The 72,089-nt window shown below is 33.2% G+C and overlaps 6 protein-coding genes and 1 long non-coding RNA gene across 10 annotated transcripts in view; 2 read left to right on the forward strand and 5 right to left on the reverse strand.

Annotated features, from left to right (window-relative positions):
• Window positions 1-5,810: 5,810 nt before the first annotated feature.
• On the forward strand, window positions 5,811-9,940 carry LOC140889439 (uncharacterized). Of its 3 annotated transcripts, none has more exons than XR_012152141.1 (10): window positions 5,811-5,979; window positions 6,083-6,243; window positions 6,338-6,448; window positions 6,532-6,588; window positions 8,283-8,363; window positions 8,573-8,607; window positions 8,876-8,965; window positions 9,054-9,210; window positions 9,294-9,495; window positions 9,582-9,940. XR_012152141.1 is itself a non-coding variant. In XM_073297155.1 (9 exons), exons 1-9 carry the CDS (start codon window positions 5,856-5,858, stop codon window positions 9,411-9,413), a joined length of 936 nt encoding a protein of 311 aa, XP_073153256.1. In that variant the 5' UTR covers window positions 5,811-5,855; the 3' UTR covers window positions 9,414-9,940. The 3 variants fall into 3 exon arrangements, 1 of the variants encoding a protein (XP_073153256.1); XR_012152142.1 differs by having other exon boundaries at window positions 9,593-9,940; XM_073297155.1 differs by having other exon boundaries at window positions 9,294-9,940.
• Window positions 9,941-10,724: 784 nt separating this feature from the next.
• On the forward strand, window positions 10,725-16,726 carry LOC140887893 (uncharacterized). Its single transcript, XM_073295479.1, has 14 exons — window positions 10,725-11,076; window positions 11,604-11,773; window positions 12,156-12,259; window positions 13,233-13,299; window positions 13,599-13,691; window positions 13,782-13,946; window positions 14,037-14,177; window positions 14,275-14,352; window positions 14,681-14,793; window positions 14,885-14,945; window positions 15,021-15,188; window positions 15,565-15,666; window positions 16,149-16,238; window positions 16,421-16,726. The coding sequence occupies exons 1-14, from the start codon at window positions 10,785-10,787 to the stop codon at window positions 16,481-16,483; spliced, it is 1,707 nt and encodes a 568-aa protein (XP_073151580.1). The 5' UTR covers window positions 10,725-10,784; the 3' UTR covers window positions 16,484-16,726.
• Window positions 16,727-17,489: 763 nt separating this feature from the next.
• On the reverse strand, window positions 17,490-22,631 carry LOC140890689 (mitochondrial fission protein ELM1). Of its 2 annotated transcripts, XM_073298668.1 has the most exons (11): window positions 22,575-22,631; window positions 22,263-22,454; window positions 21,728-21,966; window positions 20,382-20,478; window positions 19,801-19,950; window positions 19,574-19,700; window positions 18,765-18,877; window positions 18,571-18,634; window positions 18,402-18,495; window positions 18,221-18,329; window positions 17,490-17,977 (listed from the first exon to the last, which is right to left on the reverse strand). In XM_073298668.1, exons 2-11 carry the CDS (start codon window positions 22,452-22,454, stop codon window positions 17,876-17,878), a joined length of 1,287 nt encoding a protein of 428 aa, XP_073154769.1. In that variant the 5' UTR covers window positions 22,575-22,631; the 3' UTR covers window positions 17,490-17,875. The 2 variants fall into 2 exon arrangements, with proteins under 2 accessions (XP_073154769.1, XP_073154768.1); XM_073298667.1 differs by having other exon boundaries at window positions 22,263-22,627.
• Window positions 22,632-25,610: 2,979 nt separating this feature from the next.
• LOC140892383 (uncharacterized) lies at window positions 25,611-26,476 on the reverse strand. The gene has a single exon (XM_073301244.1). It carries the CDS (start codon window positions 26,431-26,433, stop codon window positions 25,753-25,755), a length of 681 nt encoding a protein of 226 aa, XP_073157345.1. The 5' UTR covers window positions 26,434-26,476; the 3' UTR covers window positions 25,611-25,752.
• A 1,281-nt stretch (window positions 26,477-27,757) lies between these two features.
• On the reverse strand, window positions 27,758-28,390 carry LOC140893248 (putative germin-like protein 9-2). The gene has a single exon (XM_073302315.1). It carries the CDS (start codon window positions 28,370-28,372, stop codon window positions 27,758-27,760), a length of 615 nt encoding a protein of 204 aa, XP_073158416.1. The 5' UTR covers window positions 28,373-28,390.
• A 1,497-nt stretch (window positions 28,391-29,887) lies between these two features.
• On the reverse strand, window positions 29,888-31,731 carry LOC140888857 (peroxidase 60-like). The gene is made up of 4 exons (XM_073296561.1): window positions 31,510-31,731; window positions 31,154-31,333; window positions 30,803-30,962; window positions 29,888-30,309 (listed from the first exon to the last, which is right to left on the reverse strand). The coding sequence occupies exons 1-4, from the start codon at window positions 31,729-31,731 to the stop codon at window positions 29,888-29,890; spliced, it is 984 nt and encodes a 327-aa protein (XP_073152662.1).
• Window positions 31,732-72,009: 40,278 nt separating this feature from the next.
• LOC140886185 (uncharacterized) overlaps window positions 72,010-72,089 on the reverse strand; it is a 695-nt gene continuing 615 nt past the window's right edge. The window contains exon 3 of the long non-coding RNA XR_012151462.1: window positions 72,010-72,089. This exon is cut by the window's right edge and continues 13 nt beyond it. This is a non-coding gene — a long non-coding RNA (uncharacterized lncRNA).

Genomic DNA, 72,089 nt, shown 5'->3' on the forward strand with positions numbered 1-72,089 from the left:
CCATAGTAAGAGAAAAAGAGTGCAGCCACGTAAACTCCTTCTCATGTTAACATGAGTGATTCTTCACATATTCCGCAGATTGCGCATCTCAATGTTATATATATGCTTTCTGAATATCGTCGTGGGAAGTGCCTTTGTGAAAAAATCTGATAAGTTCTCACTTGATTGAATATAACAGATATCAATATCTTTATTTTTCTCAAGCTCTTGAGTGTAGGCAAAGAATTTTGGGGGGATATGTTTGGTTCTGTCACTTTGGATGTATCCTTCTTTCATTTGAGCAATACATACAGCATTATCTTCATATAGTGTCACGGGTTTTTTGTCTACTGTCAATCCACACGATATTTGAATATGTTTGGTCATTGACTTTAACCATACGCATTCACGACTTGCTTCATATAATGCAATAATCTCGGCGTGATTTGATGAAGTTGTTACGAGTGTTTGTTTCTGTGAACGCCAAGAAATTGCGAAGCCTCCACGAGTAAATACATATCCGGTTTGGGAACGTGCCTTATGTGGATCAGATAAATATCCAGCATCGACATAACCAATGATACTTTGATTGGTGTCTTTTGAGTACAAAAGTACCTAATCTGTCGTTCCTCGCAGATAACAAAATATATGTTTAATTCCGTTCCAGTGCCTCTTTGTTGGATATGAAATGAATCTTGCCAATAAATTTACAGCAAAAGATATATCTGGTCTAGTGCAATTTGCAAGATACATAAGGGCACCAATGGCACTTAGATATGGTACTTCTGGACCAAGAATAACTTCATCATCTTCACATGGACGGAATGGATCCTTTTCTATGTTTAATGATCTTACAACCATTGGAGTACTTAATGGATTTGATTTATCCATATTAAAACGTTTAAGGATCTTTTCTGTATAATTTGTCTGGTGAACAAAAATTCCACATTCTTTTTATTCTATTTGCAAACCCAGATAGTACTTGGTTTTTCCAAGATCCTTCATTTCGAATTCTTCTTTCAAGTACATCATAACCTCTTGAATTTCTTTATTCGTTCCAATGATGTTTAAATCATCAACATATACAGCAATAATTACACATCCGGATGTTGTTTTCTTGATGAAAACACAAGGGCATATTGGATCATTTACATATCCCTTTTTCATCAAGTGCTCACTTAGCCGATTATACCACATTCGGCCAGATTGCTTCAACCAATATAATGATCTTTGAAATTTTACATAATAAAATTTTCTGGGTTTTGAACTTTGTGCCTCAGGCATCTTAAATCTTTCAGGGATTTTTATGTATATATCACTATCAAGTGATCCGTATAAGTAAGCCGTAACAACATCCATCAGACACATTTCCAAATTTTTAGACACTGCCAAACTAATCAAATATCGAAACGTAATTGCATCCATAATAGGAGAATACGTTTCTTCATAATCAATTCCAGGCCTTTGAGAAAAATCTTGTGCAACAAGTCTAGCTTTATATCTTACTATTTCATTTTTCTCATTTCGCTTTCAAATAAAAACCCATTTGTATCCAACAGGTTTTACACCTTCAGGTGTGGGGACTATAGGTCCAAAAACATTACGTTTATTTAGCGAATCCAATTCAACCTGGATGACATCTTTCCATTTTGTCCAATCATGACGAGTTTTACATTCACCAAAGGTTTTTGGTTCATGATCCTCGTTTTCATTTATGATGTCATATGCCACATTATAAGAAAATATCTCATCAATATCTATATCTTTTTGGTTTCATATTTTTTCAGTATTAATATAACTGATAGAGATTTCACGATTCTCGTCAGTTTGTGGTTCTGACAGAACATTTTCATCATCAGGTATTTTTTCTGGAACACCATTTTCTATTTTATGATCATCGTGTTTCTCTATGCCTTTTTTTTCCGAGGATTTTTATCCTTGGAACCGGCTGGCCTTCCACGCTTCAAACGTTTTATGACATTATGAGTGTCTTCAATTTGTTTCTTTGGAATTTCAATTCGAGCAGGGGCATTTACAGCATGTATATATGATTTTGTTACCCCTTTTGTGTCTGCAAATGCATTTGACATTTGATTTGCAATTCTTTGCAAGTGTACAATTTGCTGTACATCTTTCTCACATTGTTTGGTCTTTGGATCCAAATGTAACAATGATGGTACATACCATGTGATTTCTTTTTCGATGTGTTTCTTTTCTCCCCCTAACATTGAGAAGATTTCTTCATTAAAATGACAATCAGCAAAACGTGCTGTAAACACATCGTCTGTCTGAGGTTCAAGATATCGAATGATTGATGGTCTATCATAACCGATATAAATACCGATTTTTCTTTGAGGACCCAATTTTTTATCGTTGAGGTGGTGCAATAGGCATATACACCATACATCCAAAAATTCTCAGATGAGAAATATTTGGTTCTTTACCAAATGCAAGCTGCAATGAGGAGAATTTATGATATGCACTTGGTCTGATGTAAATTAATGCCGCAGCATGTAAAATTGCATGTCCCCATATAGAAATAGGGAGTTTTGTTCTCATAATCATTGGTCTAGCAATCAGTTGTAGACGTTTAATCAGTAATTCAGCTAATCCATTCTGTGTATGAACATGAGCAACAGGATGTTCAACAGTAATTCTCATTGACATACAATAGTCATTGAAAGTTTGGGAAGCAAATTCTCCAGCATTATCAAGTCTTATTTTCTTGATTGTATAATCGGGAAATTGATTTCGCAATTTTATTATTTGAGCCAGTAGTTTTGCAAATGCCACATTCCGAGTTGACAATAAGCATACATGTGACCATCTGCTGGAGGCATCGATCAATACCATAAAATATCGAAATGGTCCACATGGTAGATGAATTGGCCCACAAATATCACCCTAAATACGTTCAAGAAATATGGATGATTCTGTTTGGATTTTAGCTGGCGATGGTCTTATAATAAGTTTTTCAAGAGAACATGATTTACATTGAAACTTATTATTCTGAAAGATCTTCTGGTCTTTCAATGGATGACCATGCGAATTTTCAATAATTCTTCGCATCATTATTGAACCAGAATGTCTGAATCGATAATGCCAATTGATTAATATTGAAGAACTATTAACCACCATATTTGATTCGATTGACCTTATATGTGTATAATGCAATCCAGTAGGGATCATTGATAATTTTCAACCACATATTTCTTTCTTGATTTATATATGGTAAGACACATATATTTCTGATTTCCGTCAGTTATCGTCTCAGTATCATACCCATGAGAATATATATCATTAAAACTCAACAAATTTTTTTTTGATCCTGGTGAATATAAAACATCATTTATCAAAAATTTTGTACCCTTAGGTAACAAAAAATGTGCTTTTCCACAACCTTCAATCAAGTCTACAGGACCTAATATTGTATTCACCATTGTTTTTGTTGGTTTTAATTTCAAGAAATATCTTTTATCTCGGAGAATGGTGTGCGTTGTACCACTATAGGGTATGCAAACTTCCATGGGTTTATCTTTGCTCATAGCATTTTTCATACTTAAAAAAAATGCAATAAAGAAAATCAAGGATAATATATATATGCAAAATATAGCATGTTTCATAAGAATGCATGAAAAATATAGCATGTTATATTTCAGTCCCACCAATATATTAATCAATGTTCTCGAAATCATTTGAAAAAATCGGTAGCATTGAAATAAGTTGAACCACTTAAATGGTTACTGTTTTCAACAAAATTGGTCTCTTTTTCTTTCCCCTTTATCGATACTTTAAAGATCTTATATAAGTGCTCAGGGGTACGTGACCAATGTCTTGGAGTGTCATATTTATAACAAACACTCTCATATCTTTTTGAGTGATTTTTATTTTCACTCATATTTTCATGCTGCCTTTTTGGGTGGTTCGTGACGTTCTTTTGAGATTAGTTATTGAAGTAACTATCTCGATTATTTTCATATTCACGGCCATAACCACGACCGTGATCATTTCTACGTCCACGTTCATGACCATATCCTCGACCTCGACCAAAATCTAGTTTATGCCTTTGATTTTGGTTTTCATTTTTACTTACGACATTTGCTTCTGAAAATGCCGTAGATACATTGAGTCGGGATTGATGATTTCTCATTAACATTTCTTTGCTCTTTTCTAGTGATATCGAGAGCAACAAATTTAAGCTTTGTCAAATTTGACATGGTGGTACTAGAAAAATAACAATGCATTTTATAAGTTAATTTTTATTAATATGACAATACAAAATAATGGAAGAACGAAGATTACAAGTGCGTGTACAAATAGAGAAAAAGTATGTGGTGAAAAATCGCTGGTGAGTACAAGACTTGTGAGCATGATGATCATAATCGTTATGAAAAATAGCCTTAGAAATGCCATCATCTTCATCTTCGAAAAAAATCGAGGAGAAAATATTTTGGGGGTAAAGAAAAAATCGAGTATATGTTGAATAAAAATTCGTGATAATGATGCAATGCATATAATGATAAATTAAATAATTATGTATATCATATCACATTATTATAAGGTCAGTGTCGTAGACAGCCTTTTATATAATATTGTGAAATTATACCATTATAGTTAGTATAAAATCAGGTATAGTATATCATATCACATTATTATAAGATCAGTGTCGTAGACATCCCTTTTATAATATTGTGAAATTATACCAATATAGTTAGTATATATACATAATAAATATATATCATATCATGTTATTATTTAAAAACCTTAGAGGCTTTTATACTTGTCGTATCCCTTACTGGAAGTGTGAGATGTCGTCTTAACATCCTCCCAGGATTTATAACAAGTTTTTAAAAACTAATTTTTTTTATTTCTGATAATAACATGATATTATATATTAATATATAGACAATAAAAATATATAAACAGTAAAATAAAAATTCTTACTTGTTGAATATTTTTTACTTCTTCTTGTATTTTGGAGCGTCGGAAATTATAGAGAACTTTCAAGCGATCGTGCTGATAACGTGTTATGAAAAAGTAAAAATTTGCGGTAAAATGTAAATAATCCAAAACTCAAAATATATCAAAATCTACACTTTATAATATTTTTCTCTCAACTCAATTGTATTTTTCATCACAAATGAAGACCTATTTATAGATCCACATTTGAGATTAGTCCAAAAATAAATACATCATCACACACTAATTTTCCACATTTTACAACTCAATATTCAACATTCAACATTTAATATTCAATATTCAACATAATATTAATAATAATAATATTTTTCAACACCTATAACTTTTTTAGTATAATTTTTATTACGGTCGTTCAAGGGTGGGTTTGTTTGATTATTATAAAATTCAAAATTTAATATAAAAATTTTAATAATGTTGAATAATTTTCTTAAATATTAAATTTATCATATTATCCATTAGATATATATACTAATATCATAGATGAAGGTCTTATACTAACCGCACCAAAATTTATTTCCATTTAACCCCTGAATTTAACACATATGTATCCTCATTTTTCTCCAACATTATTATCTTATTTTTAATTTATCTTATTTTTCAAATTCCATTATCCGTTTTTATTAAATTATCCAAATACATTTTTACAAATTCTTTTTAATTTTTTAAAACTCACATGTTTTTTTTCTATATTATAATTATAATTTTTTACGTTTTTTTTTTCAATTAATTGAATTGTCGATAAAAAAACACTCAGTTTGACATGATTTTGCGATAGATTTTTCCAAGATTCGTAATATTTAATGGAAATGTAAAAAGTAAAAACATGTGTTTCAAATTAAAATATCTCCCAGGCCAACTCTCCCCGAGTGGCACTCGAAATCCTCGAGTTGTAGATAATGAACTCTCTCACAGCAGCTGCATACTTACCGAAATGTGCGGTGACCCAGTGCCCAAAACCACGCCGTGTTAGCTCCGGAATACTTACTGTAATCTCCGCTCTCAAAACTTCCCCACCCCCTCGTAAGTACCCATTTCCGAATTTACGTTTGTTTGAATCTGGCACAGGTTGTCAGCTCACGTTTATTTCTAATTTTTCTGTTTTGATGTTGAATGAACGTGAAAGAATTTTCTGAAAATGATGTTTTGCGAGCCTTTTTGCGAGAAAGGGAGGTAAGTGGAGATTTTATCGCTAAACTCTCCGATGAACTCTGGCTGAAGAAGGGTTTAACTGTAAATTCGGAGAATGTTTTGGATCTTGGGGGAGTTGACGGTGTTGCGGAGGAGGTACAGACGTAAAGATAGTATTTTTCCTTTTCGTAATTGTTTATTACAGTGATTTTTGTTGTTTTTAAATTGGGGTTTTGAAGTATTTGTGTAGCCTGGTGGAGAAGGAAATGAAAATGGTGGGTTCTTGAAATTGAAGCAAAATAGTGAATGGCTTCTGGGTGGCAGCAACTCCGTGCCACTGAACAAGAAGTTAGTCTACAAGGTTGTAACTGATGCATCTTTTTATTATGAGAAGACTGAAGATGGTCCTTTGAACTTAATTGTTTTATATGATTATGATGATAGGAAGTTCTTGACGACGGCGAGAGACGGAAGAGACTGAATTTCCTAAGTTACGAAGCTGTATGTTGCCTTAAACTCAAGTTATCTTATTGTCTATTGAGCGTCTTCTGATAGATTGTTAATAGTTGAGCTTTAGATTGCCGTGTTGGGAGATGTTACCAACTTACTCAATTGTGATGCATAGTATCAGTTTATTTCTAATTTAAACACAAGTGGAACAATGAAATCCATAGTTATTTGGGGAGGGAGGCATACTAGTCATAGAGCTTGGGTGCTAGGCGCGAAGTGAAGCATACTCTTTTACACCAAGAGATCATATGCTAGAATCTAAGCATCCCAAGAGAATTCCATCACTTATCTTCAAATATATGATTCACCACTTCGAAGATTATAGAAGCCAAAATAAATGACTACTACATCACTTTAAAATTTTTATTTAGCAACACCGCATTTAAGGTAAACTTAAAGGTCACCTTGAGACTTTAAAACATGCTAAAACTGGAATTTCACTTACAAAACCTTCGAATGTGCTTGAAAGATATTAGAGTATTAAATTCATAGCTAGTTCATGAGGTGTCACCACATCTATATTTCCTAAGTTCTCGACAAAAGATTTGATCTTTACGTCATGCTTATGGACTAATGCCTCATCTCGAGGATGAAAACAACTCTCTTGAGGTTGCGAGTTTCAAGAATTGTGTTTGCTCACCAACAATCTTGCTACGGATACTTTTAACACCTACAATTGTTGCTTGGTGAATTGACACAATCTTTTGAGAGACTAGCCTCAAAAGAACTGCTCTCGTCTCGCGTGTGAGAAATGGCATCGGTTTATGAGCATGACGTAAAAATAACATCTCTTATCGAGATATTAGGAAATTTGGATGTTGTGATACTTCATGCAGATTTGATACTTAATATCTTACATGCTCATCTGAAGACTTTGTAACTAACTATGTCGTGGATAAGTTTAATGTCCACTTGCATAACTAGTCAGTGCGCTAAAAAACTACGATAATTTATGAAGGGAAAGTCGAGATTTGAAAAATCAAATACGATGGATAAATGAAATCAAGTCTTAACCAGAATGAAAATGAAAAATGTGATCTTCCTTATTTTTGAAAGTTGGTTATATGATTTGCCCAAAACAGGAAAAGCGAGGAAGGAAACTAGTAATTTTGTCTTAAACTAATGCATCTCTTGTCAAAATTTAAAAGTGACTAGAAGAAGACTTGTTTTTCCAATTTTTTACAAAAAAACGTGAGTTGAAAGAACAAAAATACTAAAAATTTCAAAAAAATAAAAGTAAAAATCTTTAAAAGTAAGCCAACACACAATCAAACAGTTGTCTATTGCCAATTATTTTCTGGTAGATCTAATCAGTTAGTGGACTTGATTTGGCATATTGTGGGGTTGCTGACAGTTGGGTTCAGACTTGAACAAGACCGGTGTGTCTATTCACAACTAAGATCTCTTTTTGTACATCTGTTTTTAATGATTTGATTTTTTTGTTTTTGTACAAATCAGAGATAATCGATTGTCCCAGTAATTTATAGATCAGATAATTTTGAATTTCTACTGGGTACTTGGGAAACTCAACTAGGTTGTAACTTAATGCTCAAACTAACATCCATTGATCAATAAGAAATACTAGATTAAATAGAACACTCGTCACTAGTTTTTCGCTCTGCCCACGAAAGGCAAAATTGTTTATTGATTTTGTAATATGCAGATTTTTTCATGTCTGAATGCAGCTAAAGAGGGAACTGCTGCTTTTGACAGTGGGTATTGGAACTGCATGTACTGGATACTGTCTCGTAGCTTTGTCAGTTCAGGTAAGCTACCCATAGAATCTCTAGATATGTTTTCAGGAATTGAAGATAAAAAAATGAGTCTCCTGGGTTTTAACTCTATTTTAGATGTATTTTAATGATAGTTCTAGTTTTTCTTCTCCTCTCCCATTTATATATGTGTTGCGTAAGCCATTTTTTTGGGTATGGAAGGATATGAAAACCTTAAATATGCTATACTCTGTATTCGTCAGGCTGCTGCAAGCTATGCCGTGGGAGTTTTTTTCAGGTATGATTTATAGTCCTTTCTTTTCACATGAGTAAATCTGAAGTAGCCTGGTAATTTTAATACTGTATTGTGGATGATGACATTCATTCAAGATCTTCACCCTATATTTTTTTTTCCATATATTTAATCTGGCGTACATCAAGTTGGATAATTTAGTTTAGTTAGTGTAACGATTCTCCTTCTGAATTCAAAAAAATTTTGAAGTGCACTGGTGACTCTTTAACCCCATCATATCTCCTTGATGCATGTGGTTACTTTATTCGTGCAGTTGCTTGTATTTCCAGCTACTATGCAAACATGCGGACAACATATCGAGTGATATGGTTCCACAGATTTTCACGAAAAAGAGGACAAAAAGGCACCAGCACTTATGTCTACCATTTATTCATTTTGTTTTTCAAGAATTTATTTTCTCACTTTGCAAGCTAACATTTGTGTCCTGTCAGAATCGGAATAAGAAGCGAGGATTTGCTGGACGCAATCGAAAAATCAGTGAAAGGTGCAAGCATCGCACTTTCATCGCCAAGGCTCGTTTTTCCTGCCGTTATTTATGGTTTGTGGGAACTCTCCCAACATTTTTCCCACAACGTATTTGATTTTCAGGTATTCAAAAGAGTAGCCACTGAATCAAATCTTTGTTACTGATGTTCACTCGGAGTTCTGAAGACTTTGTTCTTGTTTCACAGCTACTGCCAGCTATGGTTGGGCTATTTGCATACAAAGCTGCTGCACTGGTGCAAGTATACAGAGATAACGAAGACCTTCATTTTATCTTTCCTGGTAATCCAGAAGATCCAACGGACTGAATGTGCATTTCTTTTTGTAAGAAACAGCTTATGATAATGCAGAGGATCCGACGAACTGAACATGAACATTCAGGATTTGGAGGTGAAATGTCCATTCTTCTCATTCTTGCAATCTCACTCAAATTCAACTTAACAGTTCCCCTTGTTCGTCATTCATTTCCCTTGAAGTTCACGCGCAGAACCACAAATGGCCGATCAAGTATAGGCTCGGGTCTTTGCCTATAATGGGCATATTCATGGAGTTTGGAGAACCAGGAGGACCCTATCAAGGAATTTGCAAACAAACACTTCTATGTACAGTAGTTTAGAAGTTCCTTATTCGCCTATTCGAGAATGCTTCAATTATTCTCTCAAAAATTTTCCCTTGCGTCGTACTGCAAATCGTCGAGTCCTTCATACCCGTTGAAATTTCTTGAATCACCTACTCGTCCAAAGGGTGGAGATCATAGGAGCTATGAGCTCGAATGTAACTAACACATTTGTGTTGAGAATGGATTCTGAATAATGAATATATACATATACATTTATATGCTGACGCACATACACACACAGAGACTTGCATATGTGTGTGGATGTTGAATTGATTGGGATTCGGATAAATGAGTTTGATTCTATTAGGAATTGTTACATACATAATTAATGCATATTTAAGACACCATTTGCGAAAGAAAGCAATAATAGGTTCTTAATGGTTTCAAGGTTCTAATGTTTTGTAATGTGCCGCAAATTACTTTCATTAAATGCATTAGGGGATAAATATGAAATATTTTAAATATAATGTTTATTCATTAGGTATCTTTATTGTGTACTGCAGTAGTTAGTACTAGCCCATGAAAGATTTTCCCAATGTTTTCCAAACAAATCAATTATCAAACGGATTGCTAGATGAAATCGAATTTGGGTCGATATTCTAGCTCAACTCAAATGGTCCCAACTTCCAATCTAAGAGCATTTATTAACGTTCATTTAGAGAAAAAAACAACTCAATTATTGTAGTTTATAATAATTTTTTTTAAAAAAAATGAAATCCAACCAAATAATAAATAAAGCGTGCTTTCATGAAATAAAATTATGAATTTCAGTTAATGCTTATAGTTCACCTACATCAAAATCTTTCTAATTACCTTATAAAAATTCCCTTCTCCTCAGTTAAAAAAAAAAAAAAAAATTACAAATTCCCATTTTTTTTTTTTAGATTTTATTAGTAATTGTGATGCATATATTTTATTTATTATTCTTAATTACTGATTAAAGATCAATCATAATTTATTTTTATTTATATATTATAATTATAATTATAATATAATAAGTAGAATTACAGAGGCAGATTATCTTATTCTTCCTCTGAATCGAAGCTCTCAGCTACTTCCAATGGCGAAACTACAGAAATCTCAGCCGGCGGCGTTGGTGGACCCGGTGTACTCCTCCGTGATCACGTTGCTCATCATAGTCATGGCGTGTGTGGAGCTATGCGACGCCGTCACGGTGGTCGACGTCTACCGCCTCGTGCAATACGATCTCGGAGGAGTGCCGTTTGGATCCCGCCTCGCCGCTCTCAACCACCATGCCGGCTCCTCCCTCTTCTCCTCCTCTGAAGTCGCCGATCTCTCCCGCACGGTCCTCATTCTTCCCGTCCGTGAATTGAATCTCACTCTCATTAGAGGTCTTTGGATTTACTTCTTTCAGTTGATTTTACTATTTTTCTTAATCAGATAGAAGGTTTACGGCGCATTAACCCTTTTTTTGTGCGCGTTTGATGATTCTTTTGGGAGTTTAGTGCTTGGAGTATTAGTAGACACAGTAGTTCGTTTAGGATTGCTTGAGCTGAATTTAATTATTTAATAATTTATCAGATATAGCTGTTCAGAGTAATATCTTAATCTGGGTTGCAACTTGCAAGTATGTTTTCTACACATTTACAGTGGTCTGGAAGGATGTGAGTATCTGTTTGCCTTTCCTACACACAGAAAAATTGTAACTTAGGGAGCTGAGCCAAGCAATGCCCGTTATGAACTTGAAATCATTGAAGGAAGTTCAAAAGTCAATCTCTAAAATCTTGAAGTCTAGATATGATTTTTGCTATCTATTTATTTTTAGCTCTTGCCACCTTAGTCTAATTTGGATACATTTCAATGGTTTCCTCGTTATGATAATAAAGGGGCTGATAATTCATTGGAAATCTTATTGCAGAATACATTGGACAAAGGAAGCCATTAGGTGGTCTTTTGCTTTTACTTCCACCAGTTTTTAGTCCTCAAAACCTAGACAGCGGGGGTGGTGCCGGTCATGATTCTGAAAAAGGCTTCGTGAAGGAAGTTCTTACTGAACTAGAACGCGTGCTTATACATGCAAATATCCCTGTGAGTAAAAAAGAACTCTATTTTGTTCATAAAGTTCCGCCTTCTCTTTCCTTCCTTTCTTTTTTTAATTTTTTTATAGGGTGTCTTTCTCTTTACTTCTTTGGTTTTGTTTGATTAAAATCAAAATTCTTTATCTGCTTGATATATTTCAGTTGGAAAAACCAGAAACAAAGTTACATTCATGGACTCAAAATACTTTTTTCTGAAACTATAGGGGCCAGGGTATTTCTGATGTCTACATTTGGACTAAATTCCTACCTTATTGGTATTCAAATGAATCTAATAAATTTACACAACTCTAATCATTTACGTTGTACTTCTCGATGCTGCTTGGCAGCTGAACCTCTTGTTTGCTATCTGATGGTATTATCAAATGTTTCAGTATCCAGTGTATTTTGGATTTGAGGATGAGTATGTTAATGCTGTGCTAGCTGATGTGAAGAAGAATGATGCTACTGGTCAGCTGGCTACTGCCACAACAGGAGGGTTAGTTGAAAAACTCAAAGCATTATTCCGAGAAATTATCTAAACATAAAATCACTTTAGCCAAGTATGTCCACAAACAATGTGGTTATTGGGGAGGGATAGTATTCTTTTATACTCAAGCATGTTTCTATGGATAGTGCTCAAGGTTTTATACCCATGCTTGTGTTATATTCTGAGTTTTTATCTCTTATCCATGTATTATATATCCTTACGGATTCGTTTTAAATCGATCAGAATGATCTAAAATAATTTTTTAAATGATCTACAACTTGTAATTTAAGAGTTGCCTGGGCCTTTCCGTAAATTTTTAGATGTCATAAAAGATTGCATAAAATATCCACTAAATAGAAATATATGTAAAGCGTCTGGACATTTGGATCTATAGTTTTCTATCCTTGGTTTTCGTACAGCTCTTTCAGCTGTTGTAAAAGCATTCCTTTATCAGTGCCATGCATTAACACTAGATCTTTCAAGTTCCAAACAGCAATCTTCAAACTGGTACTTCTCCAGTTACGCTTTGTGGCCTCAGGGTTCCATGGTGCAGCAATAGTAAATCTTCAATCTCAGTTTCTACCTTTTTATTAATTTTTGTAAAGCTACAAGGACTTCTATTACTATTCCCGGATATTGATAGTTGCCATCCTGTGCCATCTCCTTGTTAATTGGTAAACAAATTTTGAGACTCCGGCGCTGCTATTGCTAGCCATTTGTTTAATAATATTGGGTTTTTGTCCCTTCGCTTTGTAGCTTTGTCAATACCATTTGTTTTATAAATTTTGAATTTTTTGGATGGCGATTGCAACCTCTTTCATGGTTTTTGAGGCTTCATATGTTGGCATCACATTAACATAGCAATGCTCCTGATCATGTGGAACTTTTTTTATGTTACTTGTGTCTTTTAAAACTAATATGGGTTGTCAAAGTCAATAATGAAATAACCTAGTCATAATGGAAATCTGATTTGAAATGTCAGGTACAAACTTCTGGTCGCTGCAGCAGAACCCAAGAAAGTTGCCTCTCCCACAATCACAAATATTCAGGTCTAGTTGTAGGCCTGTACCTTTTATATTATATCGAGTGCCTGCATCCGATGTGATTAAATTTGCTGTATGCTGCATTCTGTTGTTTCAATTCCTCAATGTGGTGCCAATGATCTGTTGATTGACGTAGCACCGCACATCCAAAACGAGGAGGGTTCATGGGTTCAGCCCTCAATCCTCCTACTCCCATGTCAATATAAGTTCCTTAATGTGGGCGATTTATCACAGCATTAGTTCCACTGATATTCAAACCGTGTAAATAAAATTATTTCAATCGTTTGGATTTTGTGGTATGTCAGGGATGGCTACCAGGCTTGAGAGCTGACGGCGATTCCAATCAACTTCCAACTATTGCTGTAGTGGCATCATATGACACATTTGGAGCTGCTCCAGTTAATTATTTCTTACTGAACGCTTACCTTTCTTTTCTTTTTCATTTATTTTGTATAGTCTATGGCCTTATGCCATCTCAATGCTTACAGGCATTATCCGTTGGAAGTGATAGCAATGGAAGTGGAATTGTGGCACTTCTAGAAATAGCTAGGTTATTTTCAGCTTTGTATAAAAATCCTAAGACAAGAGGAAGGTATAATTTACTCTTTGCACTGACATCTGGAGGACCTTATAACTACAATGGAACTCAAAAGGTGCCTTTTCTTCACAAAAAGGCTTACTATCCTTCACACTCGTATGCAGCGTGTTTTGCCAAATTTTGATTTGACACCTATCTTTTATAGTGGCTACGGAGTTTGGACCAAAGGTTGCGTGAAACTATTGACTATGCTATTTGCTTGAATAGCCTTGGTTCATCTAACAATGAGTTATGGATTCATGTCTCCAAGCCTCCCGAGAATGCATACATAAAACAAATTTTTGAGGTAATCCTGATTAGTTTTTGTGAAGTAGAAACACGGCGACTGACAGGCATCTATCTCTATTCAACCGTGCTTCAGTCTTACTAGTGTAATTTTACAGGGTTTTTCCAGCGTGTCTGGAGAATTGGGGCTAAAAGTTGGTCTGAAGCACAAGAAGATTAACATATCTAATCCTCGAGTAAGTATCTTGTTCGTTTTTGCATAGCTGGACTACAATTGGCAATCTCTGGATTAAGTATACTTTTGACAGCAAATTTATCTGTCTAGAAAAATTGTGTTTAAGTGAACTAATGGTGGTTTCTTCAGAAATAGGATAAGTGTATGTAGTGAGTTCGGGTATCTTGATGGATATTTGTTGAGTCCCAGAAGTTGTGTATTGCGTGAAACATGTCTTATTCTCAAACCATTGTCTTATGTGTTAAATTTTATTAATTTCTATATTTTTCACTTTTTCTGGATCAACTTTCAGATTTTTTCCCTAAGGCTTAAGCTGTGATGTATTCCAGATTGCATGGGAGCATGAGCAATTTTCAAGGCTGAGAGTGACAGCAGCAACAGTGTCTGCTCTTTCTGTCGCACCTGATTTTCTGGAAAGTGCTGGAGGTTTGTCAGACAACAGGTTGTAACTGTGGGAGGTTTATCGTGTTCTTCACGTTCCTTTCTTTTCTCTTGCTGCGAGTTATATTCCTTCACCCTGATCTCCCCTGCAGCCATTTTGTTGATGAAGCTTCAATAAGCCAAAGTGTCAAATTAGTTGCTGAAAGTCTTGCTGTAAGATTATGTTATGTCTAGATATGATTAAAAACGATTCTCAATTTCCTAATAGTGGTTCTTTCTTGTAAGCAGAGGCATATTTATGGCCAGGATGGGAAAAGGACTGATATATTTGCAGATGACAGCAGTTTATCTGTTAACCCTTATTATATCCATTCTTGGTTAGATTTTTTGTCAACAACACCTCGAGTGGCCCCATTTCTTGCAAAGAGCGATCCTCTCATCATGGCTCTAAAAAAGGTTGTTTATGCTAAACTTTTGTGTTGCCATTTATCCTTGGGACATTATATTTTAGTATAGTTATGTTCGATCTTGCTTTGAATATTTATCTCAGTTTTTGATACGGTTGACATAATTTTAAAGTTTACAATTGGAAAATCCAAATCAAACCTGATTTGACTGAACAGGAATAACATTCTTTGCAACACAGATGGCATATAAGGTTCATGTTTTATTGTGTGTATGGTGAACAATGGGTAGTTTAAACCTTTATTGTAGTTGGATCCTTTTTAGTTGAATTTTCTTGCTATTTTATACTTCATGGATATCTAGAAATCTATATCCGATACATTGCAACTTTTCTCATGCTGTTTGCTGCAACTTTTGCTATTGTTAGGAATTAGAAGACCACACCGTCGAAGTGAATATACAACAGGAAATATTTGATGGGTTGCTCACCTTTTATGATTCAACCTCTGCGAGGTTACACATCTATCAGGTAATAATCAAACTAAATCTCTTTTGTCTACTCTCGCCAATCCGGAAAATGCGCACGGATGGTATACATAACAACCACGACAATTTGACAAGAACAATTGCAGCTTCTACATTGAGTTTACTCTTTCCTTCATTTACTATATGCGGTTTTGAAGATCCTCTCTACCTAATTTGATCGTTTAATGGAGAATTATTTGAAACTTATTATTCTTCTAAGAGATCTTGGGACTAATTAGTCTTGCACCATTACCACAAACTTAACATCACCACAAACTAATCATTACATGGTCATTCTTGGCAAAGAGTCTGATTATCGCGCTATATGACAGTTATGACTAGAAGCCGTTCTCTCCATCTGTGAGCATGACTCTGAATGGAACATGTAGTAAAGCAAAGACAAAATAATTTTCCGAAGTAGCAGTTTTAGAATATACTTGGATTGTCTCCAGTGAACGAACCCACAATTATTGTTTCTTATTGCAGGTTGCAAGTGTGACATTTGACTTGCTTTTGCTGCTGGTTCTTGGATCATATTTGATTACACTTTTCAGTTTTCTGGTCATCACAACAAGGGTACGAGTTCTTGAACAAATCCTTCTTTTCTCCTTCCCTTTGATCTATTCATTCTACTGTAAAACCGATAGGGACCCCTTGTAATTTTGGAGAATGAAAATAAGTTTACCTTTCTGCAGATAGACTCGTACCACAAAACCCTGACATATATTCAATCTCTCTGGTTTCATATTTTTGAACAGGGTCTTGACGATCTTATCAGTCTATTTCGTCGTCCCACTTCCCGGAAAGTGAAAACTGCTTAATTAAGCGGTGGCCGCGTTCCTTCTGCATCACATTTCAGTTAAGTCTCTGCAGACTGCTTTTTGTAGCTTAAATTAACTTAGATTACGGATAAGATTTGCCTACGTTCATTTTTTCACTGAGGCCTTATGTATGGCCTCTTTTCTTCTCTGGTTCTCAATTGTATGTTTCGTAGGTGTTACAAAAAAGTTTTGTTCAGACTTAATTTTTTTTCTGATGTTATTGCCCAGAAAATTGAGTTTTGACCTGAGTTTTTCATCATGAAACCAAATTGTAACATGATAGCATTAAATGCTACAGTTGGATTTATCGAGTTGACATATATTAGGTTCAATACATATGCTTTACTTTTTGAAAGAATGAATTAATTCCCAGAAATACATATGCACGTTTACTTTTTGAAAGAATGAATTAATTCCCAGATTGTTCTTGTCAATATTTAACTATGGCCTGGGACTTGCAACTCATGGTTTTATCTCACAACAAAACTCTATGTTCCATTACACTCATTGCACATGATACCAATGTGTATGATGTAACTCGCAAGTCGTAATAAGCATTCAATTCGATTGATTAACTTCAGGTGCCATCATTTCCTCGCGTTTGGATGAAATCATGTGCCTCATCATGTACACTTTGCTCTCAACAAAATACGTACACAAATTATAAAAAAAAATATTAGGCTGCTGCTGCTTTTAATAGTTTGCCCATGACATTGAGAGCATAGGTGTAGCATAACATTGAAACACCAATTGGAACGGATGATTGTGTATCATCCATCAATTATAATTTTGATTAAGATCTCACACTGACAATTAAAACAAAATTTAATTTTATCTTTAATTTGATAAAGCTCCTCGAAAACTTGATGATAATCGGAAATTTCAGTTGACATTATTCACTATTTTAGAACTGACGGATATTTATGCTTATACTGATTTCATACAACACATTGATTTGAGCTTTGAAGTTTGAACGGAATGAAAAAAATGTGTTTGGAGCATATCATAGACAAATATTTCGATTTCTATACAAACCACAAAATTTCAGGGCAAACTACTACGATCTTGACTTAAAACATAAACGATAACGCAAAATGATCGGTATCGAATATTTTCCAGTTTCCACCTCGATTGTACAGGCCGTCTAGAAGAGGGTGACATTTATTATACTAATCAAAATCACCAATAAGGGATGAACAAAATTTCAACTGTTGCTCAAACTCAACGAGGAACTCTTATCGATCTGTGGTTTGTTTTCTATTGAATGGGGAGAAAAAACCTTTTCATGGAAAAAAAAAATGATGGAAGAAGCTACGAAGGAGGATTTATAAGCATACGAATGCTGGTTTAACAGAAACATGGTACACACAAACGTACAAATAAATACTCTTCTTAGGGTCGTAATTTCCATCCGCGCTGAGCGAGGGCTTTATGAACCTGATTGGCGGCGTCTGCAGTATCGTTTAGAGGAGGATAACTCCAGCTTTCAGATATCTGAGATCAAGAAAATGGTAAGATAATGTGCAAATAAAACTCAACACCCAACCAAGATAACACATACTAAGGAAGAGATTTTTTGAATGAAATTATTTTTGCCTCGCCAAATGGTTAAAATCCCATTTGAATCATGGTGGAACCGAAATATGAACGATGGAGGAATGTGCAAATTATACAAAAGTTGCACTTATCCAAAGGAAGAAAAGGTTAAACATCAGACATAATGCGGTAGGCACTTACATCTTCAAGACCTGTAAATGGTCGAACCATGCCTCTATCTCTTAGCTTCTTATGGAATTCCACAAACTTCCAGGTACAACGTTCAGCTCCAATAACATAAACAGGCTTTCTGCAATGTAACAATTCATATTTTTCAGAATCCATGTTTCCAAGAGTCTAAACAACAGCTATCAATCATTACCCAGTGCTGCAGGCTTCACTCAACATACTAACTGAATCAGCAGTGACTATGAAAGCATCGGCCCAAGCGAGATGTCCCATGTGCGGATTTGGATCTGATATTGACAATATTAACAAGTCCTCAAATAGAGTCATGGGTTAATACAGCATGATTTCTGAATATCAAGTACCTTCACCATCCCAAATGTATACTTTTGGATTGGTTCCGAGTTCTTTCTGAATAATTTTAGAAACCTGCGAACCAGAGAGCCAGTAAATAATTAAAAGAATGGCATGGAATTTAGGGAAAAAAAGAATAAGAATCTGAAACTATAAGCATTAGCTGAACTAGAATGCAAACTTGAAACTACACAATCTAACATGCCTTTACAGGTGTACGCCTAGTGAATGATATTCTCACACTTCCACAGCTCGTTAGAACATTATGCAAAGAAGCAATAAGCTGCTTCGCAAGGTCTGTGCTATATCTGCAGTATCCTATCAACAGATACAGTCATAAGAAAAAGAATAATTAAAATGCTTCCTCAAATGTGAAAAAATAAAGTTTTCAAGAAATCAGAAGGCATAGAAACAACTTAAAAGAAAGGAAGCGAGTTTATATATTGCGAAAGAAATGCTTAAGAAATTCAAGTCAAATAATACTGTAACTCCATTAGAAGCGAGGAATCAGTTACAAGGTTTAGAAACAGAAAAAAACAGATGACGATGATATGAACCCAGACAAAACATTGAATGCAGTCAAACTCACAATGAGGTGCACTGTTTGCGTCCAACCTAAGATTAAGTGAACAAGACAGAGAGAGATAATGCTCACAGGTTCAACTGTAGCATAGATTTTCGATGATATGCTAGGTGAACCTCATAATTCACACATCATCCATAAAGTGGGAAAAAAAATTCATGATACTTCAAAATGGGGATATAGTAACTGTAGTTACTAAGAGGCATCAGGGGAAGCAAGAATACAAGGCCCAATCCATCAGACTCCAGGTTTTGCGCTAGGACCAGAAATTACTCATGAGATTGTAAAAAGTCTCAATTTAAATTTTTCACAGGGCTAAAAAGAAGTTATTGATGTCATATAACAGAGAATTGTCCAAAGTTTAATTGCAGTATTCAAAAAATTAATAAACATGAAGAAGGCTCGTCACCAGACTAAGAACGAGAGATTACTTGTAGGCCCTCCAATGTTGACTACTACCAAAGGCTTTGGTAAAAGCGCAAACTCATCCTGCCAGGATTTAGCTGAATTACGAAGTGCAGCAAAATCTATTTGATGAAGTGCCCCGACAGTGAGGATCTGAGCAATTTAACAAAGAGAAATCATTGTAAAAGTGAGGATTCAGCAACCACTGCTCAGTAGTTAAGAAGACTGTGCAAGTAAAGAAAAGGAAACATACAACATGCCCATCAGGAGCTTCATTTGGTGTTATCCATTTCCTTAGAAACCGAGGAACCTGATTCTGTGCGGAAGGCGTCAAAGGGTAATAATCGTGCTGTGGCGTGATGACCATATCAAACCTATCCAAATGGGATCTTGGATGCTGAATCTGCAAGTCGAGGGCAAAATAATTATTTCTCAGATAAAATATTATTTACTGGCATCTGCTTACATACAAAACATATGCATTACAAATAAAATATGTTTGCACTTTAATACAAGGAACTCTTTAAAACTCAGTCACAGAACATAATCAGGGTTAAAGTATGAGTGCTACAAACTAAATTGTTACTAATTAGCATTATATGAAGTTTAAATGTCATCGAGGTACATAATGCTTTGGATTCATGAGACATCAAAAGAAGGTGATTGCAGATACCAAGGTGGCATCAGGAAAATCACCAAAAAACTCCTCATGGAACCATTTTATTAATACCATTCCAGCAATGTATTAGAATATTCTTTAATGGCTCACAAATAAGAAGAATGAGATCGAATATTTTTGCATGTAGTTTGCAAATATAAGGTCAGAGTGCAAACCTGCACAACAAACACATTTTCAGATGCTAATCTTTTTATAGAACTTGCAATCGAGATGGTGTCTCTGCCAGATGCAACCACGAGGAGTGGGCCATCCCTGAAAAGAATCAATAAATTGTCTATTATCCATCAAAATGATCAAGCCATGCACACATATTACACTCTCATTGCTATAACATAGATAAGTTTCAAAGAACGTTGTGACTCCTCTTTGCATTCAACTTAAAAAATGTAGGACTGACTCAGAATGAAATGGCTAAAAATAATTGAGGCTCATTTTATATTGTGAAATTGAATTAGGAAATTTCTAAGATTTATTTTTTTTTGTTCCGCCTTCAAGAACATTTAACCAAACTATACTTTAAATTTTGAGTTGAATAGAATACTTGGCTATGTCAAAGAATACTTGAAAGCCAAAGGAAAAGAAGCATCTGAAGAGGTTTTATCATATAATGGTAGCAAACACTTTGATTCCAATGTACTAACCAACCTAGCAAGTGGAAGGATATTTCTGAGATATTTATTTGAAATTTCAAATAATTTTCTGGTCAAATGGCTACCACTCTTTGAGACCTTTGCATCAAAAGGCATTGCATTTACTTAGTTCCATAAAGTGATTTCACTCTTTCAAGAATTTGGAGTGGAGCTCAAAAAACTAGGAAATAGCATTAAACAGCAAATGCAGATAAGTTATCAATCATAAGAATTTTTAGTGCTTCAAGATCTTCCTATGCTTTTGACCTATATTTCAAACATTTATAAATTATAACGACGGTGACAATTCCTCACTACAGTTTTAGTCATTCAAGAATGAAGGCTTTGCAAACGGTTTCAGGAAGACAAAACCCTCACGTGATCATTCATCTCTATCCGCGGAAAAGCTTTCATAAATGCAGTAGCATCTTCTAGAATAAATTTCGTCAGTCTTAACTTATAGGAAAACCTATGTTTGCATCATCGCTATAAGCTGAAAACTACCCTCTCCATAACCTAATAATCATGGTATCTTTGAAGATGTTTGTTTGGCTTTAGCCGCTTATTTTCAACAACTATCAAAATTAACTCCCTTTCACTGTCACACGTATAACCCACTACCAAAATTTGAAAATTTTGTACAATCTTGAAATAATGGGTTGCATATTATTCATTCTAAAGTTAAAAGAAACCTGAGTCACCTGAAATCTAGAAAATAGGAGAGTTTTGTAATTAACTTACAAAAAAACCATAGCGAGAAAGAAGCAGTTCTGAACTTAAAACTGACTAATTGAACAAACTAATCAGTAATCAGGAGTTTAAGTAGCATGAATTATGCCAGCGTATGTAAAGTGATAACATAAGAAACTTACTTCTCAAAAGTTTCCTTAGCCATTCTCACAATATTCTTTACATCAGCCTCCAACACCGATGACAAGCCTATGCCACCACCATTTGTTGTAGAGGAATGTGCTATTTTCTTTCCCCTTCTAGCAATCAAAATTTGTGATAATCCATATATCTGGGAAATAATGTAATACAACTTCTTGTGAAAGGAAACCGGAAGCCAGTGTAAAAAGTCATTGATTCCTCCAGTTGGTCTCGTAACCCTCTGACAACACACACAAGCAGATAGATGTCACACAATAAAATCCTAAAATTTTTCCACATATAGGGAATAATGATTTCTGCTATGTCAATGAATGATTTCAGTTCAATTCAGAATTGTCAAGCAGTAGCGTTTATGAAAGTTCAAACATAATATATCCATGACAAAAGAAATTACAACGAACAACTGGCTCTCAAAATTGAATCAGCAAGAATCATAAAAAAAAATCCCACTGACAAGGAATATCAGAGGCATCATACATCACAGATTGGACAAAAAACAAAAAATTGGAGCTTTACATAGAGAGTTTGCCTATCAGACAAGCCGAGTGCCCGAACCAATCCGATGCTCTGATTTTCGCTAGCGGGGAAACCGTTTCCGATCACAACCGCACGGCGGATAACTCCATAAACTCCGCCTTCGAATATATCGGGCACTCCTCCCATTGATTGCGGGCTACCAGGTGGCTCCGGAAGCCGTATCGGCTTCATCTTCGCAAAACAAACGTGTCCAATAAATCAACGAGTTTGTGTGTCTATAAATAAATTCTCGTTTTACAGTTGATGAATCGAATCAAAACCCTAGATAGAGGTTACAAAACGGAAACATACACCTTTGCTGGCAAGTTCGCGGTATTAGCTTGTTTGCCACTTCAACTTCTCCTCTCCTCCTTTCTTCAAAAAAAAAAAAGAAGTGACATTATTCTGAGTTACGCCCTCGTACTTTTAATAATGTTATTTTACCCCTTCTAACTATATTTAATTAATATTTGCAACCTCTTCTGATTAGGGGTGGGTAGGTACGGTATACCGTACCGAAATCGGATACAGTATACCGTATCAAAAAAATCGGTATAAAATTTTTTCATATCGATACCGTACCGTATATCGAATATACCGAATTTTCGGGTATACCAAACTTTCGGTATGGCAAAAATCTATATCGTGTATCGATACCGAATTCAAAAAAAATTCGATATACCGAAAAATTGTCGGTATACCAAAAAAAATTCGGTATACCGGCAAAAAAGTCGGTATACCAAAAATTTTCATATATATATTTTTTAAAAAAATTAATTTTTGGTATTTCGGTATACCGATATATCGAAAAAAAAAATTACCATACCGATACCGAATATTTCGATAATTTTTTCGGTACGATTTTTCGGTATTTCGGTATTTCTTCCCACCCTTCTAACTATATTTAAGTAATGTTTACAATCTCTAAAAATAATTGATTATGAAGATTCTTGTCTAAAAATAAGAATTCCCATAATCAATTATTTTTAAAGGTTACAAACATTACCTTAGATAGTTTTTGGAAGAGCTTGCACTTCTCAATTTTTTCTTAATAAAATTTTGAAATTTTGTAAAGAAAAAACTAAAAAAATATTTTTTAAAATCTAATACCTTATTTTGTGCCTATCGAAACGACCATTTGGCCCGTTCATGACTACATACACTATTTTCGTCGTTCGGCGAATTCTGTACCTCATAGTATTGCTGCTTTTTCTTCTTCATCTCATTCATCCTTTGTCTAGATGAATGACGAGTTTTCGTCTTGGTTGGTTAAACTTGTAATAAACGATTTATACTAATAATATTACAATTTTTGCCTCAAAAAATAATATGAAATTATGTTGAAATCTATTTATTTTCAAAATTTGCATATTATTATTACTTTAAAAAAACAAGTACCATAGACGTGCATAGGTTCGAGATTTGAAAATTTGAAAACATTAAGATGCATATTACTCAAGATTTGAAAATATAAAAAGTAAAATTCTTGTTATGCATACAAGTTGGATTTGAACCTAAGATTTGAAAACATAAAGATGCATATAAGTCGGATAAATTTTTGTTATTTTTTAAAATTTGTGGTATTAGAATAATTTTTTAGGTTCAGAGATGATTTGGTTGTAGATCGCCGTTTCATGAATTAAGTTAAATGAATCGTATGTTTTTATAATAATAAAACACAAAACACACATGTACGTTTTATATATTTGATGTATTGTTTAGCATTCGGAAAAAGGAAAAAAAAACTGAATTTGATAGTAATGTTACAGATTTCGTTTTGTCAATTCGAGATGATGAATCTGAACACATCATTAATAGTTATAAAGCTATCTTTTACCCACATATCATTATTGAAGGATACATCCTTCAAAAGGACCAACTCAAAACACCTTTTTGCCCAAGTTGTACAGAGAACGCTGCCTCACAAATATACCCGTTCTCTACAAGAAAACCGTCATTATCGAGACCATCGACAAATCGAATCAATTAATATTTCAAAGGCCTCTATTAGTTGTATGAATTTAGGTATCAGAGATCACAAGGGTCATTTATATTCAGACCAACAAGATATGTGCCATATGAATTGCTAATAGTGAATCTGGGTAAGGATGCAGGATGAGGTTGCAGACAGAATCCATCAAATTGGGAGCGGTGAAACTTAAGGCATAATGAGATATGCACGAATAAATTATGGAAGGGCCACTGCTTCAGAGATATGAGGAACACAGGTCGCGTGGAGCTCAAACATTATGATCAAGGCCAGAGGCACACCTTGTCGGAGTAAGCATATCAAGACATAATATTTGAGCATCTAAATATGAAATCTTTTTGGTCAAAACATCGTATTATAAACTATTGTAATAATAAGCAAATTATCCATCATTCTCAAAGCAGAAATTAATGATTACTATTGCATTGCAAATTGCAATTTCCTATATTTACAGTGGTTAATGAGAGCATTTAGAGCATCAAGCCATATGCTTTTGCCCAAGGAGCACATTTCATGGGAGGATTGGGCTCAAACAGGACAGAGCAAGAGCCGAACACAGCTGGATATGCGCATGTTTGCAGTCTTATAAATTAACCATTCATCCCACCAGAAAAAAAAAAAAAAAAAACAGAAAGTAACATAATTTAGATTGATCTGATGGCAACACTTCAAAATCCTTCGCCACAACTCATTTAATAATCCTAACAAAGTCTCAATGATTTGACGAGAACTAAATCATAGCTCATCAATTCGATAACGTTTGGATCCAATTCTTCTGGTTTTTATGATTTTTCGATGGAACAGTATTACTGCATTTATGTTCCCAAAAAGAGCCATCAGCACATTTTTGTCATTTTAAAACATCCACCACCATTGGGATTTAGGTAACGTAATCTCAGTAACAGAAAAAGAAAAATAACGTCAGAAAAAAAAATCCACCGCTTTCTGCCCATGGTTGAAAGAAGAGCATAAGGAACTTTTTCCAAATTATTTTTCTTTTATCTACAAGGTCAGTGCAACCAAGCAGCAAGTCATTAGCCAAATAATAGCATAATGCATTAGAGGAAGTGCGTTTTAACTAGGCAATGCCATGGATTCATGTTAAACAGTCAATTAATCAACAAAATTGACATTCCACTGGGAAAATAACAAGGTAATCTAAGTTCATCATATGCTAAATTTATCTAACGCAACTAAAATTTGACAAAACAAACAATTCACAGATAACAGTATTCCATCTCAATTCTCAATGCTGATTAATATATACATAACATACAATTTTATTTTAAATCAAGAAACAAGATAAGGAAAAAAAAAATGAATCTTCCACCCACAACTTCGAAACAAAACTCAGATGATAAGCAAATAATGGCAACCTAAGTTTCAAACGAATAGAATATATTTACAATATCCCCAGTATCTATACAAAGAACATCAAATCATCCACATCAAATACCTTACACAATAACTAAAGCAACAATAAGAACAGATATGAAACAATCAATCGCTGAAACCAGTCTTTCGCCAAACGGCATTGCGCACCTGCCTGAGATCCCTTCCTTTCAATGTCCTACCAGCTCCCTCCATCACCGAGCATGCCAAAAGAGGCGAATGCCGCGCCGCCACCACCTCATGCGGCGGCAATATCACCCCGTTCCCCTCCTCCTCCTCCTCCTCTTCCAGCAAGACACCGTCAAATTCCATCGCCTTCTTTCGCAAAGCCTCGGGAATCACCGGCACATTAACCGGTGCCGATTGGTGGTACAAACGCATCCTTTCCGCCTGAGAAGGCAGAGGAGGAGGCCGCTTCGGTATCATTATCCGAGACGAGAACGAGGTGGAAGGGGAAGTAGAAGAGGACGAGGATAGCGAAACCGTAGTGGACGCCTTGTGGTTGAACACGGGCCTGGAACTGGATCCTGATCGGGCTTTGGAGCTATCATTCAGGGCAGCTAAGATGCCATGATTCTTCTGTCCCTGATTCTTCGCGTTGACGGTGGGGTCGAGGATCGAGGGGGAAGAACTACCGGAAGGGGAGCTGAAAATATCGTGCTCGGAGAGTTCTAGCGGAGGCGTGGAGGCGGATGATTGAGGTAGAAATGTTCCCAAGAACCTATCGGCAGAGGGAGGGCTACGGCGGTGGTTGAGGGAACGGGTGGCGGCGCCGCCGAGTAGTTCCATAGGAGAAGAGTTCGTGTGGAAAGTGATGGGGGAATCAACAAATATTAACTAATCCCCCGCCTTACTGGAACCTAACTAATCAGTCGGTCACCCGGTCAAATACGTGTCCACAATTGACTGGATCCGCGCCTCACGCGGTCCAGTTTTCTTAATAATGTGGTTTACATATTTATTCTCATTAGATCACAAATCAATATTTTTATAATTGAATCGGTGATCGAATCGGTTTATTTTAAAAAAACGGTTCAATCGATCGAACCATTTTAACCAAATGATCGGACCGAAAAATCGTTTATATAATATAATATAATATTTTAAATTTTTAAAACCTAAAAGATGTATATAAATAGAAAAATATATAAATTTATCATAGTTTGAAAACTAAATAACTATATTCAAAATATTAAAAAAAAATTTAGTTATATTTTTTTAAAATTTAATTAATTAATTAAAAAAATTTAATATCACTAAAATAATAATTTTCATGAAGTACAAATTCCAAATTATGTTGTATATATATTAAAATATTAAATTAAGTTTTTAAAATTAAAAATATATTTTTTCAAAAAAAATTAAAAAAAATCGAAAAACTGGTTGAACTGGTTTTTGACCGGTTTTGGGCCGGTTTTTTGACCAGTTCGAAGCCGGTTCGACCGGTTCTTGACCGATTTTGACCAATTCTGATCGTAAAAGCGGTTTTTAGGAGCAACCGGACCGGATCAGTGATCGGTTCCCGGTCGAACCGGTTGAACCGGTCGGTCCGATCCGGTTTTGAAAACATGGTAAATGAAGTCAAATGAAATGGTTCATGAGCTATTCGAAATTATATTAGATAATGAAATATTGTTATTCGTGTGTCAGCTCTTAAATGAAAAATTATAATTTTGATATTTGATTCATATATTTTACATTTTTTTACTAATCATAAGTGTATAAAAATTGATTAAATTTAATTATTAAAATATAATATTTTTGTCAAAATTATAAACCAACCAAACTAGTCAAATATTCAAGACTTTAGTTCGGTTCGATTGGATTACATTCTTATTTTGTGGCACGTGTTTCGTAAATAAATAAATAAAGGATAAAATATTTTTAAAAAAAACAAAAACATTAATTTTTAAAGTGATATGGTACATGGTCCTGTAAAGGTAAAGGAGACAGAGGTAGTATAAATAGAACATTAGAACATTACCAACTTTGAACAAAATGTGTTATTTGATCAATTCCTTCCAACAAGGAAAGACCATTTATTCGTTACAAAGTTTATACTTCCACATACCCAATATTCTTAAAATCATTAAAAAAGAACATACAAATTTGATCATCCCTTTAGGCCAGCTTTAATTTTCTTAATAGTGGCGACATCAGTCTTGAAAGACAGAGCCAAAACACTGTCATTAATGGTGGAATTGAAGAGGGTATTGGGCAACGAAACAGTGCCCGGATTTGCGCTCCCGAACGCAGAAAGAGCCATAGCGGGATTCTTGGAATCAGCATTATACTGGAAATGCACCAGCCCTTTGGGGAACACAAATATGTCACCTGTTTGCAAAGTTTGACAGTAGAGTTTATTTTTTGTGTCCACAAATCCAACCTCCAATGAACCCTGGAGCACGAACAGGAGCTCCGCGGACCGGGGATGCGTGTGAACTGGGTTGACCGAGTTGCTCGGGTATACTAAAGCAGCATAGGAGACACTCTGACCATTCAAGGCAGGAAGTTGTTCCATGTTAGCTTTTATGACTTTGAAGGATGGAGGGATCGGGTCGTAAACGAGGGATCGAAGACCGGTGAATGTGAAGAAGTTTCCATCGACTTGGTTATAGTTTGGTGGTAGGATGAAGTCAGTGAGGATATCAGGGTCTCCTGCCTTTGCTGTTTGGGATATCGTAAGTGCGACGAGCGCTAGGAAGATCATTTTCTTGCCCAAAGACATCTTTTTTTCCTCACTTCTTTGGAGAAGTTGGGATGCTTTATGCTTGAATTATGGTGGTTTTGAATCCCAACGAAGAATGGGACTTTATATACACTGCGAGTTTACAATGTTACAGAGAAATGGGATCGTGCTCTCCGCTGGTTGACAGCATGAATTTGAGACTACAAAGTGGATATATACGCATTAATTCCTTGTTAGGCGTTTCTTGATTTCTGAAAGCATATGCTTTTTTGTTCTGTTTTATTTTATATGTCTTGTTAACCCAAAACAAACGGCAAATGACAAGTTTTATGGCATCTTTAAAAGACTGCATAATCCAACCAAATTCTAATGAGTATATATATAGGCCTTATATTATATTACTTTGTCCAAAATCTATCGATTTTGATAATTATTACCTTCTCTGTCCTCGGGGGTAATCTCAAGACTAAACGTGCCAAAAAGGCAAACATATTGTTAGAATTGGGAAAAATTGCAAATTTAGTCTTGTATGTTTGTCAATTTGCGATTTTGGTCCTCTATATTTTCACATTTCAGTTTTAGTCCGGTATGTTTTGATTTTTGGCAATTTCGGTCCTTTTTATTGAAAAATGCTTACGTGACACTGTACACATCAGCATTGAATTGGTGCCACGTCAGAGGCACGTCGGAAAAAGAACTAAAATTGCCAAAAAAATAAAGATAGCGGACTAAAACTGAAATCTAAAAATATAAAGGACTATAATCGCAAAATGACAAACATAAATGACAAAAAATCAATTTTTCCTTAGAATTGCCATGGACCATATATATATATGTAACAAATGCATATTCTCTCCTTTTTATATGGTTTGGAATGAGTGAAAAATTGTGGCCTACCAATCGACAGCCAACATATTTTACAAGAGATATATATATGTTCTTTGTATGTATTTTATAAAAAAAATGTTTTTGTTTGATGAAAACGCTTTTGTTTCGGAAGAATAATTTATATCTAATTACACCATTTTTGTATTTAAAAATAACTTTTATGTTTTATTTTAACAAAAAACTCCTAATTTATTTTTAAAATATGCACCAATCCTTTAGGAAACACACACGTCACCTGTTTGCAAAGTTTGAGTGTAGAGCTTATTTTTTGAATTCAAGAAGTAAGCTTGTGGTTAATGGTTATGGTATATCTCTGAATCTGATGGCTCTAACTAGAATCATTTCATGTCATTAGATTTTATTACAATAATTCAGCATTGAAAATATTGAAATAAGATACACAAACTTTCTTTGATTAGATATGTAACAGAATCATGATGTACAGAAGCACAATTTACTCGCATTCTTGTTTTATGTATACCGAATCCCGGTCACACATGAATCAAATTTGGTTCAAATCTTGTACGATTGAAAACAAAAAAAACAGTGAAACAACATTAGTGAGAAACCATAGAGAGTTGAACTTTAGGTTAAAAAAAACATGAACTTTTCTTTTGTTACGAGTTGCATTCGCACATGGAAATGTCAAAATCTTGGTCAAATATTTTAGTTGGAAAACGCTTTTGTGGTGTTGCAGAACCGTCTAATCTCTCCTTTTTTTCCAGTGAGAACTTGGACTGCCCCTAGCTTGATCATGGCTTCGCTAAATCTTGTGGAGAAGTCGGATCCCTTAGCAATGGCGGTAACGGTTGGCTTTGACAGCGGATCAAGAGCTAGTTCTTGATCAATCTGCAGGATCCCTCGGTTCGAAACTATTTGTTGATAGTAGGAATTATCCACGGTCAATGAACTCGTAGAGTTCTGATCAAGGTTCGCGGTGTTGTCGACGCTTGAGTTTTGAGGGCATGTCGCGATTAACGTGGCACGTAGCGTAGGATCCATGTTTGGGTCAGGTTTTCCAGTGTTCTGGAAATTGTAGAGACGATCTTGAAAGAGCGAACAATGAGCAACACCGACGGTGTGACCACCTACACGTGAAACATGTATGGATCGATCAGTATATATAAGGCCATTGAGGTTAGAAATTTAGATGATAGTAATTAATAAGTACCGTAAGACACCGTTTTTTTCACCGTATTACTAATATATATATGTATAAGTCATCACATCCCATCCCACGTTCTTCTCATCATATTATTTATCTATATATTAACTATTTATTTTACATAATCAAATCATTAATTATTTATCTCACATCAATCAAATCATTAGATTCAAATTACTATATTACCCTTTATAAATAATATAAATTTTATTTTATTTATTATTAAAAGAACGAAATAGTCATTTAATATTTTTATATAAAATTTAATCAATCAAATCAAATAAAACATAATCTATCAATCAAATTCAATATTATAACTATCATTTTTTATTTATTTTTATTAAATTATACTACTTATCTATATATTACTTATACCGTACCTCAAACCAAACGGTGCCTAAGTCTATATATATTACCTAGGAGATAAACCATGTCGGTTGGATTAAGGCCCTTCTTGCCAAAAGCTTTGATTGAATCCGAGACAGATATTGAAGGAGCTGGTAGATTCACATTCTTAGCAAGAGAGACGGTCCCGTCTCGCCTTCCCGTCCACACCGTATATCGCCCTCCGCCTCCCTATATGATCATATATTATATAATGCAACCTACGGTCAGTCACTTGCATGCATGTTAATGATTTATGCCTAGCTAGTTTATGATCGATAGTTCATGAAGTATATGTCAGTCTGATTGAGATTATGATAGTGTTTGGGAAACCGCAGAGAAGTAATTCTTATAAGCTCGCCAAACACTATCTAATTAATTACCAGTGAAACTGCATCTCTTGTGGCCATGATAATGATATCAGCACATGAAACGAATCCAGGGCAGATGGCTTCCACGGCGGCTTTGGCGGCGGCGATAATCTCATAACCTCGTACGCTTAGATTAGGCACTGCGGTTTTCTCAGTGTTGGGGCCGTCCAGTAGAAGTGATGCATCACAACCCTAAAAAACAAAAAATAAAAATACAGTTTTAATTAATTCAATGGAGGAAATTTAAAATATAACATTTAATTTGTTTGACAAAGATGTACATATAAACTCATGATTAAAATAAAATAATTAATAATTTGTTACACACTATGTACATGTGTGTGCATGTGTGATTTGAATTATCTTACGTTGACAAAGCAATCGTGAAACTGCATGCGGAGGAGAGCGGCGGTAATGGTGGGATCCTTGGCGTAAAATGAAGCGATGACACCGCCTACAACCGCCTCCACGTCGGAGGAGCCACATTTCCCATTGTAGAAACCCACCTGAAGTGGTGGTGCGCCACCCTCGCACCACCCACTCAAGGCGGCGCAGACAACAACTACTAATGCTAACGCGAATTTTTCCATTACCCTCGACGACGAGATTATTAATTCTTGAATTGTGTTTAACCTTCTTTTGATCAATATTCTTTGGTGGATTAGTTAGATTTGAATTTACCATTTCTTGGGAATTTATACGAATGGGAATGTGCACTTGGGTGAGTTTGTTACTTGTTTGCACGATGGAGTCTCTATTTTGATTACAACGTGCATCCATCTAATTTATAGCACTATTATACAATCTTTGTTATCGATCTACCAAATATGAGTCAAAATCATGTACCAAACATATATATTAAGAAATTAATTTTAAGTCAAATAAATGTCAAATAATGCTTATTTGACATTTATTTGACTTAAAATTAATTTCTTAAAAAAAATGTCAAATAAGCATTGTCTATTCGCAACAAGTCATTTTTTTTTCTTCAATTATTTTCAAAGCAGAAACAAAAACAATATTGTGTGTTTTAATTTTGAATTCTCCATTCTTTAATTCTTAAAATTTTTTACTTTTGTAATCTTTTTTATACATTGATATGTGTCACAAATTAAGTCAGATGACTCGGATCCATAAAGCTTTAATATTTGAGTAGGTCTAGTTTGAGACGGTTCAGATATCTGTATTTGTGAAATTAATCGACCCAACTCATATATATATGATGAAAAATAATTCTTTTGACATAAAGAATAAGGTTTCGTTTGGACAAGTATTAATAAAAAGTTTTTATAAAAAATAGTTTTTAAAAATTATTTATAAAATGTTTTAAAAGTTTTTTTAAGAAAAAAAAATATGTTTGAACAATTATTCTATAAAAACAGTTTAATATTTTAAAAATAAGGGAAAATTGCAAATTTAGTCCTATATATTTGTCACTTTGCGATTTTGGTCCTTTATGTTTTCACATTTCAGTTTTAGTCCGCTATCTTTATTTTTTTGGCAATTTTAGTCCTTTTTCCGATGTGCCGCTGACGTGGCACCAATTCAGTGCTGATGTGAAGCTGACGTGTACAGTGCCACGTAAGCATTTTCGAATAAAAAGGACCGAAATTGCCAAAAATCAGAACATGTAGGACTAAAACTGAAATGTGAAAACATAGAGGACCAAAATCGCAAAGTGACAAACATACAGGACTAAATTTGCAATTTTCCCTAAAAATAATGGTAGTGATCAAACCACCTATCTACTATCGTCGAGAGGAAGAAGCAAATGTATTTGTCGTCGATGGGGTGGATGATGATCCATTGTCATTTCAGCATGCAATGGAAGATTAAGAGAGGTGCCTTGAAGCTATATATGAACCAAAAAAAAGTCAATGTACTCCAACTTTGTACGGGTTTTAGTAGATCCACCTAAAACAAGAGTACGTATTTAGATTTAATTTCGATTGATACAACTTTTCAACCAATTAATTAAAATCAAAATTATTCTCTCCGCTTTATTAAAACCATATATACTTGAATTAAATGTTATCCTCTCCACTTTATTAAAAAACTAGACTGGCGCCTACATCTTCGATTAATCCGTTCATGGGTACTTGCACTTGCCATAAGCTGCAACATAAAAGAAATTAACATAAATTAAACACAATCAGTCATATACTTTTTATAAACAGTTTTTCTCACATACATCACTTTTTTTAAACAAAATAAATCTAAATAAATTTTGTTTAGAAACAGTTTTCTTTTTTTATTATATTAAAGTAAAAGAACTTTAAAAAAATGATTTTTTTATGAATAATTAAAAAAATTATTTAAGTACGATAGTTTTATGCTATAGTACTAAATTAACCTACGATAGTTTTTTTTAGATATTTGATATTTCTGAATAACTTACATGGATCTGTTTGGGCTAAGGTTCCAATATATCCAGGGCACGTTGCATTTGGGTGATGCTTGTAGTTGAGGTCAAGAATATAGGAGGCATGACTGAATAAGTCGTCCGGTTCAAAGCAATCTCCGCCGGGTCGTATTGCAACGCAATCTACGTGACAACAAGCTACGTCAATATAAACTTGCACAACAGATTTTTTGGTATCTTTCTTCGCTACACACCATTCCTCCAAACCCTGTGTAAATATCCAATCAAGAATATAATTACAAAAAGAATGAAAAATCAGATCTTTATATATATTAAACCAAATCATGTAGTTGTTTTGGTATATGCAAGAGTATATATTATCTTGTATATATAAGATTTGTACCATGCTCGCATTGACACACAGAAGCAACAAAAAAGTGCAAACGAAAACATTTGGAGTCGTCATTGATTTCAATAATTTTGAGCTCTCTTCCGTTGCTTAGAGCCTCTAGTCGATTACACACAATTGTGCATGCGTATATATACACACACAAATATAAAAGAGTTAGGTCCCACGGTACCAAAATCCAACAAAATTAGGTGAGATTACATATTTAAAGTTGTATTACACTGATTTTGCGCATTAGATTACTTTGACCGTGTAACTCCCAAAATTATAAGTGACCAACCAGTCCGAATTACATTTATTTGATTTTTAAAGTTAAAATTTTTATGTGTACGTACGATAGAATTTATTATGTGGGTTAACCAAAAAAATATTTTATTAATCTTAAAATTTAATATAATTTTTAGGGAAAATTGCTTTTTTAATTCTGTATGTTTGTCATTTTGTAATTTTGGTCCTCTATATTTTCATATTTCAGTTTTAGTCCTCTATATTTATTTTTTAGGAAATTTTATAAATCTTTTTTCTAATGTGGCACTGATTTGGCACAAATGCAGTGCTGATGTGGAGCTGACGTGTATAGTTCAACATAAGCATTTTCGAATAAAAAGGGCTGAAATTGCCAAAAATCGAAACATGCAGGACTAAAACTGAAATATGGAATCATAGAGGACAGAAATCGCAAAGTGACAAACATAAAAAATGAAAATTGCAATTTTTTCTAATTTTTATTATATCTCAATATTTTGTACAATATACAAAATGTTATTAGGTTTTTTTTATATATAAAATATATAAAGCTAATGGTTACAAAATTTTGATTTATCTAAATGTTAAAGTGTTTGTGATAATATTTAAATTTATATATATTTAAATTAGAATTAAAAAATAAGAAGATATTTTATTATTTTATAATATTTATTTGAAAGCATGTAATACATATTTTGGTGATTAAAAGCACAACATCAATTAGTGATAACAATAAATCGGGCTTAAACGTGCTAAATCTGTCTTGTGCGGGGCGGGTTCAAATCAGATCAAACGAATTTCGATGCAGGGCGGGTCCAGGTCAAATGGTCCAAAGACAGGTCCTGGGTTTGGATAAACCAGCGCCGGATTTGCCTCGTATATATGTATTCAGTATAAAGTATACAATATATATAATATAGTATTATATAGTGTATATATACATTATATTTATATATGCATGTATATATATTATAAATAATAATTTATTTAATTTTTTTTTTAAAAATAAATATTAACGGGTTTGCAAGTCTAAATTCAGGTTGGACTCGTCGGATTTTGAAGCATGGTGGAGCGGGTTCAAAAAAGAGATGGGTGGGTTTGGGTCCTATTTTTTCTTGGCAGGGCAAGTCCTGCCGTCCTGGATTTGGCAAAAACTGTCCAATTGTCATCCCTAAGAACAGTGAACTTATTCATTTCATATAAATTTATACTTTTTTTTACAAGAATGTTTATTACACAAATATATTAACTTTAAATTTAATTGAAAATGTATATCTTGTTTAAAATATACATTTTTATTGGTAGTCATATATATTTCATTAGATATTATAATTAGATTAAAAGTTTGATTTTTAAGTTAAAATTAGCATAAATTATGAAAAAAATAAAATGAAACATTACCTTTTTATTTTTTTCAAAAATTTGAAATACAACATAAAAGTGAACGTTATTTTGATAATAATTTTTTTAAAATTTGTTTGTATTTTATATTTAAAAATATTGACAAATATAACTACAATATTTTGAGAAGTTTTAAGGTTTAGAAACCTTATTTTAAGAATATATGAGAGTATATTGTGGAATTTATTAAAATTATTAAAGATTAATATAGTCAACTTAGTTTTAGTACAAAAATAGTGAATGAAGTGTGCAGTATGGGTAACAACAATTGGATTAGTGTAATTATTAACACTCTTCTTATTACTGTTATACTGTTATCGATAAAGATCAACATCACTGGTGATTATTTATCAATATGATTTTTCTCACGCAATAAACAAGAGTATTTAATTTAAATTAAATTGATACAACTTTCACCAACATCAAAATTATACTCTCGATTTGCTGTATTAAAACGAATTAAAATTTTATCTTCTCCATTTTATTAAAACTACAGTACTTGTGCCAAATGTAAGAGCTTTAATAATAATTGTGATTGAACAAAATATCACAACAACCAGAAATTCATGTCGAATTAAAAAAAAATAAATAGCAGTAAAAACATACCTGAATCGATTGATTGACTTAACGTCAGAGTTATGGATCTTCTAAGACAACAGAGAATCGACCAATCTTATTCTTTCCTAAGATGGAAACCAGGATAGATATCTAGAATATAGGGAAAATTGCTTTTTTGGTCATGTATATTTGTCATTTTGCGATTTCAGTCCTTTATATTTTAAGATTTCAGTTTTAGTCCGCTATCTTTATTTTTTTGGCAATTTTAGTCCTTTTTTCGACCTGGCGCCAATTCAGTGCTGATGTGGAGCTGACGTGTACAATGCCACGTAAGCATTTTCGAATAAAAAGGATCGAAATTGCCAAAATCGGAACATGCTGGACTAAAACTGAAATAGGAAAACATAGAGGACCAAAATCACAAAGTGACAAACATACAGAACCAAATTTGCAGTTTTTTCCTAGAATATATGTGCCGTATGTATTATGTAAAATTATTCCATGCGTATTGGGAAACATAACCATATATATAACCTAAGCAGTCTTCTACCCATCACATAAGACCTAATTAAACTGGGTTTCTACACATAAGGTGGATCATACCAATTTAATTTAATACTTTGGAAACCAATAATTAATCACATAATCTTATTGGATTATTTATTAGATAGCAATCCATGTATAATTAATTAATTTATCTAAACCCACAAAAATAGTTCCAACATCCACATCTTCGAATCCATTCATGGGTACCTGCCCTTACCATAAGCTGCAACATAAAGAAACAAAATGTTAAATATAATTTTTTAAATATATATATTAATTTGAGGGGTAGCATAGAGTAATCTGTATTTAACGATGAGCCTGAATAAGTAATTAACTTACATGGATCAATGGAGGTTAAAGATCCAACATAACTCGAGCACGTTGGATATTTAGGTAGTATTTGTAACCTCTAAAAATAAGTGATTATAGAGATTCTCTTAACAAATTTGTAAAAAAAATCTTCATAATCACTTATTTTTAGAAGTTGCAAACACTACCTTAACTATCCTGTATTGGAGGTTAAGAAGATAAGAGGCATGGTTTCTTACTTTGTTTGGTTCGAAGCAATCTCCGCCGGGTAGTATTGCATTGCAATCTATTTCTCTGTTTTGGCAAGTTGACAGAAGATAATCTTTTAGCGTATCTTTATCGGGGTTTAGTTCAACCTAACTTATGAGTTTTATCCTTATATCTCTAGAGACTCATGATTTGCCATGTAACACCATAATATTAATTATGTCAATGTGTTGAGATGTAGATCATTGGATGAATGATTTGAATATTACCCATAAAAAAAGATTTCATTAACAATGAGCACCTTGCTTGCCGCACACCATTCCAAACCCTAGCCGTAATTAATCGCATCAAAAAACAAACAAAACAAACAAATCATATCTAAAACATTAATATTAACTTTCTATATTATAACACAAGCGTATATCAATCTTATCCTGTACCATGCACGCATTGACACACAGAAGCAAAAAAAAAAAAGAGCAGGAGAAGATAACATTTAGAGTCGCCATGCCGTTTGGTTTCGATATATATATATTTAATTTTGTTCTAGCTTTCTCCGGATTCTTACACTCTGTCGATTAAACACAATTGTGAGTACATATATATACACACACAAATCTAAATATATATTGGTCCCACAAAATCGAAATCCAACATAATTAATAATTTGGTGAGATTACATATTAATTTAAAGTTAAATTGCATTGATTTTGTGTATTATATTACTTTGACCCATGTTATAAATAGAGCTCTAATGAGAGGTTTCACGTATCTATAAGACGGGTTGATCCGACCCATATCTATAATAAAAAAATAATATTTTTGGAACTAAAACTACACACAAATCGGTGTGAGACGGTCTCACGTGTCAATTTTTTGTGAGACAGATCATGTACATATTTGTTACACATGAAAAGGGTATTACTTTTTTATGTTAATATTATTATTTTTTTAGACAAAAACTCATATGAGACGGTCTCAAGAATAATTTTTTTTAGACGATTCACTTATATAAGTTATCCATTAAAAAGTATTATATTTTATGCCAAAAGTATTACTTATTATTATAAATATGGGTAGGATGATCTGTATCACGGATGAGACCGTCTCATAAGAGTGTTATTCTATTTTTTATTGTAAATATGACTAGAATTGACTCGTCTTGCGGATAAAGATCATGAGACCCTCTCTCAAAATACATATTATACTCTTAAAAGTAAGGTTTTTTCATGAATCAGATCAATAATACTGTTGACGTAAAAATAATACTTTTTTCACTAGATGCATCAGGTTGGAGTAACAAAACTGAGCCTTGAGATGATCTCATAACAGTTTTGTACTTTCTTCTATATCTTTTATGAGACAATTTCACTAATACATGTTCATTATATGAGTCGACCCAATCCATATTTGTAGATAAAAGTAATTATTTCATGTGTCGGTAAAGTTAATAACACATTACAAAAAATTGATATGTGACATCATGTTATACCCGTTTTTTTTATTCTCAAAATATAATTACCGTGTTTGGGTTTTTATTCTTAAAATACATATAACGTATGTATTATCTGAAAGAGTGGGTGCCCGATGAGCCAACTTGTGGCTAAGGGCTTTGATGACTCTTTGTATAAACAATCTTTTGTTTAATATAATTTACACTTTTATTAATGACAATGACTTTATCTTTCTTCATATTGTTATATTGTGATATACTATTGTTGTTTTGATAAAGACCTTGAATATAATATAGTGTATGTAAGATGTGGTAGTACATGGGGATGTCTATCATGAAACACATCTTATAGTCACTGTATATTCTAAATCATTCCTAGTCGATTGAGCCGTCCGTTAATAAGGATAAGGATTGCTCAAGATTGAGACTAGCATTTGCGATGCCGAGTACCACGTTTCATTGGTAAGGAACATAGAGATGTTCGAAGCATGCAAATGGATATTCATACGATGAATGATCGAACTACCCTATTCGGACTTTCCAAGTGGTTATCACTTATCGAGTGGATAAAGTCCGCGGTTTTGGTTGTACACCATTAGTCCTTACTACTTGAAACATCATTGAGACTCTATATACTAGTACTGTGCTTTGACTCGTTTACCGACTCTATTGGGGTCATCAGGTATCGGGATTGGGTACAGTTACAACACATATAGGAGTCGATGCTTTGTTGTCAAGGATTCACCACATACTTGCGAGTGTAGATATCCTATGCGATCTGAGGAGATATTAGTGTGACGAATCTCTGGCCAGAGTACATGATGTGTTTTAAGAAATGGTTTCTTAGTAGCACATGCGATGTCACTATTTGATCTTCAAGATGTATTGCATAGTTATCGAATCTCGAACGACTCTCGATTTACCAATGGTTGTTGATTCGATCGGGATATATGGATGAAGGGACCGTACTGTATGCTAACCAAAATCTATTGGTTCTTGCAGGCACTATCAGTGATACCTAGGGAATCATGGGGCGATGTTGCTAGGCGCTCTTACCATGATTCGATGGGCAAGTCAGAAATTGTTGTTCCGAGTCACAAGGAGTTGTGAGCCCACAGCTAGCTGTATCCCTGAACCATTGAGGGTCACACAGAGTAATGGATTTTTAATCCCCGTTGAGATAGTTAAATTTAAAGAGTTAAATTTAATGAACAAAGAAGTTGGACTTCTTATTTAAGAGTAGAGGAGTAAGATTTCCTAAAATGACATAGGGATGGACATTTTTGGAAATCACTGAATTCGGATTCAGAAAAATTTATCTTGACTTTAAAAGGTGCAGAAATAGTTTCTGTGCACATTGGTGAAATCGGTTTATCAATCGGAGTCATGATGAATTTTATATTAATTTCTGAACATGCGGGCTTTGCTTGTCGGGCTTGAACTTATGAATAATGGGCCCTAAGATGTTAGCGGCCTACATTATAAATAAGTTATTGCAGTACAGAAATTAGACAACACAGGTCACAATTTTCGAAAAACCCTAGTTTTCTCTCTAAAAGTGGCCGCCCCCTCCCCTCTGCTCGGGAAAAATCCAGCCTGTGAATTTTGAATTACAGTCTGGTTTAACGGATCAAATTCGTTAATTCTCTTCGTAGAAACTTCTGATAGATTTTCTAGTGCAATCTATCAGAGGGATTAAATCTCTGTTCGTGGACCTGATTGAAGAACAGTTCGTCCATCAGTTCCTGGGAGATACAACAAGAGCAGAGCAATCTGTTGGTGTCCATAATCTCGATTCAAGATTAGAGGTAAAAATTTATAATTGTTATTTAATTTTTACACACACAATTTAATCGTAAAGTTTTGATACCCATTATGGAATCGTTCCATATAAAATTTTTAAACTTCCGCTGAACCGGGTATCAATTCTGATTGATCTGATCGTCGCTCTCCAACAGTGGTATCAGAGCCAGGTTGCTCAGATCAAGCGATTAAATTAATCGATTGTACGAAAATTTTTTAGCCTCGGTTTTTGAAACAAAATAAATTTTTTTTAAAAATAAATTTTTTTTTTCGGGCAAAACCCGAGCAGCGATTGGATCGCTGCCCCAGGCAGCGCACGGCGCTGCGCAGGGCGCTGCGAGCGCTGCCCGACCCGAGCCCTTTGGGGCGCGGGCAGCCCGGGAGTGTCCCGGGCGGCCCGCGAAAAATTAATTTTTAATTTTTAAAATTAAAATTTTAATATGTTAAAATTCTATTTTTGGTCCGATCGAAAATTGTTTTTGATTGGTCCACGAGGCATCGGATCGAATTGTTGGAGTCCGAAATTTTTAAAATTGATTTTTGGATAAATTTGAATTTTTGGAAAACTTAAATATTTTATCCGTTAAATTGAATTTTGAAATTAATTATTTTTGGTACAATTGATGATAAGATAGTAAAATAAGATTTTATATATGAAATATGATTTTATCCTTTTAATTTAAATTGCCATTGCATGTTATCCAATAAATTAATTTTGAATTAAATATTATTGGATAAGGATGATCGATTGCCATGACCAATTTTGTAGGTGTATGTTAGGAATTTACATTTGTTTTTATTGTTGTTGGATTTATTAATGGGCCTGGTTTATGGCCCAATATGAATTATCATATGTAATAAAACTGGGCCTGGTTTATGGCCCGTTCCCACCCCTTGAAATGTATCCCCTACTTGTCATGGTTATTTATTGTAAATACATTAGACTTAATGGGAGATGAAGATTTGAAGATGGAGGTGGGCCCAGCAGACAATAAAGACAGAAGAAATGTAAATTGGAAGCTCAATGTAATAGGATTGCATTGCATACTGCATATTACCTAGGATTGGACTAAGACTCGTGATTGGCAACCACGGGTCGATTAGAAATGGAATCGATCATCCTATATAATATGTGATATTATTGTTGTATGCATGTTTTAGACAAAATTGTGTGAATCCGGCAAGCATACAAATTTTAAAATGATGAGACAAATTTTCAAAATTAAAATCTCTCATTTTAAATATGATTTAAAATTGATATCAAGATAAATAAAGGAAATTTAAAATTGTTTAAATGTTCCTACCTTCCATCAACGATCAATGTATGAGATTCTACCCGCGGATACAGTCCGGCTCATATTATTGGGGGGGCCCGTTCGTCGGAAAGCTGTACATTGGATCGACACATGTTGTAAGTTGGGTGGAACTCCCATGGGATCGACTCATATTATTGGGGGATCCACATGGCACCGTCCATCACAACTTAATATTGATGGGTCATCTTGACATGTCACAATAAACGGCGTCATATTATTGGGCCCTTATTGGACATGAGGTAAAAACGTGGAGGTTGCTTTGGAAGCAATTGGGCTCTACCTTTTGAAAATTATGGTTGGCTGATATTATTCGGGACCATAGTTTGTCAATTGGACTCCATGTTCTCACTAAGGAAAACAGTTTCCCGTTTTCACTAGAGGGTAGTGAAATCGTTAAAATAGTGGGAGTGAGATTCATAAAATAAATTTTGCCTATTTTATGTCTTAGTAAATTAATTAAACAATCATCGATAATTGTCTGTTTCATCTCAGTATATCATTATGATGAATCTTCGTAATCCACATGTTTCAATTCTCCAACAAAACAAACTTACTGGCGCAAACAATACAGAATGATTCCATAAGTTAAGATTGTCCTAAGTTCGGAAAAGATTTTCTAAGTGTTAGAAAAAGCTTCTCCGAAAACAGCCCCGGCTGATGTAACTGCCGAAAGGTTGGCCGAACTAGAGAAATGGTTGGACCATGATCTCAAGGCAAAATGTTACATGCAAAATTGGACAATCTAAACAAGTTTGCCATCACTGCAAGAAACCCGGTCATTGGAAACGTAACTGCAAGGAATACCTCGAGCAGTTGCGAACTGCAAAGGGTATGTTTTACATTGAAATAAATGTTTTTCTTAATACTACTTCTTGGGTATTGGATACCAGATGTAGATCTCATATTTGCAATGAGTTGCAAATGATGACAAGAAGTAGCAAGCTTAGAAGGGGTGAGACCCAGCTGAGGCTCGGAAATGGTTCCAGAGTTGAAGCTAAAGCTGTGGGAGATGTTTATTTAATTTTGCAGAACGATTTTAAGTTACTTTTGAGAGATGTTTTATTTGTTCCAGATTTGATTAAAAACATTATTTCTGTTTCTATGCTTGATAGAGATGGTTATTCTTGCAATTTTGTGAATGAGATTTGCAATATTTACAAGAATGAATGTTTGATTGGAAATGGACAACTTGAAAACGATCTATATAACTTAAAATTAAAAGATGTTCCAATAAATTATGTTGATAAACCGGCAACAACAAACAAAAGGAAAATCGATAGTCAAAACCCGGCAAACCTTTGGCACGCTAGGCTAGGTCATATTTCCTCAAGGAGGATGAACAAGCTAGTGGGAGAGGACATGTTTGATATGTCTGATATTAACTCTCTACCTACTTGTGAATCCTGCCTGAAAGGAAAAATGACTAAATCTCCTTTTAAGGGGAAACCTAAGCGTAGTCAAAATCTGTTGGATTTGATCCATACAGACGTTTGTGGTCCATTTAGAATTGGTACTCAATATGGCCACATCTACTTCATTACCTTTACTGATGATTATTCGAGGTATGGGTATTTATATTTAATGAAATATAAGTCTGAAGCATTTGAAAAGTTCAAAAAATTCAAGGCTGAAGTAGAAAACAAGCTAGGTAAAAGTATTAAAGCACTTCGATCGGATCGAGGTGGAGAATACTTAAGTACCGAGTTTTTGGACTATCTGAAGGAGAATGGGATTCTCTCTCAGTGGACTCCTCCTATGACACCACAGCTGAATGGTGTATCGGAGCGTCGTAATCGAACTTTGTTGGACATGGTTCGATCCATGATGAGCTTCACTGAGCTTCCACCTTCGTTTTGGGGCTACGCGCTTGCGGTGTTGTTGTTGAACAACGTCCACACCAAAGCAGTGGACAAAACACCATACGAGTTATGGAATGGCAAAGCTCCTAAGTATTCGTACTTGAGGATTTGGGGATGTCCTGCTTACGTGAAGCAGACAGTGGGAGATAAGTTGGATAGTCGATCCACCTTATGTTATTTTGTAGGGTATCCGAAGAATTCAATCGGATATTATTTCTATCATCCTGCTGAAACAAAGGTGTTTGTTTCAAGGAATGCCATCTTCTTGGAGAAGGAGTTCTTATTGGATAAGAAAAGCGAGATGATGGAACTCGAAGAAATTCGAGAAGAACCCGAAATACAAAATAACGATCCTACACCTCAGGAACCATTGATAGACACGCCTATACTTAGAAGATCCGAGAGGACTTCTAAACCTCTTATTCGATATGGTCTTCTTCTTGAAGGGGATCAAGATGAACCCGATGTTGGATGTGATCCAAGAAACTTCAAGGAAGTAATTTCTGATGCGGATTCAAATTTATGGCTTGAAGCTATGCAGTCGGAAATAGATTCGATGCATACAAACCAAGTTTGGTCTTTAGTAGATCCTCCCGATGGAATTGTTCCAATAGGGTGTAAATGGATCTACAAGAGAAAGCTTGGGCCTGATGGTAAGGTATTGACCTACAAGGCACGATTGGTGGCGAAAGGTTATACTCAAAGACAAGGAGTTGACTATGATGAAACCTTTTCACCAGTTGCAATGTTCAAGTCCATAAGAATCCTTATTGCCATAGCTGCTTGGTATGACTATGAGATATGGAAAATGGATGTGAAGACTGCATTTCTTAATGGAAACATTAAGGAAGAGATCTATATGACGCAGCCTGAGGGATACACATCCATGGGAAGCGAGCATAAGGTATGCAAGCTTCAGAGATCAATCTATGGTCTAAAACAAGCATCAAGAAGTTGGAACCAGAAATTTGATGAAACAATAAAGGATTTTGGTTTCATCAAGAACACGGAGGAACCATGCGTGTACAAGAAAGTAGTTAAGGATGTTGTGACATTCTTAGTACTTTATGTTGATGACATCCTACTCATTGGGAATGATGTAGGGATGTTGCAGTCAACAAAGATATGGTTATCAGGTAGATTCTCGATGAAGGATTTGGGTGAGACATCCTATATTCTAGGGATACAGATTTATAGAGATAGATCTAAGAGAATAATAGGACTCACTCAATCAACCTACATCGACACCATATTAAAACGGTTTTCAATGGATGGGTCCAAGAGAGGACATCTACCCATGTGTCATGGAGTTTCTCTATCCAAGTCTATGTGTCCCAAGACTGATGAAGAGATAGAGAAAATGACACATGTACCATATGCGTCAGCCATTGGTAGTATCATGTATGGGATGATATCTACCAGACCAGATGTAGCATTTGTTCTGAGTGTCACGAGCAGATATCAAGCTAATCCCGGTCAAATGCATTGGAAAGCCGTGAAGGACATTCTTAAGTACTTACGAAGGACTAAGAATATGTTCATGGTATATGGAGGAAGAAAACTGAAATTGGAAGGCTATACCGACTCTAGCTTCCAAAGTGACGTGGATGACTCGAAGTCAACCTCTGGATTTGTGTTCATGCTCAATGGCGGTGCTGTCTCTTGGAAGAGTTCCAAGCAGGACACCACAGCGGATTCTACCACTGAGGCAGAATACATTGCAGCATCAGCTGCTGCTAAAGAGGCCGTTTGGATGAGGAATTTTGTCCAAGAGTTGGGCGTCATTCCTGAAGTTGTTGGTCCAGTCCCGGTGTACTGTGACAACACGGGGGCCGTTGCTCAGGCAAAGGAACCAAGGTCTCATCAAAGATCCAAACACGTACTGAGGAAATACCACATCATCCGGGAGATTGTGGAAAGAGGAGACATCACTGTCGAAAGAGTGGCCTCTGCTGACAATATCGCTGATCCACTTACTAAGCCCTTGCCAGGACCATTATTTGACAAACATCGCGAAGCAATGGGTCTACGTAGTATTACTAGTTGGCTTTAGGGCAAGTGGGAGATTGAAAGAGTGGGTGCCCGGTGAGCCAACTTGTGGCTAAGGGCTTTGATGACTCTTTGTATAAACAATCTTTTGTTTAATATAATTTACACTTTTATTAATGGCAATGACTTTATCTTTCTTCATATTGTTATATTGTGATATACTATTGTTGTTTTGATAAAGACCTTGAATATACTATAGTGTATGTAAGATGTGGTAGTACATGGGGATGTCTATCATGAAACACATCTTATAGTCACTGTATATTCTAAATCGTTCCTAGTCGATTGAGCCGTCCGTTAATAAGGATAAGGATCGCTCGAGATTGAGACTAGCATTTGCGATTCCGAGTACCACGTTTCATTGGTAAGGAACATAGAGATGTTCGAAGCATGCAAATGGATATTCATACGATGAATGATCGAACTACCCTATTCGGACTTTCCAAGTGGTTATCACTTATCGAGTGGATAAAGTCCGCGGTTTTGGTTGTACACCATTAGTCCTTACTACTTGAAACATCATTGAGACTCTATATGCTAGTACTGTTCTTTGACTCGTTTACCGACTCTATTGGGGTCATCAGGTGTCGGGATTGGGTACAGTTACAACACATATAGGAGTCGATGCTTTGTTGTCAAGGATTCACCACATACTTGCGAGTGTGGATATCCTATGCGATCTGAGGAGATATTAGTGTGACGAATCTCTGGCCAGAGTACATGATGTGTTTTAAGAAATGGTTTCTTAGTAGCACATGCGATGTCACTATTTGATCTTCAAGATGTATTGCATATTTATCGAATCTCGAACGACTCTCGATTTACCAATGGTTGTTGATTCGATCGGGATATATGGATGAAGGGACCGTACTGTACGCTAACCAAAATCTATTGGTTCTTGCAGGCACTATCAGTGATACCTAGGGAATCATGGGGCGATGTTGCTAGGCGCTCTTACCATGATTCGATGGGCAAGTCGGAAATTGTTGTTCCGAGTCACAAGGAGTTGTGAGCCCACAGCTAGCTGTATCCCTGAACCATTGAGGGTCACACAGAGTAATGGATTTTTAATCCCCGTTGAGATAGTTAAATTTAAAGAGTTAAATTTAATGAACAAAGAAGTTGGACTTCTTATTTAAGAGTAGAGGAGTAAGATTTCCTAAAATGACATAGGGATGAACATTTTTGGAAATCACTGAATTCGGATTCAGAAAAATTTATCTTGACTTTAAAAGGTGCAGAAATAGTTTCTGTGCACATTGTTGAAATCGGTTTATCAATCGGAGTCATGATGAATTTTATATTAATTTCTAAACATGCGGGCTTTGCTTGTCGGGCTTGAACTTATGACTAATGGGCCCTAAGCTGTTAGCGGCCTACATTATAAATAAGTTATTGCAGTACAGAAATTAGACAACACAGGTCACAATTTTCTAAAAACCCTAGTTTTCTCTCTAAAAGTGGCCGCCCCCCTCCCCTCTGCTCGGGAAAAATCCAGCCTGTGAATTTTGAATTACAGTCTGGTTTAACGGATCAAATTCGTTAATTTTCTTCGTAAAAACTTCTGATAGATTTTCTAGTGCAATCTATCTGAGGGATTAAATCTCTGTTCGTGGACCTGATTGAAGAACAGTTCGTCCATCAGTTTCTGGGAGATACAACAAGAGCAGAGAAATCTGTTGGTGTCCATAATCTCGATTCAAGATTGGAGGTAAAAATTTATAATTGTTATTTAATTTTTACACACACAATTTAATCGTAAAGTTTTGATACCCATTATGGAATCGTTCCATATAAAATTTTTAAACTTCCGCTGCACCGGGTATCAATTCTGATTGATCTGATCGCCGCTCTCCAACATTATCGTATGAATATGAACCTTTGTCATTATAGGAACAAATCAGGGACAAAACTAGTTTAGGTCAATTCTAGGCTATAGCTTACCCAAAATTTTTTTTATTACGTATGTAATATGTTTTTACTTAATCCAATAAAACCTACTTTCCAAACTAGAAGCCTAGTCCATCTTTTTAATTCTAGCGTACAACTTCATTTTTGGTAATTATAATATTTTTTATTGAAAGTGCTAATGTAACATTATATATTTTAGTTTCATAACAATACTGCATTGTTTCTATGTCATAGCAAAGTCGGAAGAAACGAGAAAGTCGCAAAAAAAAAAAAAGATAATTGACTAAATTAAAAGTTGACAAAAGATCAAAATCGTAAAATGAAACATATTGGACCAAAACACAATTTTTCTATTTTTGTGAGTATCATGTAATGACTTTTTTATTAAAAATAATTTATTGATTATGTTCAAGCTCATCCTAACCATAATTTCTGGATCCGTCCCTTGAGCAAATGTCACCATACACTCTATTTTGTGTTATTTGTACTCCACTTATGAGTAATTTAAACACATATTTTACATATGAAGTAAAGTGTAGATAATATAAAATGGAGTGTAAATATTAATTTTCTTTTATTTTTTTCAAAAATTTGTAATACAACATAACAATGAACGTTATTTTGATCAATAATTTTTTAAATTTGTTTGTATTTTATATATATTTAAAAATATAGACAAATATAACTATAATGTTTTGAGTTGTTAAAGTTTAGAAACCTTATTTTTGGAATATATATATATGAGAGTATATTGGAGAATTTACTAAAATTATTAAATGATAATATACTCAACTTTTAGTACAAAAATAATGAATGGAGTGTACATAGTGCTTAACAAAATACAATTAATGTAAATAACACTCTAATTGCTTTAATCGATAAAGCGTTAGTCCAACATCACCAGTAATTATTTATCCACACGATTCTCACTCAATAAACAAGAGTATATAAATTTAATTTCAATTGATACTGATGACATAGAGAAAAAAAGGAGGCTAGGGATTTTTTATTGACTTGCATAATGAATCAGAATGCAATAAAGAGTATTTATAACTAGGGATTACAATGAAAAGAAATAGACTAAAATATCCTTAAACACTAATAAAGATAATATTATAATACAACTAATATCCCCCCTCAAACTCACGATGCTACAACGATAAGCATTGAGAGTTTGTCAGACAGGAAACAAAAGCGCGAAATCGGGTGTGCTTTTGTAAACATATCAGCAATCTGCAGAGAAGAAGGAACGAATGGCAATGTGATGGTGCCGATCTGCAGGTGGTGGCGAGTGACATGACAATCAATCTCGATATGTTTGGTTCGTTCATGAAAGACTGAATTTCGTGCAATCTGAATAACACTCTGATTATCACAATGTAGTGGAGTAGGGTGACAAAGAGAAATACCCATATCAGCAAGCAACCGACGCAACCAAACAATTTCACAGGTAGTTGAGGCCATTGCACGATACTCAGCTTAAGTAGAAGACCGAGAGATGGCATCTTGTTTCTTGCTCTTCCACGAAATAAGCGAGTCACCGAGGAAAATACAAAATCTAGTGGTCGACTTGCGGTCCGTAGGATCACCAGCCCAATCCGCGTCAGAGTAAGCCCGCAGCTCTAACGAAGACATAGAAGGAAACAAGAGACTATGAAACTGAGTGCCCCGAAGGTACCTGAGAATACGAAGAACGGCAGCCCAATGAACTGTAGTAGGGGCAGTGACAAATTGACTAACCACATGAACAACATGTGCAATGTCTGGGCGAGTCACGGTAAGATAAACCAGGCTTCCGACAATGGTACGATAGAGACTGGAATCTGCCAAAGGAGTGCCATCCGACGGAGAGTATCTAGCATTGGTCTCAAGGGGAGTATCAACAGTCCTGTTGTCAGTAAGTCGAGCACGCTCAAACAAATCAGCTATATATTTTGATTGAGATAAGAGATAGCCTTTTGGAGAATAGGCAACCTCAATTCCCAAAAAATAACGTAGCATACCCAAGTCTTTCATAGCGAAGCAACATGCCAACTCAGATTTCAAAGATGCAATACCATCATAATCATCACCCGTAATGATCATGTCATCAACATACAAGGATAAGAGAATACGACCTGTTCTTGTACGCTTGACAAATAAAGCCGAATCATGGTGACTAGAAAGGAAGCCAAGTGAAGTGATCACCATAGAAAACTTCTCAAACCAGGCACGTGGTGCTTGTTTGAGACCATAAAGAGCTTTGCGAAGCTTGCAAAATTCACCAGGCTGATGAGCGACACCAAGAGGAGGCATCATATAAACTTCTTCATGAAGGTCACCATTCAAAAAGGCATTCTTGACATCCAACTGAGATATTCTCCATCGGCAAACAGAAGCAACTACGATCAGAGTGCGAACAGTCGTCATTTTTGCAACAGGGGCAAACGTTTTTTCATAATCCATGCCATACTCCTGGGAATAGACTTTAGCAACAAGTCGAGCCTTGTATCGCTCAATGGATCCATCTGATTTGGTTTTAATCTTGTAGATCCAACGAGAACCAATGGTATGTTTTCCGGATGGCAGCGGAACCAAATCCCATGTATGAGTCTGGTGTAGAGCAGTAAGTTCCTCAGCCATAGCAGCCTGCCAAAGGGGATCAAGAATTGCCTCTCTATAGGACAAAGGATCAGAAAGACGATGAACAGAGGCAACAAAGGAAGCAAATGAATTAGAATAAGAGGAGTACTCAAAATCGGGGAGTTTAGTAGACTTACGAGTGCGAGTGGACTGACGCAGAAGAGGAACATCCGCAATCGCATCCGACAATTGGGTGGTCGTAGGAGCAGGGGCATGTGAGGTGGATGCCTCGTGAACCAAAGTATCAGATAGAGCTTCATTGGGTTCGGCATCGAAAGGATCAATACGAACTAGATCTGACGGTGTCATATGATGTGAACTAGCAGGAACAGAGAAGCATGGAATATGCTCTAAAAATACAACATGACGCGAGACATACAATTTTTGACTAACTAGATCAAAACAACGATATCCCTTTTGACCAACACCATAACCCAAAAAAACGCATAAGGCGGACTGGGGAGACAATTTATTACGCTCAACTTGTGGTCGAAGAACAAAGCAAGTACAACCAAAGACGCGCAACGAGGAATAATCAGGTGAATGACCATACAACTTTTCAAACGGGGACAAACCTGAATTATGAGATATTGGAATTCTGTTGATTACATGAGCAGCCGTAAGTACTGCTTCTCCCAATACACACGAGGAACCTCGGCTGACAACATGAACGAACGAGTTGTTTCAACAAGATGACGATGTTTTTTTTAAGCAACACCATTTTGTTGAGGAGTATCTGTACACGAGGTTTGGTGGATAGTCCCATCAGAAGCAAGTAACTGAGAAAAATCGTTAGAAGTGTATTCACCCCCCAAATCACACCGAAAACATTTAATGACAGATGAGTGTTGGGTTTTCACAAGAGCTCTAAAGTTACGGAATATGGTAAGGAAATCAGACCTGCGTTTCATAAGATAAACTCAAGGATAACGAGTGAAATCATCAATAAAGGAAACATAATATCTGGAACCTCCTTTGGTGTATACAGGAGAAGGTCCCCACACATCAGAATGCACAAGATCAAATGGCACAATTGAAAAAAAAATGCTTTTATAAAAAGGCAAGGCTGAAAATTTAGCCAGTTTACAACCACTGCAATCAGAAATATCATGACTGTCCAAATGACCCAAAACTCCTGTAGACACCAAAAACTTTAAACGAGACCCACAAACATGACCTAAACGAGAATGCCAAAGATAAAAATCAGAAGACGAACGACTCAAACGAAAAGACGAAAAATCCACACTAGATGCAGCAACATCTGATACTTTTAGCTCATTAAAGACATAGAGTCCCCCTTCCCTACGACCTGTCCCAATCACCTTCTGAGATCGCGTGTCCTGAACACAACAATTGGTAGAAGTAAAAATAACTGAGAGACCCGAATCACACAATTGACCAACAGATGCAAGATTTAAAGTTAGACTAGGAATGTGATATACATTTGAAAGTGATAAACTAGATATGTGAACAGAGCCAATTCCTGCCAATGGCATTGGAGTACCATTGGCGGTCATGACAGACAAAGATGGAGCAGAATTAACAGACGCAAAAGAATCAATATCAGGAGACATATGATGAGAAGCACCTGAGTCTAAGATCCACAGGGGAGACGATTTACCTGAATTATCGGACAAGGACAAACCTTTATGAGAGGAGGCAGACATGGCATGAGGTTGGGAAGCGAGGAACTGTTGAAACTGCTCCAACATATGTGGATCCAAGGACGGGGCAGCAACTGTATTGTTGACCTGAGGTGGGCGATACGACCATGGAGCAGTCTGTGGCGGGCGTGGTGGTTGAGGTGGTCGTTGTTGTTGTTGTTGTTTTCCTTTAACCAACAATCTCGGACACTGAGCCTTCCAGTGACCCTTTTCTTTGCAGAAAGCACATTCATCCGAAGAAACCTTAGGAGCTGGTCTATTTTGGTTGCTAGGCGGAGACTGTCATGGAGCAACAAAGACAGATGGAGTTGTAGGTGTGACAGACCCCTTATCTGCTTTAGACTTAAGCCGAATCTCCTCTGCTAACAGTTCATTAACCACAAAATCAACAGAAGGAAGAGGAGAACGATGTAGAATTGTCCCACGCAATCCCTCGAAATCATTTCAAAGAGCCATCAAAAACTGTACCAGACGTTGTTCTTCTCTATTAGCCAAATATGGTTTAAATATTCGCAGCTCTGCAGACTCAGTGAGAGCCAACTGATCCCAGAGATTAGTCATGGCAGAATAAAACTCCTGAACATTCATATCATTCTGCTGAAGTGCGCGAATATCGATCTCCAACTGATACTGCTTGGCGAAATTAGACTGTGTGTACAATCTAGCCAGATGATCCCAGACCTCTTTAGCCGTCTCATACTTAGCCAACTGAACGCCAATGGAGTGGGTAACAGAATTGTTAATCCACGTAATAATCTTCGAATTATCATCCTCCCAACTGTCGACCAAATCCGCATAGTTGGTTGTCGTCTCGTCTGTAGGTTTAATACGTACACCTGTAACATAGCTCCACAGAGATTTTCCACACAAGAAATTCTTCATATGTAGCTCCAATACGTATAGTTTTTACCATCCAATTGAACACTAATCGACTGAAGTGAATCATCTTACGACTAACCATGATGAAAGAGGCACAAATACAAAAAAAACCCCAAAACCGAAATCAACGGATTCGAAATTCCCAAAATTAACCGAATCCAGACAAACCAACGCGAGCGAGAACAAATCAAAGGGAAAACGGAAATACCAAAATCAACCGCTGAATGGCCAAAAAAAATTTCTTATTGACTTGCATAATGAATCAGAATATAATAAAGAGTATTTATAGCTAGGGATTGGATTATAACTTCTTCAATCAAACAAGGAGAATCCATAAACCTAGGCTTTGATACCATGATGACATAGAGAAAAAAAGGAGGTTAGGGATTTCTTATTGACTTGCATAATGAATCAGAATACAATAAAGAGTATTTATAACTAGGGATTACAATGAAAAAAAAAGACTAAAATACCCTTAAACACTAATAAAGATAATATTATAATACAACTAATAGATACAACTTTAACCATCACCAAAATTATACTCTCAGCTTTATTAAAACGAATTAAATTTTATCCTCTCCACTTTATTAAACCTACACTAGTGCCTACATCTTCGAATCCATTCATGGGTACTTGCACTTACCATAAGATGCAACATAAAGAAACAAAATGTTAAAAATAAATCTTTTTTTAAAAAAAAGTATATATTAATTCGAGGGATAGCATAGAGTAATCTGTATTTAACGATGAGTCTGAATAAGTAATCAACTTACATGGATCAATGGAGGTTAAGAATCCAACATAACTATAGCAGGTTGGATATTTAGCTCTCTTGTATTGAAGGTTAAGAAGATAGGAGGCATGGCTTCTTACGTTGTCCGGATCGAAGCAATCTCCACCGGGTAGTATTGCACTGCAATCTATCTCTCTGTTTTGGCAAGTTGAGTGAAGATAATCTTTCAGTATATGATCATTGGCATCTTGTCTTGCTACACACCATTCCAAACCCTAGCAGTAATTATTTGCATAAAAAAAACAAACACATCAAATCTAAAACAATATAATATTAACTTTTTATATTAACGCAAGCGTATATCTTATTTTGTACCATGCACGCATTGACACACACAAGCAACAAAAAGGAGCAGGAGAAGATAACATTTAGAGTCGCCATTGGCTTCGATATATATATATATATGTATATAATTTTGTGCTCTCTCGCGACTCTTACACTCTGTTGATTAAACACAATCGTGCGTACATATATATATATATATACACACACAAATATAAATACATTTGTCCCACAAAATCGAAATCCAACATAATTAATTAGGTAAGATTACATATTTAAAGTTAAATTGCATTGATTTTGTGTATTATAATATTATACTACTTTTGACCAAACTACAAGAGTCCTTTTGGTTTCGCGCGTTAGACAATTGAGAAAAAGTGTTTTTTTAAAAATATTTTTATTAACTTAAATGTGTTTAGATTAATTTTAGGGAAAATTATTTTTTTTGTTTTGTATGTTTGTCACTTTGCGATTTCAGTTCTTTATATTTTTAGATTTCAGTTTTAGTCCGATATCTTTATTTTTTTGCCAATTTTAGTCCTTTTTTCGACGTGGCGCTGATGTGGCACCAATTCAATGCTGATGTGGAGCTGACGTGTACAGTGCCAAAAATCAAAACATGCAGGACTAAAACTGAATTATGAAAATATAGAGGACCAAAATCGCAAAGTGACAAATATATAAGACTAAATTTGCAATTTTTCCTAAATTTTAAGTGCTTTTAAAATATTTTAAGCCAAAATAAGTGCTTTTTTAAAAGCTCATATTAATAGCTTTTCTAATGCTTTTTAAAACTTAACTTTAAAAACACGTTTTTAATATATTTGTTCAAACACAAAATTATTTCGGTTTTTACATTAAAAAGTGCATATTTTTTAAAAAAATCTACTGAACGCAAACGCACCCTAAATAGAGCTCTAATGAGATGGTCTCGCTTATCTATAAGATGGGTTGACCCCGACCTATATCTACAATAAAAAATAATATTTTTGGAACTAAAACTACACATAAACCGATGTGAGACGATATCACGTATCAATTTTTTGTGAAACAAATCACATACATATTTTTGTTACACTAGAAAAAGTATTACTTTTGTGTCAATATTATTACTTTTTTAATTGTAAATATGAGCAGAGTTGACCATTTCACGGATAATGATAGTGACCGTCTCACAAAATACCTACGCTTAAAAGTAAGGCTTTTTCATAGATCAGATCAAATAAAAGACATGTCTCATGAAATCAGTGTTTTAAAAAACATGAATAAGCGTCACTTAAGTGCGATTAAGCATGAAACGTGAGTAAAAGCGTGAAAAAATATTTTTTTTAAAAAAAATAAATATAATTTTTATTTTTAAATATTTTTTACTTTAAATTATATTTTAAATGATATACATTTAATAATATAAGTTTTTTTTTTTTAAAAAAAACCTTCAACACGTCAAAATTAAATTTGTTTCGTACATTTTCTTTCTTTGCGCCCTACGTAACACAAACATTTTATTCCATATAATTTGTTATTTTGAGACTTATGTTTTTATAGCTTGAAAAATTTATATATTTATTCTTAAAAATATATCTATAAGTTTTTATGTTAATTATTCTATTAATTAATTTAATATAATTAAAATTATACAAAAAAGAAAAACTCTTTGTCATGTTTAAACTTGTTCTAAAATCACTTAAGCTTTTGAAATTTGGCTGTCACACTTCGCATTTTTTAGAACTCTGTATAAAATTAACATGTAGTGAAAATATCTCGTTAGAGTTTTTGTGATTTATTTATTATCGTACACGTGTTGTGAGCTTTGTTTTTTTATGAGTAATTGATTATTTGTTATAAAACATGTGTTACAAATACAAAGTACTTTTTTTTAATCCCAAATATTTAGTCAAGTTTCGTATTTATTATTATTATTATTATTATTATTATTATTATTATTATTATTATTATTATTATTATTATTATTATTATTATTATTATTATTATTATTATTATTATTATTATTTATCAGTATACCATCACAATTAATTACAGTAATTAATTTCATCGATTTTTTTCTTATTAAAATATTCATTAAATAAAGGTCAAACGAGAGTTTAGTTTTAAAATTTAGTTTTTAAATAAATTATTTAATATTTTTTAAAACACAACACAAGTCTAATACATAGGACAGAGAGTAATTTGGATAACTTGTAATTTTCTAAAAAGAAATATATGTATATTATATTTAATTAATATATTAGTAAGTTTGATGGATCATGTGTGAATTTTGAAAGTTAATGAGAATAATGAGATATAATAGTTATGGGTAAATTATAAATTTAATAAAATATTTTTTTTAAAGTGGTATATTCAATTCACACTTTTAACGATTTTTAATGATTTTTTAAAATAATAGACGACTTGTGTCTGCAAAATTTTTGACGGACTTTCATGGACATTTTTTTAATGGAATTCTATAGATTTTAATTTATAACTTGAATGGTGATGAAAATAGAGATAGTTAAGTATGTACAAACAAGTACAAACTTTTTAAAATTATATAATATATTGACGAAAATAATAAATCTATCTATCATAGTATGTTTATTTTAAATTATAATAATCGAGATATGTTTACGAAAATTATTTGCTATGAATCCATCAAACAAACATATCCATAAATTTTAAGAAAATTTTTAACACATTGCCTGAAAGCAACAAAAAAAAAAATATTTAAAAATAATACAAATTATATTAACATTGTTAATACATAACAACACAATTAAACTCCGGTGTAATATTTTTTTATTACAAATTATTAGCATTTAACCGACTAAAAAAACGATAAATAATATATTTTAAAATAAATTATAAAAAATGTAAAATAAATTACTGAACTTTTCCGATTACTTACGTAATTAATTTAATACTATACATAAGTTTAAATAAAATAGAGAAGATTAATATAATACTGTACGTAATATAATTGCTAACGTAAATATAAAAGATTTTTGTTAACGTAATAGAAATTAACGTAAGTTTACTATTAATAATAGCAATTAACGTATATATTTTATATTAGATAAAATAATATTAATTAACGTAAGTTTATTATTTTATATGTTTTCATGATTTTATTTTTATGTCTTTATATAATTTTAATAATAAGAGATATATTGTTGGGTTGTGAAACACAAGCAATCTTGATTTTGATGATAACAAAACTTGTTATTATGTTTATAACATATTTCATCTAGTGTTGTTGATAGTAGATCAAAGTTGGAAGTCTTTGAGCTGGAAATCAAATAACTCAAGCTGACGCAGTTCAGTAAATTGATCATATCGCATAGCTCGGTGATCCAAATGACTTGAGGTCAAAACGGTTGAAAAGATTACTTAAATATCTACAAGTCATGTCTCAGGCCAGATGAGTTAATTCGGATGTTATCAAGGTGAAAACGTGGTCGCAACATCGAGCTGGATGCGAATCGGATCAAAGCTACAACAACCAGATCAAACAAACCAGCTCTGGTATTTTAGCCATAACTTACAGCTCGCTTATCCAAACAGGATTATTCAGTATGCGTTACGAAGCTAAGCCAATGATCTACAAATCATCTTCAAGAAGCTCAATCTGAATTGGAGTGTAAGAAGCAGATAAAGCAGGATGAAGTTTCAAGATCTGAACAGAAATTCTGTAGAACAGAATTTCTGACACAGCTTAGTATTTCGAGTATATGTCTCTCATACAAACTCGAAATTGAGCGATTCTTGATTTCGTGGAAATCCAAGAGAAATATCTACAACTTTTATGTTCATCACCTTGCCCAGAAATCAGTGAATCAAGAGCTACAATCAAATGAACAGATCAGATCAAACATGGCCAAACCAGATCAAGTGAAGAAGACTAGATCGAAGTTGCTCTAACCAGATCAATTGAACCAGAACAGATCAAAGCTCGATCAGATCAAAGCTTGACCAGACCAGATGAGTTTGACCAGATCGAATCGGTCAAACCAGTCCGATGAACAGTAAAATCAGCTCAACTTCAGAAAATGCACAGCAACTCAAATATGATCGTTGCAACTTCAGAAAGTGTCCAGAAACATCCCAAACGGTCATATTATTGAATCTAACGTTCAAATCATTCTTGGAGCTTATAAATACAATACTTTGAAGATCAAACACAAGCTTGGGCATGAGATTCAAAGTGTGGGCAGCCTACATGAAGAAAACAAGCTAGATGAGAGCAAATCCCAAAGTGTGAAGAACATCATCAGAATCTTGAGCATGAGCAGCCTTAGTTCTTCACACCCAACTCACTCACATATTCGAGAGATGTATTCATAGATTAGTTGAGTGAAAAGTCTTAACACAAAGACTTTAAAGATTGTGTTTGTAGTCTTGATATAAAGACGTAAAATATTATGCGAATTGTGAGGTTGATGCCTACGATCGAGAGTGGCTAGGAGTTCTTGTTTAGGCATTGGATAAGTCCTAAATTGGATTGGGTTTGTGCAAATGGGTTTGTATAAATCAAAGTCTTCTAGTGGATCCTTTCGAGGTGAAAGAAGGGGTGATGTAGGAGATTGAACTCCGAACATCCATAAACAAATCCGTATCTATTTATTGCATTTACTTTCTTATTGCCACTGTTTTTAAGATGCATTGTTGAAGCATTTTATGTGTTCTTCATAGACCAAAATATTACACACAAAGTGTTTGATAAAATGCTTCAACCAAACTGTTTTTATTATTTGAACTTGCATTATTTCAAATGACTTTCAAAATGTTTATTTGGTTTCTACGAAGGATTATTTCGAGTGTATTCCGCTTGGTTTGAAAACCAAACTCGATATAATTCATCGGTGCTCGGTTTATTTTTTTAACATTTCAAGAACGAGCTATTGTAGCTCTTAAATATTTTTAAGTGTGTATTCACCCCCCTCTACACACATATTTCGATCCTAACATATATCTTTTTTTTTATGTTTGGAGAAAAATAATGATATATAGGTTTTTTATAATTAGAAATCTCTACAAAACTTTGGCATGAGTGTGGAGAATTTTGGATAACTATAGACTTTTGTAGAGTTTTAAAAAGTCATGTTTGAATACCACATGACTTTTAAAAACTCAATGAAATTCCATGTTGAATACCCTTAAACTTTTGTAGAGTATATAAAACTCTAGATTGAATACATCTAGATTTTTAAACTCTACAAAAGTCATTATTTCTCCTTGATTGAATGCACCCAACTTTATTGTATTTTCAATTAAATGGGAAAAAAATACTTTTTAAAAATATTAGGACATTTTTATAAATTTCGATTAGTGTCTACAAAATCGGCTGCCTCGGATCCGTACGCAAGGATTTAATCATCATCATCATCATCATCATCATCATCATCATCATCATCATCTTTCTATATATCAGCAGCCATCTTACATCATGATTCATGAAACATGCCTTGAAGATGAGAGTCTATTTAAATCTATCATCAGCCAAATCTAGGGATGACAATAGGTGGGGTATTAGTAGGATATCGTATCTCCATCCCCATACTCATTTATTAAATTCATCCCCTTATTCATATCCATACCCATCGGATATTCAATTTCATCCTCATCCTCATACCCATCGGAGGATCGGATATCCATACCCTACCCATATCCCCATTTATCGTATCTACTTCATACAAATACATTTTTTCAAATTTTAATTATTTTGATAAAACTATACTTATTTACTAGATTTTCATACCAAAATTTTTAAGAGAACAATAAAAAAATAAAACATAGAATAAAATTAAATCTACAACCTAAGAATTATATATATAAAAAATAAAACTCCTACAAAATAGCATTAGATTTATACTAATAATTTTCATTGTTCCATCGAACTAACATAATTCAAGAAAAAAAATTAAATTAGCATTTATTTAATATAAATTAATATGTATATATATATATTTTTTATATTATATTTAATCGGGTATCGGATCGGGTATGAGTAGGATATTACTATATCCTCCTCCATCCCCATATACTAGATTTTCATACCCATTTATCCATTAATTTAATCGATCGGGTCCAAAAAACACCTCCATACCCTAGTCTTTCGTTCGGGTCGAGTATCGGATTCTCCATCGGGTTCGTAAGAAATTGTCATCCCTAGTCAAATCCATTCCCAAATCAATTACAAATTCAACCTCTTGTACAAAATTTATTATTATTGACTTATACTAAATTGTATTTGCTGTAAAATAAAAACAGAAAAAACTTGAAAATTTATTGCCGCAAAAAATCTTATATAATTTTATATATATTTTATTTATATATATATATATATATAATATGGCCTATTTATTGAGCACTCACTATGTTCATTTTAGTAAGCATCGCTGATGTGTATTCAGTCAATATGTGAATATCATATGAGCTGATGCTCAGATACAAAAGCGGATCCAAGAATTTATTAAGGAAGGACCATCAAACATAACGAAAGATTGCATATATATATATATATATATATATATATATATATATATATATATATATATATATATATATATATATATATATATATATATATATAACGAAAGTTAAATATTGTAATGAAATTTAAATAATATTGTTAGATTTCAACTTTAACTTATAATTTACCCTTATAACTTGACATTTTCTAAAAATAATTAATAATAACTTTATTTGACAAACTAATATATATATATATATATATATACAGGGGCGGAGCCAGGATCACGTAAGAGGTGGGGACCAACAAAGAAGAAACTGGAAGCGTAAACACAGGCATATAGATTTTTGACTTTTTTTTTTTTAAAAAAATAGAAATAATATTAGAAATGAAAAAATAAAAACAAGAGAGAGGGACTATGCCAAAACCTCTCTCAAGATCTAAACAATTAAATAAGTTTCGAGTGAGTTCTGATATAAGAAAGTTGTCGAACATTATCAAAATGCTCAAATTGGATTCTTTGTTGCAGCATCTCATGTTCTGCAAAGTTTTTTTGGATAAAACTTAGTAGATGAAACGAGATTCATTGCATTCAATTTTTTGCTAGTTTATTTAACACTATGTACAATTTTTTTATCAATTAAATTACATTATGATTCATGAATATAGTAAAAATACATTGATATCCACAAATATTTTCGATCAATTATTCAACAGATTGAAATAGTCAAACAAAAATAATCAAAGACGCAAAAATTAACAATGCTAATTTCATTTTTTACAATAAATTTTAGTATTTCTAATATTGATATCAAATGTATTGTCCCATAATTAAATGAAACAAAGATTTAAAACAAGAAAAAAAAAAAAAGAATTAAGAAATATATGCTCTCAAGAAACCAAAACCTAATTTTTTGAGAAAAAATGATTTAAAATACACGATATGAAGAAAAAATACCCAAAAGAAAACCTGAAATCATTTACGAAATGCCCTTAAATCTTTTTTTAAAGGCAAAACGACCTTAAATCTTAATTGTGTGTTGTGTATCACTGTGTTGGTCGACCACTCGAAAGAGTCGAAGAGAAGAAATGAATCAAATATCCCATAAAAAGGAGAGTTTGATCGCCACTTAAAATAAATTATCTTATTTTATTTGAGAAGCCAATGTATTATATATTAAAGGAGATGAGTCACGACCCATTAAAGATCATTAAAGAGAATACCAAACAAAGCCATAATATATATATATATATATATATAGTTTCTTTCAAGTGCCCACCTACCATGTCCACCAATGATGTGACACTATTCTATTGGATATGATAAAGATGTGATAAATTGTAGGTCCAATAGAATACTGCCACATCATTGGTGGGCATGATAGGTGGGCACTTGAAAAAAACTATATATATATATATATATATATATATACACTAAAATTTGTTTTAAGGGGGCATATATATATATTACAGTATAAATGATTAATATTCATAATAATTTTCACAGCAAAAAATTCTCTTCACTACAGTTGTTGTAATTGATAAATTCAAAGTCAAACTCACAAGCTTGAAAGCTATTGAGTATGTCACATATCTATAATTTGTTTTTAGGTTTAAAAAGCTTTAAACCAATTTGTGTTTAGGTTAAAAACTTATTGATTGAACTTCAATTTTTTAAGACTATGTGCTACAATTTTTGGGTCACATTGCACATTAAAAAATGAAGATTAATTTAAATTTTTATGGCTCTTCTCTTGTATTTTCGTGTTTGATTCATAAGGTAAGTGCTTAACATATATATATATATATATATATATATATATATATATATATATATATATATATATATAAATCTCGACATCCCTACCAAATTCAGAGGGGCAATGTGGTATCGAGAGTGATTTCGATATCTTTGCCGGCATAGTACTGTATTCATTGAACGATCAAAATCATAGTCAGAATCGAGGATCTAAATTCGTTAGATAATTGAAAAGGTGAAATTGCTCATGAATGTCATAGTTTCATTGCATATTGTGATTGTTCTACTTCGGGCATGTTATGACATTTTATTCGTGTAATTAGTTTCATTGTATACTTGGTATTACTTTTAGTATGCCGCATATATTTTGAACCTTTGTTATTTATATCGCAAAATCTTGTTGAGCTTTTAGGCTCATTACTATGCTTGGTGCAAGTGAGTTCGCTGATGAGGATGCGGGGCAGGATCCTCAAAGTCTGTAGCATTCGGCAGCATGCCCTCGACCGTAGCCGCTCTTTTATTTCTTCCGCACTACATTATTGGAATAATGAACTTATGTCCTTTATGATTTTCGTATTAAGCAGGATGTGTATTTCTCTGCGTTTTATTTTGGCATGTAAACTGTTATTGCATTCACTATGGTTTTGGGATTACTACTGATTATGCAAACTATTTACCTCGTAATTTCTGTCTGTCTGAGGTCTTATTTAAACTGCTGATTTGGGACAAGTGTTTTGTTGTTAAAACAAATAGGTCGTGTCAAAATTTTTTAAAAATCCGATTTTTTGTTATTTAATTATATTCTTAGTAGTTAGAGTAATCTCAGTGGCGTTTCTTAAATCAAATATTCTTTCAATTCAGTCTCGTGGGATAGAGTTTATTGGTGCTGTGGATGCTCATAGGTTAGAGAAATACAAGCAGAGGCTTGGAAACAACAACCTTGCTTATGTCCTTAGTAGGAAGGGTATCCAACTGTTGCTGCCGAAGAAGAAGTTGAAGATGGTAACACTCCTTGGAGCCCTCAAAGAGTTAAAGGATGGCGAGCTTATTGAGTGGATGAATTTTTGAAAATTGGCAATAGAATGTGAAATCGATATTATGCTTAATCATTATTAAATAAATTTTCTTATCCTGTTGATAGATGTGTTTTTTTCATCGTATTTCTTTGCGTGGTAATCTGACAAAATAACAATAACAGACAAGTGAGCAAGTTTTCCCTTAAAATGTGCTTTTACCAAAAATTTGATTTTGATAATAAAATACTTTTAAAGTAGATAAAACAAGTTTATAACACTTTCGTGTTTATTTTATCTCCCGAGAGTAGGTAAACTGATACACAAATGATCAGTTTAGGGGTTAAACATTTGTTGGTTTACCCTATGCTAGATTGATGAAAATTTAATGTGTAACAATGTTTCTTTTTAATTCATGTCAACTCAATAAGTCTTAGAATATATCTAAAGTAAGAAAACTTTTTCTCCAGGAGTGGTTTGGTGAAGATATACGCCGCTTGTTGTTCTGTGGAGATATGTTATGGTCGGATATTGTTCTTCTTGAGTGCATGATCTCGAATGAAATGATGTATGGCGTCGATATGTTTACTTCTAGAGAGAAGAGTGAGATTGTAGGAAATCGCGATTGTGCTGGTGTTGTCACAAAATATGGGCGATTCTTTTGCTTCAATCACATAATCCCTCAACTGTTGTTGTTGCATCCAGAGCAGTTAAGCACAACAACTTCCTGCATCTAGATACTATGCTTCTGTTGTAGAGGTTGCTTAAGGTATATATATTAATTCTTAAGATACAACTATAATTTGTAAAAAAAAAATGTTTTTCGTCTAACCCAATGATTTAGATGTATTTCTAAAATTAAAACTCATAATTTCTCTCTCTTTTTCATATCTCCTCACTCCTCCCTATCTCACTCTCTTTCATATATATATATATATATATTTATCTTCATGTATTTTTTTCGTTCTTTTCCTAAATTATTTTGGATAGTTTAAAATTTAAATAAAAAATAATATTCAAAAATTTTAAAATTTTGAATTATTTTGTGTTTTTTAATATTTATAATATTTATTGAGGATAATATATTATTAAAAAAATAAAACATGATTTAATTCAAATATTTGAATAGTCAGATAATATACATGATAAAAAATAAAAATTGACAAATAAATTTTTATGATATAATTGATAAAATAATTTATAAGTTATCATATGTTTTTTTAAAAAAATTAGCTTTACACACACGCAAATTTTTTAGTTTTTTAATTTTGTTACATTAATATATATTTAAAATAAATGAAATTCATTTTCATCAATAAATTAAAAAAAATATTTCAAAGAAAGCTATTATTTATGTAAAATAATTATTACTTCAAAAAAAAGATATATTGAAGATATAAATTCATGTAATTGTATGAAAAATTTAAAAATCTCTATAAAAGTCAAAATTTATCAACTCCACAAAAATCTATCATTTTAAAAAGTCACTAAAAGTTGGCTAAAAAAAAGTCACTAAAAGTTGGCTAAAAAAAGTCATTAAAAGTCATTAAAACTATGGATTGAATACACCCCCTAAAATTATTAAAGGGTAATATAGTCAACTTTCATTACAAAAATAAGGAAAAACTGCAAATTTGGGCATGCATGTTTGTCACTTTGCGATTTTGATCTTCTATGTTTTTATATTTTAGTTTTAGTCCAGCATGTTCCGATTTTTGGTAATTTTGGTCCTTTTTATTCGAATATACTTATGTGGCATTGTACACGTCAGCTCCACATCATAACTGAATTGGTGTCACGTCAACGCCACGTCGAAAAAAGACTAAAATCGCCAAAAAAATAAAGATAGTGGACTAAAACTGAAATCTGAAAATATAAAGGATTGAAATCGCAAAGTGATTAACATACAGGACCAAAAAAATAATTTTCCCCAATAATAATTAATGAAGTGTGTAGTGACTAGTGTGGGTAACAAAAATTGGATTAGTGTAATTAATAATAATACTCTTCTTAGTACTGCTATCGATAAAGATCATCATCACCAGTAAGTATTTATCAACATGATTTTTCTCACGCAATTATTAAACAAGAGTATTTAAATTTAATTTCATTTGATACAACTTTCACCAACATCAAAATTATACTCTCGATCATATCCGCGGTATTAAAACGAATTAAAATTTCATCCGCTCCACATTATTAAAACTACAGTACTGGTGCCCACATCTTCAAATCCATTCATGGGTATAGTTTTTATTTACAAATTATATATACATATATATATATATATATACAAATTTTGTGAAAGTTAATTTGTATTGTATGAGGTTCTTTTTGTTTTAGAAAAAAAATTGATATGAAGCGAGATACATATTGATTTTAATTTGGTACGTTGGTATGCTGATCGTGGGTGAGAGAATGCGGAAAAATTTCAAAAACCACCGATCGGTTTTATATGGTCAGAACTTTGCTTCAAACTCAACACACGGCTCATATTTGTTGAAAGATTGCTGCTTGCTCATGGAAAATTGGAAATTTCATCCCTACCTGTGTATCAAATTTACACACCAGCATTGATTCGAGGCTATCTGATATTTTCATCACAGACAACGGTGAGTTTCTCTGAATACTTCTATCTCTGTTTCTCGATTCTATTATTCTTAATTTCCCTCTGTTGATTTATTTTAACACCATGAAGGATTGCCTACTAATTGTTTGTTAAAATATCACAACACACACTGTTTCAAGTTATGGCTTCTCAAAAGTTTTGTTTTAACGTTTCAATCGATTTTGATTTCATTTCGTTTCAAGAGGTTTAATTGGATTGTGTTGATGGCCGATTGCTCCATCCCTCGGTGTGTCTCAAAGAAAATTGAATAATACAAAAAAAAAATTATAGTGTGGGAAAGTACCTTCAAGCTTCCGCGCTTCCTCTTCAACACGCAATCTTCTCCGTTTCTCTTCCTCGGATCTTAGAAAATATATCAATCTTTTTATTGAAGACGATGTTTTATCCTCCATCTCGAGAGTTGATGTCGATCCTGGTCAAGAGGTCAAACTTCAACATCACGAACTTCATTTTTCATGTTTCCAGAATCCAGGCCATTCGACATATCTAATTTCCTACTACAATAAACTTGGTGTGGCTCTTTCTCCAACTTATTCAAACATTGTGAGATGTAGAGTTTTTCATCTGCAAAATTGGGTGCTTAACTATTCGTGGGTTTACAGTTTCCATAAGATTTCATAGTGTTAGAAGATTCTCAATCATTGGTATAAGCACGAGGATCGTGTTCGATGCAATGGGCGACTACTGATTCTTCAAACAATATTGTTTTTCAAGAATTCCAACTCAGTATGTAACTCCTGCAATTCCTTCTCCTTTTTCGAAAGAAGATCGTTGGCTCTTTCCAGAGTCTCCAGATCTGTTTCATACTCTGCTTGCTCCTCCATCAATCTCAAGTACTGCAATAGTGACATCGCTTCTTTCTACTTCCAACTCCTGATGCAAAGAACTAATGTAAATCTCATCGTGCTCGGACATCACTTTCTACTCGGTCAACAAGGTCTTCACCTATAATGTCACCATCACCAATTCCATCTGAAGATTCATGTTGTACAGAGTCACTTCTACCTAGGGAGGCCTGGGAGACATCATAATCTCATATATATCAACACATATAATATGAGATTTTGACATTTTTCATTGAAGAATTAATTGGTTTCTCACTGGATAACTGGATTAATCTTGAAAATGAGAAGTTCTTTGGTATCATTTATGAATATTGTTGCAAGGAACGTAGAAATGATATTGTCAATTTATATAGGAGTTATGAATGGTTTGAACCAGAAATTTAGAATAGCAAAAGGTGGGGGCTTTGCTTTAATGCTTTAGAGTTGTATTTATCAAATTTATCAAATTCTGGAAACTAATGATAGTGGGAAAAGTGGTACTGTTTTATACCGACCAATAATACGTAATATCTCAATTTTATATTTTTATAGCAGTCAATTTTAACATTTTAAAAATGGATTTTAAATTGCAAAAAAAATTAATTTTAAATGAAATGATTATGAAAAACAATTAATCAACACTCAATATTTTATGGCTTTTGTTCATGGATGTATTTTTTTTAAAACAAAAAGTTATAATAATGGGTGATATTTATGGATACAATCAGAAAGTATATGATATTATTTAACGAAAGCCTTCCCATATGCATGTCATTTGGTGTTGAAAAACCATTAATTAGACATATGCTATAGTATATTTTTTGAAGTATTGATTTATTTCTTTTACTTCTTTGTTTAAATTTAAAAATGGTGCATATTATGTTTTCTGAAGTTGGTTTTGCTCTATAAAAGTTTTAAAAAAAAAGTACAAAAAACTTAGGATGAGATATGAAACTCAAAACAGATTCTATGTATTATTATTATTTGGGTTGGTACTGATTTATTCCTTTTAGTTCTTTGTTTAATTTTTAAATGATGTATACTATATTTTTTGAAATTGATTTTTCTCTGTAAATATTTAAAATCAAACAATCTGGTTCTTTGTTTAATTTTGCACTTAATATATCACTTTTTCTCATACTTTTTATTACAAAAATGAGGGTAAAAAATAAATTGTGAAAGAGATATTTGTAGCATATAGTACTTTTTTTTTCTTTATTTGCAAAAATGAGAAAATAAAACATATTATACTTGATTTTTTTAATTTTGCACCCACGCAGAGTATATGGGAGACAATTTGTTGGACTTTTTTAGTCGAATTACACCAAAGACGAAGGTGGTCAGTATTACCATATCAATCATAAATGTGTTACAAAAACAATAGATAACTTCAACGGATTTGTGTTACACACTTAAAACCTTGCAACATTTGCGTGCAACATAAACCTTGAGACTTATTACTTACTGAACACAATTTTGCATTTATTCGCCCAATATAATTCAATCTCCTTATTCAAACTTTCGATTAAGAATTGTACTGCATTTCTTCTATTTAATTCGAAATGAATACGTTTTACACACGCATAGCGTGTGCACCGGGTTGCTAGTATATATAAAGGCTATGGAATTATATATTTTTATATTTAATATTTTATTAAAAATTGATATATAATTTACGGGATGATGTTTATATGTCTATATATATTATTTATATTAAACATTTTTCGAATCTTTGGAATTTTTTTAAAATAATTCATAATTTTCACATTTTTTAAAAAATATTGTAAATGCATATATATTTATGTAAAAATGCAAAGATTATGCAAATTTTAAAGTATATATATATATATATATATATATATATATATATATAAATATGCAAAGATTATGCAATTTTTAATTAAATGAATGTTGTAATTTAATTATGGAATTTTTTATTTCCGTTTTTAGTAATACGATATTGGAGGAATTTTGCCAAAAAATGACAAAAACTCAGTTGTTATTATTACTAGTATTTCACACGTGCGATGCACAGATTATATCTCGAGTACTGTAGTATGATTAAATTGGTCGATGATATGAAAAATTTTGAGTCTTAAATTAAAAAATAAACATATTTAATTTTATAATGACTAATACGATAACGTGAAAAAAAATCCTAGAATTAGCAATATGTTTAAACCAATCAAAACTCAGTCACGAATAAAACTCGAACGATCACATAAAATTTCAAATATGAACTTTATTTTGAAAAATGCTTCAAATTTTTTCCTACTTGATTGTAAATTTTTTTTTTTTTTTTAATTGTTGTTGAAGAAAATTCATCTATCAGTATTTTTTTAGAGTAGAATATTTCAACCCATCTTCTGAAATATCTGTTTTGCATGAAGGTTTTATTGGGATAGATACTTAATCTTCTGAAGATAAAACCTGTAGAAATATTTAACAGGTAATATAGCAAATTCTTTAAGATGTTAGCTAAGAATGTTTAAAAAATTATTAGGTAATATAGCAATTTATCACCTCCACTTCTCCCGTATCTGTCCTTTTCAGTTTAGAAAATAAATCTGATTCCTGTAGAAATAATAAATGTTAAAATAAAATAAATTAAATTTGAAATAACAAAATGTTAAGAAATGGTGTTAAACCCGACTCTAAAAAAAAAATTCAGCAAATTTTTCGACAATTATAGGGTCTGTTACTATTTTAATGACAGTGTATGTTCCATTGTACCCACGAATTTGGTTGCTTCTCACTTGAACTTTGAACATAATATTTCGATCAGCTATAAATTCAAATTCTTTAGGAATTTGTGTATCATCCACACCCTGAAATAATATGCAATATTAATGGTAAATAAACATCTACAATAGAAAAAAAAAATTATAATATCAATAATTATCGTGAACTTGATTTTCCATTTCATTTTTCAACTTTGAAGCTGTTTTTCCAAAAAGTTCAGCACTCTCTCTATCCCAGAGCAAGAAAACTGCATTTTCAGTTATGTCCACAACCCTCAATCTCTCTATCCCAGAGCAAGAAAACTGCATTTTCAGTTATGTCCACAACCCTCAATTGTATTTTGAACCTAGTGAAAGAATGTTTCAAAAATATGTTTCATTAAATAATTAATATAAAATATGAAATTATGATATATTTCTTAATATTTTTTGAACAAACCTCATATTTTTCTGAGTATCAAAATCAGCACACTTTTCACGGTAAAACTTATCACCCACTGCATTGAGTTTGTAGGACATTTTTGGCATGACAAATACCACAAATTTCCTTTTGATTCAACAGATATTATTTTTGCAAATACCTAAAAAATGCCTACATGTACACAATAATCAATTACAATTACTCTTGTTATTAATAACATTTTAATCATACCTCACCCTTTTTTGTAAATTGTTCTATGGTTTTGAAAATATCCTTTGAATTGTCAAATCCTTCGATAATAGTCCGGGTAGACGACAATGACATGTTGCTGATTGAATTCTTTGGAGTAGTGATTGAGGTGATCCTAAATCCCAAGAGACATTGAACTTATGTAAATAACTAAAATATATTTATTAAAAATGTTAATTCATGATTTTTAAATTTTTTGGAAAACAATATTAAAAATGATGTAAATATTATGGGATTTTTTGTAATGTATTCCTTCGTAATCCAAATTTTTTTAACGGTTTGTTTAAATTTGTACAGGAATGTTGTAAATCAAGGAATTTTGAAAAATTCCTCTGTAAATCAGGGATTTTAGTGAAATATTCCTTCGGAAACAAAATATGTCATATGATCTAATTGATTTAATAATTTGAAATATTATGATTTTTATGGAATAAATTTTTTTCCCAGTTTGTTTACAAAATTTACGTTTTATGAATCTTACGTTATAATATTTTTTAAAAAATGTTAATTAATGATTTTTAAATTTCTTGGAAAACAATTATTATAAATGGAATGTTGAAATCTGCCTAATTATTAATGGATATATATATATGTATATATATATATATATATATATGTATATATATGTAAAAAGATGCAAATATTATCAGTTTTTTTGTATATATATTCCTTCTTAATCGAAATATGTCTAAATAAGCCAAATATTAGGTAATTGATTAAATAATTTGAAAAAATATAAAACAATTATTATAAATGGAATTTTGAAATCTGCCTAATTAAATAATTTTATTCAAAGATTATGCAATTTGATACATGTATATAAATATATGTAAATTTTCATTCGTAATTAAAATTACGGTTATTATGGAATTAGAATTGTTTGTATGTAAATAAATTTATATAAATATTCATATAGGATTAAATAATTACGATTACATATATATATTGCAATAATTATATTTAAAAAGTACATGTATATTAGGATTACATATCCATTCCGAATTTTTAATTTGTACAGGAATGTTGTAAATCAAGAAATTTTGGGAAATTCCTCTCTCCGTAAATCAGGGAATTTAGTGAAATATTCCTCCAGAAACAAAATATTCCATATGATTTAATTGATTTAATAATTTGAAATATTATGATTTTTATGGAATAAATTTTTTTTTTCCGGTTTGTTTACAAAATTTACGTTTTATGAATATTACGTTATAATATTTTTTAAAAATGTTAATTAATGATTTTTAAATTTCTTGGAAAACAATTATTATAAATGGAATGTTGAAATCTACCTAATTATTAATGGATATATATATATATAGTTCTTTTATGGTGCCCAACACTATATGCCCACTTCATGTCCACCATGTATAAGTCAACTCATCTATTATACCGGTCAACTCATCTATTGTACATGGTGGGCATGAAGTGGGCATATAGTGTTGGGCACAATAAAAGAACTCTATATATATATACACATATATATATATATGTATATGTATGTAAAAAGATGCAAATATTATCAGATTTTTTTGTAATATATTCCTTCTTAATCGAAATATCTCTAAATAAGTCAAATATTAGGTAATTGATTAAATAATTTGAAAAAATATTTTTTTTTGAAACAATCTTTTAAACCGGTTTTTATCGCATAATTCCGTTTTTAGCAATAATGTTTTGGCAGAATTTTGTCAAAAATGGCAAAAACTCAATTACTATATATATAGATTATTATTATTATTATTATTATTATTATTATTATTATTATTATACTGTGTAATTTACTAAAGTTATTAAAGGATAATATATATAATCAACTTTCAGTACAAAAATAATGAATAGATCATTGTGCAGTGGGTAACAAAAATTGGATTAATGTAATTAATAACAATACTCTTCTTATTACTGCTATCGATAAAGATCATCATCACCGGTAATTATTTATCAATATGATTTTTCTTGAAAGGAATACTTATTTCCTTACAATATTTCTCATGCAATAAACAAGAGTACTTAAAATTTAATTTCAATTGATACAACTTTCATGCACCAACATCAAAATTAATTATACTCTCGATCCGCTGTATTAAAACGAATTACAATTTTTATCTTCTTCACTTTATTAAAACTACAGCACTGGTGCCCCCATCTTCGAATCCATTCATGGGTACCTG

This window comes from Henckelia pumila, chromosome 3, assembly GCF_033568475.1.
Source record: "Henckelia pumila isolate YLH828 chromosome 3, ASM3356847v2, whole genome shotgun sequence".
NCBI classification, from domain to species: domain Eukaryota; kingdom Viridiplantae; phylum Streptophyta; class Magnoliopsida; order Lamiales; family Gesneriaceae; genus Henckelia; species Henckelia pumila.

Bases quoted from the DNA above. Each gene is read 5' to 3' on its own strand.
- LOC140889439 (XM_073297155.1), top strand. From the start codon at position 5,856: ATGAACTCTCTCACAGCAGCTGCATACTTACCGAAATGTGCGGTGACC. The intron at 5,980-6,082 runs GTAAGTACCCAT...TGAACGTGAAAG, and splicing joins CAAAACTTCCCCACCCCCTC to AATTTTCTGAAAATGATGTT. The intron at 8,364-8,572 runs GTAAGCTACCCA...TGTATTCGTCAG, and splicing joins TCGTAGCTTTGTCAGTTCAG to GCTGCTGCAAGCTATGCCGT.
- LOC140887893 (XM_073295479.1), top strand. From the start codon at position 10,785: ATGGCGAAACTACAGAAATCTCAGCCGGCGGCGTTGGTGGACCCGGTG. The intron at 14,178-14,274 runs GTAATCCTGATT...GTAATTTTACAG, and splicing joins ACATAAAACAAATTTTTGAG to GGTTTTTCCAGCGTGTCTGG. The intron at 14,794-14,884 runs GTTGTAACTGTG...TCTCCCCTGCAG, and splicing joins GGAGGTTTGTCAGACAACAG to CCATTTTGTTGATGAAGCTT.
- LOC140890689 (XM_073298668.1), bottom strand. From the start codon at position 22,454: ATGAAGCCGATACGGCTTCCGGAGCCACCTGGTAGCCCGCAATCAATG. The intron at 18,496-18,570 runs GTACTTGATATT...TGTCAATATCAG, and splicing joins ATACATTTGGGATGGTGAAG to ATCCAAATCCGCACATGGGA. The intron at 17,978-18,220 runs GTAAGTGCCTAC...TCTTGATCTCAG, and splicing joins CATTTACAGGTCTTGAAGAT to ATATCTGAAAGCTGGAGTTA.
- LOC140892383 (XM_073301244.1), bottom strand. From the start codon at position 26,433: ATGGAACTACTCGGCGGCGCCGCCACCCGTTCCCTCAACCACCGCCGT.
- LOC140893248 (XM_073302315.1), bottom strand. From the start codon at position 28,372: ATGTCTTTGGGCAAGAAAATGATCTTCCTAGCGCTCGTCGCACTTACG.
- LOC140888857 (XM_073296561.1), bottom strand. From the start codon at position 31,731: ATGGAAAAATTCGCGTTAGCATTAGTAGTTGTTGTCTGCGCCGCCTTG. The intron at 30,963-31,153 runs GTAATTAATTAG...ATGATCATATAG, and splicing joins CAAGAGATGCAGTTTCACTG to GGAGGCGGAGGGCGATATAC. The intron at 30,310-30,802 runs GTAATATATATA...TTTCACGTGTAG, and splicing joins CGACATGGTTTATCTCCTAG to GTGGTCACACCGTCGGTGTT.